This window comes from Tenrec ecaudatus, chromosome 4 (assembly GCF_050624435.1).
Source record: "Tenrec ecaudatus isolate mTenEca1 chromosome 4, mTenEca1.hap1, whole genome shotgun sequence".
Lineage (NCBI taxonomy): Eukaryota > Metazoa > Chordata > Mammalia > Afrosoricida > Tenrecidae > Tenrec > Tenrec ecaudatus.
Genome location: NC_134533.1, coordinates 11803168 through 11875256, shown reverse-complemented (window position 1 = coordinate 11875256; position 72089 = coordinate 11803168). Strand labels below are relative to the sequence as shown.

Here is a 72089-nt window from a genome sequence, read left to right as displayed (position 1 = left end):
GAACTGCAGGAAGGAGCTGGAAAATTCCCTCGGGAGACAGGCCAGGATCCAGTTGCACTAGAAGTTGTAGGATCCTTCAGTGTCTTTGTATGGCTTCTCTGTTTGCTTTGCTGTTTTTCCACAGACAGACCTTTGGGCCACAGCAGTGATGTGCAGGGGTGGGGACAATAGAAGCCCTGTCCTTTGGAGTTATTGATCCTCAATTTTGTTGTTGGTGTTGTTGTTAGGCGTCATGTAGTCCGTTCCAACCCATGGAAACTTTAAGCACAATAGAATGAAAGACTGCCTGATCCTGCCTCAACCTCACATTGGTCCCTGTGCTTGAACCCACCGGGGCAGCAATGGTATCAGTCTATCTCCTTGAGAGCCTTCCTCTCCTTCACCGACCCTGTACGTTACCAAGCAGGATGTCCTGCTCCAGAGACTGGTCTCACCTGACAACACGCACAAAGTAGGTAAGACTGAGTCTCGTCACCCTTGCCTCTGAGGAGCACTCTGGCTGTACCTTCTTCTCTCAAGACAGATTGACTTGTCCTTTGAGCTGTCTGTGGAACTTTCCATGTTCTTCTCCAGCATCTCACTTCAAGTCCATAAATATGTCTTTCGTCTTCTATAGTCCTTGACCAACTTTTACATGTATATGAGTCCATTAAAATACTCTGGCTTGGGTCAGGTGCACCTGTGTCTTCAAAGTAGCATCCTTGCTTTTCAATACTCTACAGAAGTTGTGTACAGCAGGTTTATCTCTTGACTGCAGATCCTTGATCTCTTGACTGCTGCGTCCATGAGCATTGACTATGGATCAAAGCAAGACAAAAAATTTTTGTCAACTTCAATGCTCCCTTCCATTATGCAAGATGCTACCTTTTGATCCAGTGGTCAGGATTTGGGTTATTCTCAATAAAGCTTATTGTTTCATTAGTGGATGTACCCTGATAATCAAATCTTATTTCCCATGGTGTCAGGAGCCAATTTATCCACTGTGACTTCCTCCAAAACTCAGACAAATGACTCTGGAAAAAAAAAAAGGCCCGTAGATTATAGCCACTGTGTGGCACATGCCCACCGCTGCCCAGTGAATTCCAGCCACACAAAACCTTCAGAGCAGAGTGGATCCACCCCATCAGGTTTCCACCGCTGTATTCTTCAGGGTCGCAGGCTGCCATGTCATTCTCCCACAGAGCTGATGGTGGGGTTGGACTCTTCCCTTACTAGCCAGACACCTTAGCGTCCAGGGCTTCCTCTGTTTTTGGTCCCTGATGCCCATGTTTCCTGAGGTCCAGAGTTCATCTCCCTGTTGCTGGAATTAAGATGCTTTGAGCAACCTAGGAGGGGCTTCAACAAGTTTGTGGGAAAGTTCTATCAGCTTTTCATTCCATTTTGTCCTGAACTTTGGGAAGCCTCCCCCTCTTTACAGCCCTACATGCTCACAGTCTCTTTATTTCGTTGTTGTTTGTTTTGTGTAGTGAGCAACCATGCTTTGTGTGAGGCAGCAGAGGGCTCAGGGGGTGTGTAGTCTCTGGTTGTATGTTTCTCTCTCTGTCCTTTCCCCTCTCTGCCACGAGTGGTGATCAGAGCCTTAGCCTCCACCCTCTGTTGTCTCCTGTTCTGAAGGATTGATTAGCTCTTGCCTCCGAAGGGGGTCTTGCAGCACCCGCGCGTGAGCTTCAGTTTCCTCTTATGTTCTTGCTCTCCAAAAGTTTCCACCTGTCAAGGAATTCTAAACGCTTCTCCTCAGACCATGGCCTTCCCTGCCTTCACTGCACTGTGATGGGAAGCTTTTTGGGGCTGTTTTGAATGTCGATTTCCTAATTCGGGTGGTGTTTAAACCGATGCTCTACCAACTCCCTCTAATCCCCAGGGGGGTGCTGGCTTGTTGGGTTTCACTGTTGGCAGCTGGGAAGACCGACAGGTCGCTGTGATCCCTGTGGGCTTGGACTGCAGGGCAGTTTGGTGTCCTTTCCTTGAAGCAAATAGACTTCCTTCTGAAACTCTTCTTGACGCTTACTGTCAAGAAGAGGAAGTGTAAGCTCCCACTTGGTGGTGTTGACAGAGTAAGTCTACGGAGGGAGGTGTTGCAACATGAACACGCTTCTTTGTCGCTTAAGGGGGAACATCAGCTCAGCTTTCCCGTAATGCAGGGCAGTGTCCGCGTCCCTCGTGAGTTACCAAGACCAACAGGTCAAGGAGAGGCTGTGAGGACGTTGGCCTTAAGTTTCAACCCCTGGGCCTTCGGGGCTCTCTGAGTTTGGGAAAGCCACGCAGCCTTTCCTATCCTCAGTGACTGAAGTGTCCCCTTGGGAGATGAAATGAGAACGTGTGCATGAAGCATTGAACATTGCCCTGGGGGCACCCACAATGCTCCCCTTCCTCTCCAGACACTCTTCAACCACGCCGATGCCCTCTGCAGTTCACCCTGCAAATACGCTCTCCTCCTTCAGCCACTACCACCAACGCAACTGCATCCGCGCTTTTATTCCTTGGTCCCCAGCCCCCTGGATTCCTCCTCAGCCTCAGTCTCACCATTCCATCAGCCTACACTTCCATTTCTTCAACGCCTCCCCCGTGGTGCTGAGCCAGGACGAAAGCCCTCTGTGCGCCTGCTGTGAAAATACAAAAGTCCTCTCTCCCCAGGTGACCAGAGCTGTCAGTTGTATGAAATAAATACAAATCCCAGTGAAACACGCGTTCCATTTTAGTCACATGTACAACCGCTCCAGACTGCCAGATTCTACAAGGAAAGGTCACCTTGACATTCCCATCTGAGCAGTTGAGTGTAAGAGAACACATTGGGTGCTCCTGCTGGAGGCCAATCCCTGTGCTAGGTGTAAGGTGCCCCTTACTGCGAAACAATGGTACCTAACAACAAATTATATCGTCATTCATCTTAATTTCTGACTGAACATGGTTAGAATAGACAATTGAATTTTCTATTATGTCACCTATACATTAGCTAAACTTACTTAGGTGTAATTGTTTTGTAGATTCCATCACATTTTCTGCATGCTAGTTTCAAGTAATTTAATTCTTCCTCTCCAGTGCCTTGCCTGCAGCAAAATGTTACACAATAGTGATGAGAGGATATCTGGGCAGTGGTCCTGACTGTAGAGAGAATCTGACATTCACCACTAAGAATTTGATTGTACATATTAAGGGATCTGCCAAGTGCTCTGTCTTGAAGTTTACATATGTTTTTTGTTTTCTCGTTTTGGGGGGTATGAAAACCAGGACTGATGAACCTATCGAGTCGGAAAGTAGAATATGGGGCTTGGGCTGAAGGGATAAAGGGGTGATGACCTCAAGGGGTCCTTATAGAAAAGGAATGTTTGGAAACTGTGGTAGCAAATGCACAATTCTGCTGGACATGATTGGACTAGGGAATGATTTGATATAGGTATTAATCCTAATTAATTTTTTAAAAGAGTAACCTCACTGTCATCAAGTCAATTCCGACTCAGAACAACCCCATGGACAGAGGAGAAATACCCCTGCAGGTTTCGGAGGGGAATAGAAGTGGAGAGCTTTCGGAGGTTATAGAGGTGGAAAGCTTCGACTCTCACTCGTTCACTCCCTCACTCTCACTCCCTCACTCTCACACTGACTCTCACTCACTGTCACTCACTGTCACTCACTCACTCAGTCTCTCACTCACTCTCAATCACTCTCACGCACTCTCATTCACTCACTCACTCTCTCACTCACTCTCAATCACTCTCACACTTGCTCTTACTCACTCACTCACTCTCTCACTCACTCTCACTCACTCACTCACTCTCTCACTCACTGTCACTCAGTCTCTCACTCACTCATTCTCACTCACTCTCTCACTCACTCTCAATCACTCTCACTCACTCACTCACTCTCATACTTACTCTCACTCACTCACTCACTCTCTCACTCACTGTCACTCACTCAGTCTCTCACTCACTCTCACTCACTCTCTCACTCACTCTCAATCACTCACTCACACTTTCACTCACTCACTCACTCACTCACTCATTGTCACTCACTCACTCACTCTCTCACTCACTGTTACTCACTCAGTCTCTAACTCACACTCACTCACTCACTCACTCACTCTCTCTCACATTCACTCTCATTCACTCAATCACAAAAACAAAATGAAAAAAAGAAGAAGTGAAAAGCTTCATCTTCCTCTCAAGAAGCGGCTGGCCTTTCAAACTGCTGACTCTGATACTACTAAGTATCAGACTTTCGAGTATGACGAACAAACACAAACCACTCACTGCCATCGACTCGATGGGCCACTCACACTCCCCCATAGGACAGGGTGGAATGGCCCCTGCAGGTTTCCGACACTGCTGACGGAGTAGAAAGCCCTATCTTTCTCGCTCCGAGTGGCTGGTGGTTTTGAACTGCTGGCAGCCCAGCATGTAACCACTCTGCCACTGCGACTGCTGACTAGTATGGAAATGTTGGAAATGGATAAAAAACCACTTTATCAAATCATGCTCATTCCTACTTCTTGGTTAATTTCCCCATGAAAAGTTGAACTTTCAAACACATTTTCTACACCAATTGATTTAATATAATTTGTCTCCTATATTCTATTAATGTGGTCAATAGTATGATTTCCATATGTGAAACCTACCTGGCATTCCCGTGTAGTTTTGGGTGTATCACCTTTCCTTTAGATTTGATTTGCGAAAACTCAGTTAAGGATTTTGACATTGATATGCATGAAGCATAATGTCATGCACGTTTGTATTTTTTCATAATTAAAAAAAGTCATTTTATTGGGGGAAACTCTTATCACAATCCATCCATCCATTGTATCAAGCACATTTGTACATTTGCTGCCATCATTTTCAAAACACTTTCCTTCTACTTGAGCCCTTAGTATCAGCTCCTCATTTTTCTCCTCCTTCATGAACCCTTGATAATTTATAAAAAAATTTTATGTCTTACACTGACTGATGTCTCCCTTTACCCACTTTTCTGTTGTCCACCCCTCTGGGAGGGGGTTATAGGTAGATCATTGTGGTTGGTTCCCCTTTTATTCCCCTACTTTACCCTTACCCTCCTGGTATGCCTACTCTTAATATTAGTCCTGGGGGGGTTATCTGTCCTGGATTCCCTGTTTCCAGCTCTTATCTGTACCCATGAATATGCTCTGGTTGATCTAGCCAGATTTATAAGGTAGAAATGGGGTCATGATAGTGGAGGCGAGGGAACATTAAAGAACTAGAGGAAAATTGTATGTTTCATAGGTGCTATACCCTTATTGGAACTCTTCTCTATGTGACAATTCAGTAAGGGGATATCCAATTGTCTACTTATGGACTTTGGTCTCTACTCCACACTCCCCATCAATCACAGTGATGTTTTTTTGTTCTGGGTTTTTGATGCTTGATACCTGATCCTATCAACACCTCATGATCACAAAGGCTGGTGTACTTCTTCCATGTGGGCTTTGTTGATTCTCAGCTAGATGACCCCAGATGCTGTGTCTTTTGATAGCCAGGCACCATCAGCTTCCTTCACCACATTTGCTTACACACCCATGTCTTTCGTGATCATGTCCAGAAGATGAGCATCATGGAATACCAGGTTAATAGGAAAAAGTGTTCTTGTGTTGGGGGAGTACTTGAGTAAAGGCCCAAATGTCCATCTGCTACCTTAATACTAAGCCTACAAATATATGTACAAAGTTCTATTTCCCCATTCTCCTATATAAATATATTTACATATGTACATACCCATATGTAGACCTCTATAAATGCCCTTTGCTTCCTAGTTCTTTCCTCTATTTCCTTTTACTTTCCTCTTGTCCTACTATCATGTTCAGCCTTCATTTGGGTTTCAGTAATTCCTCTCGGTTACATTGCACTTGATCAAGCCCTACCCAGCCTCCTACACTCTCCTCACCATCAATTTTAGATCACTCACCATTTCCTTGTGCCTGGGCTTGTTAGCACCCACTTGCTTTCCCCTGCCTCCCACCCCCCCCCCAACAGTCAGTCCCTTTGTTTTCTCCTCCAGATTGTTTATCCCGCCTATCCTATCTAGATAGACGTGCAGAGATAATACTATGTGCAAAAACAAGACAGAGCAAAAGAAACAAAACAAGAAGAAAAGCCTGTAAATAGTTCCAGGTCTATTCGTTGACCTTTGAGTCTGATAGGGTGCCAATCCTTGGCCCCACAGTCTACTTTTGGTATTCCCCTGGGGACTTCATTACTCTGCTCCCTTTGTTGTTCTGTTGCACACCCTTTTAGGGGTCCTCCAACTATGGCCCGTAGGCCACAAGTGGCCTGCCGAGGACATTTATCTGGCCTGCCGGGTGTTTTTGCCCCATTTACGTTTTTTTTACTTCAAATTAAGATATGTGTAGTGTGCATAGGAATTTGTTCATGTTTTTTTAAACAAATAAACAAACAAACAAACTATAGTCCGGCCCTCCAACGCGTCTGAGGGACAGTGGACTGACCCTCTGTTTTAAAAGGCTGAGGACCCTTGCTTAGTGTTTCACCTTGGTGTGGCACAATTCCCACAGTGTCTCCACTGTTGTCCCCCATAGTGCTATGGGTCACTAAGGGACATAGTGTCTTGAGGTGAGACTGGCCCTATGGTTCTCTCTGTGCATTGGCTGCTCTGGGCAAAAAATATCATCCTCAGGGCCTGGTGGGCCAGGATGTGCTCCACTCTCTCTACCTCCTCCTTCATTTGTTCCTGTGTGCTCTGATCAGACATGTCTCTCTCTCCCTGAGCTGTGGCTTCAGTGCTGTCCTCTGAAGTGAATTCTTCTGGGGGTCTTCCCCCCCCATTTTCTTGGGGACTCTTAGACCTCTTATCACAATCCATACACACATCTATTGTGTCAAGCACATTTATACATTTGTTGCCATCATCATTTTCAAAACATTTGCTTTCTACTTGAGCCCTTGATATCAGCTTATTTCCCCCCTCCCTTCCTGCTCGCCCCTCCCTCATGAACCCTTGATAATTTATAAATTATTATTGTTTTGTCATATCTTTACACTGTCTGATGTCTCTCATCACCCATTTTTCTGTTGTCCATCCCGCAGGGAGGGGGTTATATGTAGATCATTGTAGATCAGTTCCTCCTTTCCACCCCATCCTCCCTCCACCCTCCTAGTATGGCCACTCTCACCACTGGTCCTGAAGGGATCATCTGCTCTGGATTCCCTGTGTTTCCAGTTCCTATTTGTACCAGTGTATATCCTTTGGTCTAGCCAGATTTGTAAGGTAGAATTGGGATTGTGACAGTTGGGAGGAGGAAGCATTTAAGAACTAGAGGAAGGTTGTATGTTTTATCATTGCTACCCTGCACCCTGACTGGCCTGTCTCTTCCCCGTGACCCTTCTGTAAGGGGTTGTCTAGTTGCCTACAGATGGGATTTGGGTCTCCACTCACTTACAATTCTATGATTTTATGTTCTTTGATGCCTGATACCTGATCTCTTCTACACCTTGTGGTCATACAGGCTGGTGTGCTTCTTCCATGTGGGCTTTGATGCTTCTCAGCTAGATGGCTGCTTGTTTCTCTTCAAGACTTTAAGACCCCAGATGCTATATCTTTTGATAGCCAGGCACCATCAGTTTTCTTCACCACATTTGCTTATGCACCCATTTGTCTTCAGTGATATCAGGAAAGTGGACATCCACTGATATGACATTTTTGTTCTTTGATGCCTGATACCTGGTTCCTTCAGCACCTTGTGTTCACACAGGGTGGTGTGCTTCTTCCATGGGGGCTTTGTGGCTTCTGAGCTAGATGGTTGCTTGTTTACCTGAAGCTTTTATGACCCTATCCTAGACGCTACATCTTTTGATAGCCAGGCTCCATCAGCTTTCTTTGGGGGTCTTTTCATAATTCTTGTTTGGCTTAGCCATCAGGGCAAGGCTGCCCAAACAGTTTAAGCTGGGGAATATCCCTTCCAATTCAGTATTCTGGGAATAGCTGTACAGAATTGGCACCTTTTCTTCCTTAAATATTTGTTAATATTTACTGCTGACACTTTCTGGACCCTAAGTTTTATTTGGAGGATTTTAATTACAAAGTCAATCACTTTCATAGACACAGTGGTCCCAGGGTTTTCTACGTCTTAATAAGTGCCATCATTTGTACCTTCCAAGTAATTTGTTCATTTTAACAATATTTCCAATTTGTTGCCATTAGTTGTTTATATACGAAGCCTCTGCTTTTATCATCTGTAAATGGAAACTCTCATTCTTTAGATTGATGATCTCTTTTGGTTTTACTACTCATCAGTCTAGATGAAAGTTTATCCATTTTATTGATCTTCTCAAAGAACCAGACTTTGGTTTCCTTCATGACTTGCTTTTTAAAATTTTTTTATTTTATTGGGGATTCTTACAGCTATTATCACATTCCATACATATATCCATTTTCTCGAACACATCTTTACATATGTTGTCGTCATCTTTTCAAAACACTTTCTACTTGAGCCCCTGAGATCAGCTCATTTCCCCCTCCCTCCCCCAATGACTTCCTTTCTATTTTATTCATTTCTGCTCTTACTTTTCCTTCTTTTCTTCTGATTACACTGAATTTAATTTGTTCTACCTTATCTAGCACCTTGATGTAGAAGCTGAGGTCACTGAGGTGAGACCCTTTTCCTCTAACACAGGAGCTTAGTGCCATAAATGTTCCTCTGAATTGAACTTTAGATGCACTCCAGGGTACAAGTTTAACACACAACAAGCATGTACACACACACAAACTGTACTTACATACACCAGCAGGACCAAGTCCAACCAAACCAACCCACTCCCATCAAGTCAACTATGAGTCATAGTGACCTTGTACAGGGTTTGTGAGAATTTCTAAATCTTTATGGGGGCACCTTGTGTCATTTCTCCAGAAAAGTGACTGATGAGCTTGAACTGCCAGCTGCAGTGTGTGGTCAACACTTACTCGACAGCACCACCATTTGCAACTGTATACACACACACAAATCTAGCAATACTTGTATAAAGTGTATATTCTAAAATCTCCAAAATGAGAAATCAAGAATAAGTGGAAAGATGTCATGTTCCTGTATTATAAGATTCATGATAGGATACATGTTAGCTCTCCCCAGATGTATCGATAGCTGTAAGGTAATTCAAATAAAACAGCTGTGTCTCAGATTTTTACTAGCATACAAAGCATTGTATTACTGAATACTACAGGATAGTCAACATCATTTTGAAAAGGTTGGAGGAATCACATGATCAGATTCTCCAGATGTATTAAAAAGCCACAGTAATTTTGACCATGGGAGAATTGCCAAAGTACAGACAGACACACAGATGAACAGAATAGGGAGGCTAGAAATAGACCCACAGAAACACAGCTAATTGATTTTTACACTCACCCCACCAAAAGACTACACACACACACACACACACACACACACACACATATATATATGTGTGTGTGTGTGTGTGTATAAAGAAATCCTGTGGTGATGTGGAGAAAGCATATTCTCTTCAATAAGTTGTGCTGGAACAATTAGAACACCAAACACAAACATACACACACACACATCACACCTTATGAAAAATGAATTCAACAGAGATTACAGATCGAAGTGTAAAGTGTAAAGTTCACAAAATGGAAGAAAGCAGGAGGGCAAACTTCATCAGAGCTAGTGACTCTCCCTTGTCTTGTTGGGGACACATCTTACGGCTTGTGAACTCAGGCCTAAGGTGGTTCCAAGAGACCCTTTGGAATCAGGTCGCACCTTCAGTGGCACAATTTCCCAAACCGCTTCACCAGCCGTGCAGCAGGCGGGCAGCCGTTGGCGCAGGAGGCTGCGGGCTTGTCTAAAGCGAAGCTGTATCAGCAGCCTAGGTCTTGTGCGGCTATTTGCTTCCATGAATACAGAATTGGATAGTGTCCAGCTACCATTCCTGGACATTTTCATCAGACTCTATAGGAGACTCCAGGGAAAACAGGAGAAAATGTGGGAAAGAATTTTTAATTCTCATGGCATCCACAATTTCTGGAACTATAGAAGGTGGATGAACCCCCAAAATGATTTTCCTCTGATCATATTTATAATCCCTAAAACAAAAGTATCCATGTTCCAACATCCCTCCGTGACACATAGCCCTACAGGGTACAACACTGGGGACACAGTTTGGGAATTACACCAACTCTCATCCCAACACACAGACGCAAAACACTAAGAGTGTGCAACAGAACAGCAAGGGGAGCAGAGCAAGGAAGTCCCAAGAGAACATCAAAAATGGGCTTTGGGGCCATGCTGTGGCACCCCATCACACTCGACTGGAAAACACTCCGAAAAGTAAGCAAACAGGCCTTGAACTATCTACAGGCTTTTCTTTTCTGTCATTGTTTTTTTTTGTTTTGTTTTCTTTTGTTGCTCGTTTGCTCTGTCTTTTTTTTTTCTTTCTTGTTTTTTTAAAAATCATTTTATTAGGGGCTCATACAATTCTTACCACAATCCATACATACATCATTTGTGTAAAGCACATTTGTGTATTCATTGCCCTCATCATTCTCAAAACATTTGCTCCCCACTTAAGCCCCTGGCATCAGCTCTTCATTTTGCTTTAAAAAAATCATTTTATTAGGGGCTCATACAACTCCTATCGTAATCCATACATACATCAATTGTGTCAAACACATTTGTACATATGTTGCCCTCATCATTCTCAAAACATTTGCTCTCCACCCAAGCCCCTGGCATCAGGTCCTCATTTCCCCCGTCCCTCACTGCTCCCCACGCCCTGATGAACCCTTGATAATTTATGAATTATTATTTTGTCATATCTTGCTCTGTCCCACGTCTCCCTTCACCCACTTTACTGTTGTTTATCCCCCAGGGAGGAGGTCACATGTAGATCCTTGAAATCAGTGCCCCCTTTTCAACCCACCTTCCCTATGCCCTCCCAGTATCGCCACTCACATCACTGATCCTGAAGGGATCATCCGCCCTGGATTCCCTGTGTTTCCAGTTTTTATCTGTACCAGTGTACATCCTCTGGTCTAGTGAGAATAGCAAAGTAGGATTTGGATCATGACAGTGGGAGGGGAGTGAGGCAGCATTTAGGAATTAGAGGAAAGTTTTATTGTTCATCTTTGCTACATCGCACCCTGACTGTCTCATCTCCTCCCTAAGACCCTTCTATAAGGGGATGTCCAGTGGCTGACAAATGGGCTTTGGGCCTTCGCTCCACACTCCCTCGCTCATTCACTATGGTAAGATTTTTTTATTCTGATGATGCCTGATACTTGATCCCTTGATACCTTGTGACTGCACAGGCTGGTCTGTTCTTCCAAATGGGCTTTGTTGCTTCTCAGCTAGATAGTCGCATGTTTACTTACAAGGCTTTAAGACACCAGAAACTATATCTTTTGATAATTGGGCACCATCAGCTTTCTTTGCCACATTTGCTTATGAACGTGTATCAGGGAAGTGAGCATACAATGGTATGATTTTTTTTGTTCTGATGCCTGATAACTGATCCCTTCTGCACCTCGTGATCACACATGCTGGTGTGCTTCTCCCATGTGGGCTTTGTTGCTTCTGAGCCAGATGGCCTCTTGTTTACCTTCAAGCCTTTAAGACCCCAGACGCTATATCTTTTGATAACTGGGCACCATCAGCTTTCTTCACCACATTTAGTTGGTCATCCATTTTGTCTTCAGCGGTTGTATCAGGAAGGTGAGCAAAATAGAAAGCCAATTTAATAGAAGAAAGTATTCTTGCATTGAGGGAGTACTTGAGTGGAAGTCCAATGTCCCTCTGCTACCTTAATACTAACCCTATAAATATATGCACGTACATCTATTTCCCCATCCTCATGTATAAATATATTTGTATATGTACATGTCTTCACCTAGACCTCTGCCTCCAGCTCTTTCTTCTATTTCCTTGGACTTCCCTCCTGTCCTACTATCATGCTCATTCCCCACCAGGGTTTCAGCAATTCCTCTTAGTTACATTACCCTTGATCATGCCCAACCAGGATTCCCACACCCTCCTCACCACCGATTTGGATCACTTGTTGATCCCTTGTCCCTGGGTTTATTAACACCACTACCCCCGCACCTCCCCATCTCCCATGTCCCCACAGAACTATCAGTCCCATTGTTTTCTCCTCCAGTTGTTCATCCAGCCTATCTTATTTAGACAGACCTGAGGAGATCATAACATGCACCAAAACAACATTGTCTTGTTTTTGTGTGCATATTATTGCCTCTGCAGTTCTATCTAGATAAGATAGGCTAGATAGACACTCTGGAGGAGAAAACAACAGGACTGATGGGTGGGGGAATGGGGTGGAGGGTACATGAGAGGGGGAGGCACTGGAAAGAAGTGGTGTAAAATGACAAGGGAAAACATGTGATCCAAAATCAGGAGGGTATAAAAGGCCTGGTAGGACTTGATGAAGGGCAATGTAACTGAGAGGAATTACTGAAACCCAAATGAAGACTGAGCATGATAGTGGGACAAGAGGAAAGTAAAAGGAAATAGAGAAAAGACTAGGAGGCAAAGGCATTTCTAGAGGTCTAAATACAGGCACGTAATATGTAAATATATTTGTATATGATGATGGTGAAATAGATCTACGTACATATATTTATAGGTTTAGTAGTAAGATAGCAAATGGACATTTGGCCTCCACTCAATTACTCCCTCAATGCAAGAACACTTTGTTCTATTAAACTGGCATTCCATGATGCTCACCTTCCCGAAAGGATCCCTGAAGACAAATATGGTGAAAAAAGCTGATGGTGGCCGATTATCAAAAGATAGAGCATCTGAAGTCTTAAAGGCTTAAAAGTAAACAAGCAGCCATCTAGCTCAGAAGCAACAAAGCCCACAAGGAAGAAGCACACCAGCCTGTGTGATCACAAGGTGTAGGAGGGATCAGGTATCAGACATCATTAGAACAAAAATCCCACTATAGTGAAGGGGGAGGGGAGTGTGAAATAGAGACCCAAAGCCCATTTGTAGGCCACTCGAGATCCCCTTGCAGAGGGGTCTCAGGGAGGAGACTAGCCAGTCAGGGTGTGATGTAGCAACGATGAAAAATACAACATTCCTCTAGTTCCTAAATGCTTCCTCCCCACCCTCACCCACCCCCACTGTCATGATCTGAATTCTCCCTTGCAAGTCTGGCTAGACCAGAGGATGTACACTGCTACAGATAGGAACTGGAAACACAGGGAATCCAGGGCGGATGATCCCTTCAGGACCAGTGGTGTGAGTGGCGATACTGAGAGGGTGGAGAGAGGGTGGGTTGAAAAGGGGGAAACGACTATAAGGTCTACATGTGACCTCCTTCCTGGGGAACAGACAACAGAAAAGTGGGCGAAGGGAGACGTCGGACAGGGCAAGATATGACAAAAAAATAATTTGAAAAATATCAAGGGTTTATGAGGGAGGGGGAATGGGGAAGGAGGGGAAGAATGAGGAGCTGATGCCAGGGACTTAAGTGAAGAGCAAATGTTTTGAGAATGATGGGGGCAATGAATGTACAAATGTGCTTTACACAATTGATGTAGGTATGGATTGTAATAAGAGCTGCATGAGCCCCTAATAACACTCTTTTAAAAAATTCACCATGACCAAGTGGGATTCATAGCAGGGATGCAGGGATGGTTCAACAGACAAAAGACCATTAGTATCATTCACCACATTGACATGAAGAACTTTAAGAACCACATGATAATATCGATAGATGTGGAAAAGGCATCCAAGAACATCCAACACCAATTCCTGCTTAAGACACTCAACAAGATAGAAATGGAAGAAAAATTCCACAAGATAATACAAGGTATACATGAAAAGTAACAGCCAACGAGGTTGTCAATGGAGAAAAGACAACCACAATCCCACTGAAAAGGGTGACCAGACAAGGCGGCCCCTTGCCCTCACACTCATCGTACTGGAAATTTAGCTAACAGCATAAGGCAATAAAAAGACATCGAAGCTATTCGACTAAGGAAGGAAGGGGTGAAATTATACTAATTTGGAGATGATGTGATTTTATATATGGAAAACCCCACAAACTCCACAAGTGGAGTACTGGAAGCAATAGAAGAGCATGGCAGAGTGACAGGATACAAGATCAAAAACAGAAGTCTTTCAAACTGCTATACATATCGCATAAGATCACAGAAGAAGAAATCTAAAAGGTGATACCCTTCACAATAGCCAAGCACAAATTGAAATATCTAGGGATACACCTGACAAAAAGGAAAAAAGATTTCTATGAGAAAAATTACAGAATACTATGAATAGAAACCAAGAGGGACCACAACAAATGGAAGAATATCCCATGCACTTGGATTGGAAGACTCAATATGGTAAAGATGTCAGTTCTGCCCAAGGCACTATATAAGTTCAATGCAATCCCAATACAATAAACCTCATCTTTCTTTAAGGAAATGTAAAAACTGATTACCAACTTCATATGGAGAGGGAAGAATCCCAGAATTAGCAGAGAACTCCTGAAGAAGGACAGAGTGGGAGGGCTCCTCTTACGTGACTTTAGCATATATTATACAGACATAGTGGTCAAAACCACAAGGTATTGGTATAATGACAAATACCCAGACCAATGGAAAAGAACTGAAGACCCAGAAGTAAAATTATTACCATACAGGCAACTGATCTTTGATAAGTACTCCAAAAATATCCAGAGGGAATCAGATGCCTCCTTCAACAAGTGGTGCTGGAAAAAATGGATATTTACCTGCAGAAAAATTAAGGAAGACCCTTATTTCACTCCATACACAAGAATAAATTCAAGATGGATCACAGACTTCAACATAAAACTCCAAATTATTAGGAGCATCAATGAGGAAATTGGGACAAACCTGAGAATCTTGGTGCTGGGAATGCATAGGCTGTCAGAAATAGGTAAGACCAAAAATACAGATGAGTGACAAATTGACAAGTGGGATATACCGAAGATAAAACACCTGTGCACATAGAAAGAATTCACCAAGAGTAATAAGAGAGCGCACAGACTGGGAAAAACATCTTTAGCAATGACACATCAGACAAAGGTCTTATTACTAAAATCTACAATAGTCTGCTAGCTTTCAAAAAGAAAAAAAAACTATTTTTCCACTGAGGAGGTGGGCAAAGGACCTGAAGAGAAGTTTTACAAGGGCAGAAATCTGAATGACGAATAAACATGTAAGAAAATGTTCCCGATCTTTAGCTAAAAGAGAAATGAAAATTAAAACAACAATGAGATACCACATAACACCCTCAAAGTTAGCCAATTCAAAAAACCAGAAAGCAAAAAGTGTTGGAGGGGTTGTGGTGAGATAGGAACTCTCATCCACTGCTGGTGGACCTGTAGATATGTACAGCCACTATGGAAATTGATTTCGTGATATCTAAAACAGATGGAAATTGAGCTACCACAAGACCCACCAATCCTGTTAGTGGGCATATACCCAGAAGATGCAAGAAACAAACCACAACCAGACATCTATGCTCCAATGTTCATCGTGGCACAGTTCACAATTGCAAGGAGATGGAAACAACCCAAATTTCCATCAACTGACAAACAGATTAAAAAACTCTGGTACATACATACAATGGAGTACTATGCATTGCTAAAGAGCAGTGATGGATGCATGAAGCACATTGCCGCATAGGAAGAACTGGAGGAAGTTATGCTAAGTAAATTAAGCCAAGCACAAAAGAACAAGTACAACATGAATCTGCTGAGGTAAGCTTGAAAAAAATGCAAAAGGGTCATAGGGAAAATGCTACTGTGCACTAACATTCCTAGGGTGATGTCCAGGTAGTATGGCAGGGGCAGAAAAAATCCAGGGATACATATGTTAACCAACTAAAAAGGAGATGAGGATACGTATGCTAACCAACTAAAAAGTTTAATAAATAAAGTTTAAAAATCTATCTTGTCAGAGATAGGAGAACGTCCATAAACCTACAAAGAAACAAATTCATATGTGAGATGTCATCAATGAATATGGCCAGTCTAGTCATAATTCTGTAAGGGATGGACTCCATGCTGTGGCTATAATCCCATTTTGGAGGGAGTCCTCTGTTACAGGATGAAGGGTGGGTATACTCTACTAGAGGGTGTGCCCTAATTCACCATCCTTGATTTCTTTGGGGGTATGGTCTGCTCAAAGAAAAAAACAACCCACCGCTCCATCAAAGCCATTGCTCTCTGTGTAAGAGCCATCTCAGACACACAGAGAATGACAAGTCCAGCCCAGGATCACCAGAATAGCACGTTGCAGATGTCTACCCAAAGTGGCGGAGTCTAGACCAGAGGCACCAGAGACTCCAGCACAGAGATGATGGGACATAGAGGAGCAACGACTAGACCATGAGACTTAGGATTGCCAAGAGAGGCTGAGGACAAGCCAAAGACTTGGCTTCTAGCAGGGGAGAGGTGTTGCTGTGGACCAGTGTCTGTACCTTTACTGATTCTGACTTTTGATAAGCTGTTAACTTCCCTGATAATATATGACAGGGAGCTGTCAGAGGTTTAGGCCGGACATGGAACTAGGGATATCATTCACATGTCAGATAGATCTTGGCTAAAAGCAGAGAAGACTAGAAAGATGCTTACTTTTGTGTTATTGACTATGACAAGGCATTTCTGCATGTGGGTCTGTATTAGTCTGGGTGCATTAGAGAAACAAATCCACAGAAACCCATATGTATAAGAGAGAGAGTTTTACCTAAAGGGTAAGTGCACATCAAGAAAACATCATGGTGAGAGAGGAAGATGGCCAACCGGGACACCCGCATACTCTGAGAGCTCCTCCGAACAAAGCGGGTTTGGTGTCCAGGTAGCTGAATGGTAGGAGTCTGGTGAGTGAAATATCCCCCTGGGACAGCACCCCAGTCCCATCCCACGCATTTGTCCTGAGCAGGGGTCTCGGTGAAACAGGACCGGACTCGTGGCACATCTCTGGTCACTAGGCCGTGGCCATCGCACTGGCGACTAGCCTAAGCTCCATCCCCAGACCGGACCCCAGCCCAGAGTCGCTTGCCTGCCCTGCCTAGACAGGCACAGCAGGTCGGTACTCCCCTACACCAGCGGCCCACTCGCGGATCCCCACTGGGAGAGAAGCTTTCCTCTCCCATGGTTCCCCTCTCCCTGCAGGGCAGCGATCTGCCCTTGGGCCCGCGTCCCTCCCTCCATTCATCCAAGCTCCGCGGAACAGACCTGCGGGTTATTTGGCCACCCCAACGGGGGGCCATCCACCCACACCGCTGCCGCGGTCTTCTCCACCAGCCCCCCGTGTGCCCGGCCTCTCACCCCCAGCAGCCTAGCGCCTGCTCCACTCCCACGGGGACCCCATGTGGAACACTTCCCGGAGGCAGGAGCCATAGCCCAACCCGCGCCTGCCCCCCACCCTGCGGTTCCATGGAGTGCCGCGGCCTGCGCCACTGAGTCTGCCCGCTGAGGGCCCCTCCCAGCGACAGACACAAGAGTGGGTCCCTCCCCGGGATGCTGCGGGGATCCCAGCGGCCGCGGCTCTGAGCTCTGAGCCTGGGCAGAGGACGGGCGCCATTGCCCCCTGCAGTTTCGTGTTGCTGTCCGCGCAGCGTGGCTGTCCTAGGGGCCTGCCTGCGCCCGCTCACAGCCCGGGCAGATCAAACATTCCTCCTGTGGTGGGGCCTGGGACTCGGTTTTGCAGTCCCTGCGGAGCTGTCTGTGGGCTCCAGCCAGCTCTCACCACCTAGGGGTCCTGTGGGGTCCCCAGTGCCAGCTCCTAAGCCTGCTGCAGCCCTCTCCAGCCACCACAGGAGATGGGCATGATGGCCTGTGCCTCCTCACAGTACCCTTAGCTGCCCTAGCACTTCCCAGCTAGAGCACTAGGACATCCAGTGGGGAGCGGCCGAGCCTGGGAGGGTTTGCTGAGCTGAAGAGCATTACCACCACCACCACCACCACATAGCCTCGCTCTGGAGCCCAGATCAGCACCACATCTTTGGACAACACGAACTCACCCACCTCTGTGCTCTATTAGGCATCACCAGCGCTTAGAGGGAAATTTTTAGATATACACATCTACACATCCTCCATCTAGCATAGTTTTTTTTCCTTTCTTTTACTTTCTGTGCTGTATTCTCTCTCTCCTTCCTTCCTACTTTTTCATTAATGCTAGTACTTCTCTTCTGCCCCTTTTCTATAGATTCTCCTTCTTTTTTTCTTCTTCTCCTTCCACCTCTACTAGTATCACAGCTTGTCCCTCTTCTATTATAGATTCTCCTCCCTCTCTCTCCAATTATTTCTTCCTCTGCCCAATATTTTGTTCAAAACTATTTAAAAATTGTTAACCTTTTAAATCCTTTTTATTACTAAAACCCCCCACAAAAGCGGGGGCTGCTAAGGGTACCCTGTCAAACCTGGTCAAAGAAGCCTGAGGGCACTCATTGAGGCTCCAGCCCCCACTCCAGCTGCTGAAACATCTCACCACTGTGGGTCACCAACCCGACGGGGAACTCGGTCTCCACAGCAGTCTGACCCACCCTTAGAGTAGGTCATAGGCAATCGCCTGAAAGAATCCTTAACAATAACATAGATAAGGTTACCGCGGTCTCCCAGAAGCATGGGGCCTATGAAAGGATCAAGGAAAAATCAACAGATCACATCACTCCCAACAAAAGAAGCATAGAAACGAGGCACTTTAACAGACCTAACATCGCCCATAGAAGAAACATATAGATCAGCCACAAAAGGAAATCTTCAAAACTCTGCTTGTAGTAATACAGGAGGTAAGAGAAGCAACCCAGTATAAGGATGGAATGATAGAGGGGATGAAATGCACAATAGAGGGGATGCAGTCCACAATAGAGGGGATGAATTCTACCCACCAAAAGGAACTGCAGAAACTAACAGAGGAGGTAGCAGAGGCCACACAAAAGGTCACAGAAGTTACATCTAGGCTTGAGGAGGCTGAGAACCATATCAGTGAACTCGAGGACACTCAAACCGAACGAAGCAAGTGAGAGAAACAATCAGCTAGGAAAATTAAAGAAACAAAAGACAGCCTGAGATCAATGACAGATGCTATGAGGAGGAATAATATTCGAATAATCGGTCTACTGGAACCCAACATAACAAACAAATCGACAGCCAGGATAGCAAAGGAATTTCTGGAAGAAAATTTTCCCAACCTAACAAGGGAGAATCAGACTCTCATACAGGAAGGAGAGAGGACGCTGGCTAAGCTAAATCCAAAGAAGAGCACGCCAAGACATATAATAGTAAAAATATCCAACTTAGAGGAAAAAGAGAAAATTTTACGAGCAGCAAGAGAAAGGAAGACAGTCACATACAAAGGAGTGCAGGTAAGAATATGCTCAGACTTATCAGCAGAAACCACGAAGAGGAGGAGAGAATGGAGCAACATCTTCCAAAAACTGAAAGATAAAAATGCCTCCCCCAGAATCCTATATCCTGCCAAGTTATCCATTAAGATAGAGGGTAGGATAAGGGTCTTCCAGGACAAGGAAGAACTCAAAGAATATACTGAAAGCCACCCAACCCTGCAGAACATGCTGGCTGACACACTATGGCCAGAGGATCAAGCTCCAACTAGAACCATCAGGAGATCACCATATAGCCCATCTCCATCTAGAAGCCAACATGCCAGCAACAAGTACCAGGACAGCAGGGTCTCGGATGGAAAAGAAGACATGATAGAACCCCTCCACTCAAACGCAGCACACTGATATGAAGGGAGATAGGTAAATACCCAAAACACAACAGGATATGGCAACTATGAAGCCAGAGATAGTAATAATTACTCTGAATACCAATGGGCTCAATTCATACATTAAAAAAGAGGCTAGAGGACTGGCTTAGAAAACATAACCCATCAATCTGCTGCCTGCAAGAGACACATCTTAAGCGCACAGACAAGCATATGCTAAGAATAAAGAGCTGGCAGAAAGTTTACCAAGCAAATGGTAACTCCAAGAAGACAGGAGTGGCTATTTTAATCTCCGACAAAATGGACCTCAAGATCCAAAACATAAAAAGAGACAAAGAGGGACACTACATAATGCTCAAAGGTTCAGTAAACCAGGAAGCACTTAGCATATTGAATATTTACGCACCTAATAATGGTGCGGTGAATTTCGTCAAGCAAACTATTAAAAAAATGACAGAAGAAATCACGGAATCAACAATAATAGTGGGGGACTTTAACACTCCACTATCAGAGAAAGACAGGTCACAGGGAAAGAAGCTCAGCAAAGAGGCCAGAGAGCTAAACAATGTAATTAAGCAACAGGGCCTGATAGACATCTATAGAGCCTTTCTTCCAAAAGCAAAAGGTTTCACATTCTTCTCCAATCCACATGGATCTTTTTCAAGAATCGATCACATGCTGGGACACAAGGCCAGCCTGAGTAAATTCAAACACATAGATATTATCCAGACGTCTTTTAATCTCCATAAAGCTGGAGATTAATAAGAGGGCAACCAGAAAAGCAAGGGCAACCAATTGGAGAATAAGCAACGATCTCCTGCGACATGAATGGGTACAGGCCCAGATCAGAGAGGATATTAGGACGTTTCTAGAAACTAACGAGAACGAGCATACAACGTATCAAAACTTATGAGACACTGCAAAGGCAGTTATCAGAGGTAGCTTGATATCATTGAATGCATATATGAAAAAAGAAGAAAGGCGCATGACAGAAACGTTAGCACAAAACCATCAACAACTAGAACAGAGTCAACAGAACAACCCCTCCAATAGCAAGAGAAAAGAAATAATAAAAATCAGGGCGGAGTTAAACCAGTGGGAAGACAAAAGAACAATGCAAAGGATTAACACAACTAGAAGCTGGTTTTATGAACGAATCAATAAAATTGACAGTCCTCTGGCAAAGCTTACCAAAGATAGAAAGGAGCAAACATCAATAGCCAGGATGAGGGATGAATTGGGGGCAATAACAACAGACCCCAATGATATAAAAAGGATAATCACAAAGTACTATGAAGGTTGCATTCTAATGAATTCAGAAACCTGGAAGATATGGATAAACATTTAGAAAAACAATCTCTCCCTAGATTATCTGAGACAGAGATCAAGAACCTCAACAAACCCATAGCGAAGGAAGAAATAGAGAGTGTCATGAAAAACCTACCAAGGAAAAAGGCCCTAGGGCCAGATGGCTACACAGCAGAATTTTACCAAACATTCAGGGAAGAGCTGACACCGATCCTCCACAAAGTATTCCATAACAGAAAAGAACGGCAAGCTCCCAAACTCATTTTACGAAGCCAGCATTACTTTGATACCCAAACAGGGCAAAGACCCCACAGGTATAGAGAATTATAAACCAATATCTCTAATGAACATAGATGCAAAAATCCTTAACAAAATATTGGCCAATAGAATTCAAAGGTATATAAAACATATCATCCACCACGACCAGGTAGGATTCATCCCAGGGATGCAGGGATGGTTTCACATCCGAAAATCCATCAATATCATACACCACATCGAGAAGAAAAATGATAAAAACCATATGATAATATCCATAGATGCAGAAAAAGCATCTGACAACATCCAGCACCCATTTTAATCAAAACACTCATGAAGATAGGATTGGAAGGTAAGTTCCTCAAGCTCATACAAGCTATCTATGAAAGACCAACAGCCAACATCATAGTCAATGGAGAAAAGACAAGAACAATTCCACTGAAAAAGGGTACAAGACAAGGATGCTCCCTGTCCCCCCTTCTATTCAATATCGTTTTGGAGGTTCTTCTGGCTAACAACATAAGACAGCGGCAGGACATCAAAGGGATCCAGTTGGGAGAGGAGGAGGTGAAGCTATCGCTATTTGCAGATGACATGATCCTATACATTGAAGACCCCCAAAACTCCACAGTTGGAGTACTTACAGTGAAGGAATACGGAAGAGTAGCAGGATACAAGATCAATAAACAGAAGTCGGTCGGGTTTCTATACACATCGGACAGGGCCAGGGAAGAGGCGATTAAGAGGGAAGTACCCTTCACAGTAGCCAAGAACAAACTGAAATACCTAGGAATATATTTAACAAAAAATACTAAAGACCTTTATAAGCATTATTATAAAACCCTAATACAGGAAACCAAAAGTGACCTCCACAAATGGATGACCCTCCTCTGCTCATGGCTAGGTAGGCTTAACATAGTAAAGATGACAGTTCTTCCTAAAGCACTCTACAAGTTCAATGCTATACCAATCCAATTACCATCAACCTTCTTCAAGGAATTGGAAAAACTGACCACCAACTTCATATGGAGAGGGAAGATACCCAGAATTAGCAGAGAACTCCTCAAGAAGAAGGACACAATTGGAGGACTCACCCTACCTGATTTTAATGCCTATTACACAGCTACAATGGTCAAAACAGCGTGGTACTGGCACAATGACAGACACTCAGACCAGTGGAAAAGAATAGAAAGCCCAGGAGTAAAATCATCAGCATATAGACAACTGATCTTCGACAAGGGTCCCAAAAACATCAAGTGGGAAGCAGATGCCCTCTTTAATAAGTGGTGCTGGAAACAATGGATATCCACATGTGGAAAGATGAAACAAGACGTTTACCTCACCCCATGCACAAGAACACACTCAAGGTGGTTCACAGATCTAGAAGTCAAACCCCAAACCATCAGCACAATTAAGGAGGGAATCGGGACTAATCTCAGAGCACTGGTCCAGGGAGCTCATAGGCTCATTGCAACAGGGAAGGGTACACACACAGGTGAACTGGAAATCGACAAATGGGATCTAATAAGGATAAAGCACCTGTGCACCTCGAAAGAGTTCGCCAAGAGGGTGACAAGACAACCCCCAGACTGGGAGAAGATTTTTAGTAATGACACATCAGACAAAGGGCTCATTACTAAAATCTACAACACCATCGTGACCTGCAAAAAGAGGAAAACAGTTAACCCCCTAAAGAAGTGGGCAAAAGAATTGAGAAGAACTTTCACTAGAGAGGAGACACATATGGTCCCTTGCCATAAGAGAAATGCAAATCAAAACAACCATGAGATACCACCTAACACCCCTGAGGCTAGCCCAGATCAGTAAATCAGAGAGCAACAAGTGTTGGAGGGGCTGTGGTGAAGTAGGAACCCTCCTCCACTGCTGGTGGTCATGCAGATTTGTACAGCCACTGTGGAAAGCAATCTGGCGATACTTAAAGAAAATGGAAATTGATCTACCTTATGAGCCAGCCATCCCTCTACTGGGCATATACCCAGTGGAAGCAGCAAATAAAACACGACCAGTCATATGCGCTCCAATGTTTATTGCGGCAAAATTCACAATAGCAAAGACTTGTAAACAGCCTAAGTTTCCATGGATAGACGAGTGGATTAGTAAACGTTGGCACATACACACAATGGAGTACTATGCAGCACTGAAAAGCACGGATGAGCACATGAAACACGTTATTTCATGGGAAGAGCTGAAAGGAATTATGTTAAGTGAGGTAAGCCAGACCCAAAGGGACAGGTACAACATGAGTCCCCTGAGGTAAGTACAATCAGCATGACAGAAATAGAAGAATAAACATCCATCTCACAATAAATGGGGGGAAGCATAGATAATTGGAGGGGGGGCAGGCCACACTAAGGGAGGTACATGAGAGCCCAGCATAAAGAAGGAGTAGTGGGGCAGGGAGAGGAAGAACTGGGATGGGGAGAATCCGAGTGGATGGTATGGGGGGGAACAGGGTACTCACCCACCCGGGGGAGAGTATCGGTTGTGTCCCCACAGTACTGGAACGTGCATACGGACCCCACCACGACACACCAAACAAGGAGGGCAACGTAAAGTACAGAGGACTACACAAAGAGGCTGGACCATACGCTGGCCCAAACCAGAATTAGGCCGACCCCCACATTCGAAGGGAATACCAGAGAAAACAAAAATAGATCTTCTGGAGTGGGAAAGAAACTGACCCACCACACCACATCCAGAAGGAAGCTGAAACAAAGGAAGGAGAAAGGACGTAGTGGAGTACACCTGGTTCCACCAAGCCCAAGGACGATAGACCAGCTCGAAGGGCCCATCGTACAAAGAGGATCACACAGCTGGCCACGCTGCGAGATGCGACATCCTGCACCAACACATGGCCCTACACGGGACAGCACCTGAGACAGTGGGGGATGTGCAACTGAGGTGAGCCCACCATACTGAGGCAAACACTGGGGGTGTGCAGTGGAGCAGCGGAGGAAGCAGAGCAAAGGGATCCCGAGGGAGTATAAAGGATGGACTTTCGGGCTAGGACGTGACAACTCACAAGTTATATCTAGAAAACACTCCTAAAGGCCAACGAACTGACCTTGAACTACTGGCAATTTTTCTTTTAATATTTGCTATCTTTTTGTTTTTTCTTTTTCTTCTTCTTCTTCTGTTTTTTACCTTGTAAATTTTGTATGTTAGTGGTTTTTCTGATTATCAGCGTGCCGATGTTGCTGCTGTTGAAGCCATGCTCATATGTGCCACTTAGGCACTGTCAAAGTCATCTGCATTTGTATGCACATATTACTATATCAGCAGGTCCACCTAGACAAGATAGGCTGGACAAATAATGAGAGAAGAAAATAACGGGACCAATGGTCCTGGAGGGACATGAGAGTGTGGGAGGTAGGGGAAGGGAGGAGGTGTCGCCCAACACAGGGACATGGGAACAGCGAGTGGTTCAAAACCAGAGGAGGGAGGGGAGGGGAGGACTGGTAGGGAGTGACAAGGGCAAGGTAACTGAGAGGAATTACTGAAACCAGAATGAAGGTTGAACATGGTGGTGGGATGGGAGGAAGGCGAAAGGAAATAGAGGAAAGGAGTAGGAGGCAAAGTGCATACAGAGAAGCCTAAATACAGACATGTACATATGTAAATATATTTATGGGGGCAATAGACCTATATGTATATATTTATAGGTTCAGTAGTAGGGTAGCAGATGGACATTGGGCCTCCCCACGCATACTCCCCCAATACAATAGCACCTCGCCCTGCTAAACGGTCATTGCATGATACCCACCTTCCCGACATGATCACTGAAGACAGACGTGTGTGTAAGCAAGCGTGGTGAAGAAAGCTGATGGTGCCCGGCTATCAAAAAGATATAGCGTCTGGGATCTTAAAGGCTTAAAGGCTTGAAGGCAAACAAGCAGCCATCAAGCTCAGAAGCAACAAAGCCCATAGAGAAGAAGCACACGGCTTAAGTGAATAAAAGGTGTTGAATGGACCATGTAGCAGACACCAAGGAACAAAAACAATCATTGTGTGATCACTTTCCTCACTTAATCGCTGAAGACGAAAGTGTGCATAAGCAAGTGTGGTGAAGAAGGCTGATGGTGCCCGGCTACTGAGAGATATAGCGCCTGGAGACTTAAAGGCTTGAAAGCAAACATGCAGCCATCTATCCCAGAAGCAACAAAGCCCACACGGAAGCAACACACCAACACAGGTGATTGTGAAGGGCAGAGGAGACCAGGTCTCAAACAACAAAGGCGGGGTGGTGGTGAGAATCACATCACCGTGAATGAGGGGGAGTGCGTGATGGGGACCCAATCCCCATCTGTAGACAGCTAGACATCCCTTCCAGAGGGGTAGTGTGGAGGAGATGAGTCACTCAGGGTTCAGCGTAGCAACAATGAAACTCAAAACCTTCCTCTAGTTCCTGAATGCTTCCTCCCCTCCCAATTATCATGACCTCAATTCTACCTTGCGGACCTGGTTATACCAGAGGATGTACAGCGGTGCAGTAGGGATCTGGAAACACAGGGAATCTAGGACAGACGAACCCCTCAACGCCCGCGGTAGGAGTGGCGACACCAGGATGGAAGGGGGTGTAGGAAGGGAGAACCGATCTTGGAGATCTATGTGTAACCTCCTCTCTGGGAGATGGGCAATGGAGAGGTGGGTGAGGGGAGATGTCGGGGAGTGTAAGATAAGATATAATAATTATTTATAAACTATCAAGGGACCAGGGGGAAGGGGGGAGCGGAGAGGGAGGGGGAGGGGAAAAAAAGGGAAACCGAGCGGATTCCAGGAACCCAAGTGGAAGGTGAATTTTGAGAATGACGAATATATAAGGGTGCTTTGCTCAATTGATGTATGTACGGATTGTGATGAGTTGTATGAGCCCCAATAAAAAGATTTATTAATTAAAAAAAAGAAAAGAAAACATCACAACCCAGTGCTGCCCAAACCCACAAGTCCAACATTAGACTATATGTCCGACATTAATCCACAAAGTCCTCCTCCATCCCACAAAGCACCCACAAAACACATGCAGTAATGCCGAGTGCAGGAGGAAAGTCAAATCAGTGGATGTGTAAGCATTTCAGCATTGGCAGGGGTCTCCACATGGCTGCTCCAGCACCTAGGACTGCATCAGGTTAAGTCCATGTGGCTTCTCCTCAGGGATGTCTTGCAGGAAGTAAACCTTGCCAGATGGAAGCAGGGAACTGGCTAAGGTGGTTATGCCCTGGTCCAACCATCAGAGAGCAAGAAACCTGAATACTAGAAAGGCGAGGCTCACTAGCCATTTATCTCTTTGCCCTTCAATTCACCCCACAGGTGTTTATCGGCCAGGCTGGCACAATACAAGTTAACTATCTCAGGTTCATAACAAACTATGAATAACCGTGAAATAACGGGAATTCAAGAACACTTCCTTGTGCCCCTGAGAAATGTGTCCATGGATCGAGACAGCTGTGCTAGTGGAACAGGAGTGTGCTGCGTGGCTTAAACTCTATCAGGGCTGTATGCTCTCACCTTACTTGTATAATCTGTATGCTGAGCAAATCATCAGAGAGGCTGGGTGAAAAGAAAAAGAAAGGGACATGCGGGCGGAGGAAGGCTGATGAATAACTGGTGATATGCAGGTGACAGCATCTTACTTGCTGAACGTGAGAAGTTGAAGCACTGGAGGATGGAGACCAAGGATGGCAGCCTTCAGTGTGGGTGCCAATTCAGTGTCAGATTGTCACAAGGATCTACCTCTAACCTCCTCCCTGGGGGATGGACAACCGAAAGGTGGGTGAGGGGAGACATCGAACAGGGTGAGACAAGAAAAAATAATAATAATTTATAAATTATTAAGGATTTATGAGAGAGGGTGGGGGAGTGAGGGGAGAAATGAGAAACTGATACCAAGGGCTCAAGCAGAAAGAAAATGTTTTGAGAATGATGATGACAACACACGTACACATGTGCGTAACACAATGGATATATGTATGGAGTGTGATAAAAGTTTCATGAGCCCCCAATAAAATGATCCAAATAAACAAAAATTAAAAGCATAAAAATTAAAAGCATAAAAAGAAAAAAAAGATCAGACTTGGAAAGCCCCAGGGGAAGGTCCACTCCATCCTACAGGATCTGTATGAGTCAGAATCCACTCATGAGCAGAGCAAGGATTTCAGGGCTCAGAGAAGAGGGTAGGTAACTGAGTTTGACCAGACAATTAAGGTATAAATGCCTGAGGACTTCCTAATTTCTGTCATGGGGGGTGGGGGATAGCAATTCACAAGCACAAACACTGGTGATTCAAATGTACTTAATTGCATCTAGAAGAAAGGCCTGGCATTCTGGTTCTCAAAAGACATAACCTTGAAAGGCCCCCTGGAGCACAGTCCAGCTCTGGAACAGGTGGTGGTCTCCATGCATCAGAAGGGGCTCAATGGTAACTGGTGTGCGCTCTAGTTTCAGCTTAGGGAAATGGTGGAGATGCAGCACAATCTGATGAGTGGGCTTCAGATGACAAGGAAGTAGGGGCTTCCCATGTGTGTATATGTGAGTGCATGCATTGGTATGTATTAAAGCCTTGTGTGTGTGTGTGTATGTGTGTGATAGGCCAGGCCTTATAAAACCTCCATTTTAATGGTAAAATAAAGAAGAACTATAGGTTTGTGGAACTAGTTTATTAAAATGGAAAATGTCTTAGAGGTTTCAACCATTGTCTTGCAGTTTGTAGAGAAAGAGACAAACAATAAAAAGAAAGGATGGGAGTGAGAGCAACTCAGCAGTCACGTTGTAGCCATTGCTTTGTAACCCTTTGAGACGAAATCTGATGGGAAGTTAGTAGCTTGCACAATTTTTGCTATTGTATATCATATTCTGGAAGACAAAAAACAGATGTCAAAAACAAAACAAAACAGAGATGTCACTTAGGTTTTCCAACTCTGTCTCACAGCGCAAGATATTGAAGTGTAACCAACTTTTCCTCCTCTGGGGTCTGCCCACAAGCAGCAAACATCCAAGCAGGTTATCCCGAGAGTGTAATCAATTACAGAGTGATGGATTCAATTGACAAGCGACATTGATGGACACCAGGGAGGTGTGTGTGGCTACAAATCAGGTCCCACCCACCCCGTTTCCACTCCCCAGGGACAGTTTTAAGTGTTGGGATTCTTTTGTTCTTGCTGTTGTTTTAAACCATTTATTCCCCATTGTGGGTTCACACATGAGTCACTTGAAGCACTAGTTCATTTAATTAAGTGATCCTTAATCTCCCATCTTAGAGCCTCTTAACTATGGATTGCTTCGGCAAGCATTTTAACATTTTTTCAGATACTACAAGATCTTACCCAAATGACACATTCTGAGACCAGTCAATAAGATTCCTAAGAATGATTTTCCTCCTTAGCCACCCTTCAAGGCTGGAAATGAGCTCAAACCCCTGGCTCAATTATCAGTCCAGCAATAGGCAGTTGTGCACGTGGGCAATCACACCTCAGAGCGACCAACCATGAGCGTGCGAAAGGGCAGCATTGGCCCAAGGACAAACGCCAATGGATCAGGAGAGAAGGAAGGGGGGAGAGGGCAATGCAACAACGTGGGTTGAGGACGTGATGTTCCAGAGTGCAGATTGCAGATCCCAAACAATCTGGGAATAACTTGGTGGCTGTAAAACTGATGCTCTGCTCAGCCTTCTTTCCCCCAACTCACAATAACAAAGGTGTTTTTAACACACAGAGGAAATAGGCAGGGGTGGCAGGCGATGACACTGCCCAGGAGCTGTCCCCACCCTCCTGGATGAGCCTCTGCAATCTCCGGAGTCCCATAAAGTCTCATTGGTACTTCAGAAAAAGGAAATGTGTTTTAACGACTTGGTTTTGTGAGGAAAGGGACTTTTCTCTACTGAATCTTCCTAGAGAGAGGCTTCCTACAAACTGGATTTTCTTCCTGATGGAATGTGTGTGTGTGTGTGTGTGTGTGTCTGTGTTTGTGTGTGTGTGTGTGTGTGTGTGTGAGAGAGAGAGAGAGAGACAGAGAGAGAGAGAGAGAATGTGAACGTGTGTGTGCATGAATGTGTGTATGTGCATGAGCGAAGCTAAGGGAGCAGGGAAGCCTTTCTCTGTGCTTCCTCGTCTCTCTTTGCCTTGCCTTGTCTATCGGGCAATGAGGAATCCATGGAGGAAAGCTCAAATCAGTTTGGGGCCTGAAATGCTCCCTTCATGTCCAGGTTAGGAGACTCCCTGTAAAAGTAAATATCTATACAGCTGTCTTTAAAATATCAAGTTCAAATTCAGTAGATCTATGCACACCTGAATAGATATCTTTAATTATATATGTATGTGTATGTATATAAAAGATTAACATATATATTAAAGAGATCTTCCAGATTACCGGTTTCCTTGGTGGGGTTAGAGGCAAATTTAGAGCCAGGGAGCCCCTGGTCTGTGTTTTGGAGAAGCACATAGGAAGAAACCAAAATTACCACCAGTGCCATGATGTTGTCCAGATTCTCCTGAGGCTGGTCGAGATAACATTGTTTGAGATCTCTGAAGCTTTCTCTAGTATTATCATCCATTATTGCTTCCTGATCAATAATGCGTACATAGTTGTCTACTGATATTTCAGAACTGATCGTCTCGTTAATCAATCTTTCAAGCAATGGGCATCCAGAACCTGGGAAGAAATCATTAGAAAATGGGTCCATTGCTTACATCCTCTGGTGGGTACGTTTGTGATGCTCGCCATTGTCTCACACCCGATTAGGGTGGGCATCAGGAAGGTGACGGAATATCACCTACAGGTGTTCACTCTCAGTGTTATTCCTCCTCCCCAGCCAGTGCCCATGAAGCCAGTGACTCCTCCCCTTTACCTCTCCACCTCAGGAATCCAGACGCCAGTCTGTTAATGAGGGTGCTAAAGAAATGAGATGCACTTACTCGGTGCCAGAGCTTAACTTTCCCTGTTCAACAGCCTGCAAGGCTTCACCCAATCACAGCACATCAGGGAGGATTGCCAAGATTGCAAGCATCATGGGTCCAAAATGGTCTCCCTTCTCTCTATTGATTCTTAACTATCATTCTCAACAACAAAGCCTAAAACAGATTCTGGTTCACAGAATGAATGGAGGATGGCCACACTGGTGCTATCGGGGAAAGAGCTCTGGGTGTGGACCCAGGAGGGCTGAGTTTTCTTTATCCCTGGCTTTGGGGTGACTTTCAACCTGTCACCATTGTAGTCCGTTCACACCTCTTTTGCCATGAGTCGCAACTGCCTCCATGGCAACAAACAGCAACAGCAACACAACAAGGAACACTCTCTGGGTAGCAGATGCCGAAGCCTGTGTGAAAGAGCTATGTCAATGTTCAAAAGCTCACTAGCTGTGTGTGGGAAGTCTTATTGACAGTCAGCTCCTGCTACTTATGTTTCTCTGGTCTTCCACACTACAAGGCCCTCTCCTGAAGGCTGGGGACCTCCTCCTCAGTCAATGCTGAGAAACTTGGGGTCAAAAGACACGTATAAAAGGCTTGAATCATGGCAAGAGCTGGAGGAAATCATGCTAAGTGAAGTAAGCCAAGCATAAAAGGTGAAGTACAACATGAGTTCGCTGAGGTCAGCTTAAAAAGAAGGGGGGCAGCATAGGGAATAAGGTACTGTATAGAAATATCCCTGGGATGAGGTCCAGGTAGTATGGAAGGGTCATAAACACTAAAAAGGCAGAAGGAAAAGTGAGTAGAAGGAGAATGGGGCAGTAACCCACCTAGGGGAGCATAATGTTTATATCTCCACAGGGAAAGTGGGACCAGACTTCAACCTGGTGATCCAAGATATTAACACAACATACCAGCATGAAGAAAGGAACCAGTAGAGAGCTCTGAGGGGCCAGCTCCAATCCCAGCTACTTGGACAGCCCCCTCCTACTCCCCAGAAGAATTTACTTCAGAGGACAGCACTGAAGCTACAGCTCAGGGAGCGGGACAAGTCTGATCAGAGCACACATGTCCAAATGAAGTGGGAGGAAAAGAGCGTGGAGCACATTCTGGCCCACCAAGCCTTGAGGATGTTATTCCCTCTCAGAGCAGCCAATGAACAGAGAGAATCATATGACCGGCCCCATTATGAGACACCACATTCCTCACTGACCCGTAGCCCTACGGGGAACAATACTGGAGACACAGTGTGGGAATTGCACTCGGTCTGACCCTACCACATGGAGGCAAAACACTGAGGGCGTGCAACAGAAAAGCAAAGGGAGCAGAGCAAGGAAGTTCCAAGGGAATACCAAAAACAGACTTTGGGGCCAGGCCATGGTACCCATCAGACTCGACAGGAAAACACTCCTAACATAAGACATTGAACTATTTACAGGCTTTTCTCTTTTTTATCATTGGTTTTATTTTTGTTGCTGTTGTTATTTTGTTTTCTTTTGTTGCTTTGTCTTGCTCTGTTTCCTTTTTGTGCATATTATCATCTCTGCAGGCCTATCTACATAAGATAGGCAGGATAAGCAATCTGGAGGAGAAAACAATCTGGAGGAGACCAAAGGTTCCCAGGAAGACATGGGAGAGAGGAATGCAGGGGAGAGGAATTGGGCGTTCACAAACCCAGGGACAAGGGAACAGCACGTGATCCAAAATTGATGGCAAGGAGGGTGTAGGAAGCATGGTAGGGCTTGATCAAGGGCAATGTAAACGAGAGGAATTACTGAAACCCAAATGAAGGCTGAGCATGATTTTGGGACCAGAGGAAAGTAAAAGGAAATAGAGCAAAGAACTAGGAGGAAAAAGACATTTATTGAGGTCTAAATAAAGAACTGTCCATATATAAATATATTTATAATTAATGATGGATAAATAGATCTATGCACATATATTTATAGATTTAGTATTAAGGTAGCAGAGAGACATTGGGACTCCACTCAACTACTCCCTCCATGTAAGAACACTATGTTCTATTAAACTGGAATACCATGATGCTCACCTTCCTGACACGATGGCAGAAGACACAGCGGATACATAAGCAAATGTGGTGAAGAGAGCTGATTGTGCAAGGCTATCAAAAGATATAGCATCTGAGGTCTTAAAGGCTTGAAGATAAACCAGCAGTCATCTAGCTCAGGAGCAACAAAGTCCACATGGAAAAATCACTCCAGCTTGTGGGATCACAAGGTGTCGATGGGATCAGGTATCAGGCATCAAAGAACAAAAGATCATATTACTATGAATGACGCAGAATGCAGAGTGGAGACCTAAAACCCATCTATAGACAATTGGGATCCTTTACAAAAGGATCACATGGAAGAGACAAGCCAGTCAGTGTCTAGTATAGCACTGATGGACATACAACTTTCTTCTAGTTCTTTAAGGTTCCTTCCTCCACACTATCATGATCCCATTTCTATCTTACAAATCCAGGTAAAACAGAGAGCATGTATATGGGTACAGGTAAGAGCTGGAAATACAGGGAATCCAGGTCAGATAAACCCCTTAAGACCAATATTGAGAGTAACCATTCCAGAAAGGTAAGGGGAAGGTTGGGCGAGAACAGGGAACCAATCACACTGATCTGCATATAACCCCTGCCCAGGGAGACAGGCAATAGAAAAGTGGGTGAAAGGAGACACCAGTCAGTATAGGACATGAAAAAATAAGAATAATTGATAAATTATCAAGGGTTAACGAGGGAGGTAGGGTGGTGAAGGGAGGGGAAAATTGAGGAGCCGATACCAAGGGCTCAAGTAGAAAGAAAATGTTTTGAGAATGATGATGGCAAGAAAAGTACAAATGTGCCTGACCCAATGGATGGATGGGTGGATGGATGGATGGATAGATGGATGGATAAGAGCTGTACAAGCCCCCAATGTAATGATTGTTTTTTTAAAAAAGAAAAGCTTGAATCAACTCCCCAAAGTAGACCTTAATTGGCATTGAAAACTTTATCACTTGTAGTTGCTTGCACCTGGGAATTTTCCTTCCACTTTAAGAAGTTTCCACTAGTGTTTCTTTGAAATAACTCATCTGAATGCAAGTACATCCCCCAAACCCACCCTGGCCAGCCACCACTGACTATCTAATTAAGATCTCCTCCTGTTTCTCTTTGTAATTGTGACCGCAGGTTGTCATCCCGAATCACAGCAAGACAAACTACATGCAATGTCAAGACAGAAGCAAAAACTCAGGAAAGAAGCATGTCTTTCATTCTCTAAATTCTCTAGGAATACAGGGTCCATTAGACCCAGACCCTTGTACTGGGCCTGACTGTACTTGAATGGGAGGTCTTGCATCAAGGACCCTGGGCCTGAAGACTGCCTTCCCCCCACAGTATACCTGCATAACAATACAGGGGAAGGGCAACCAGCACAAGGACCATTACCAGCTTCATGCTTGAGGTGGCTGTTGTTAACTGTTCAGCCTTAATGTGGAGCAATCAAGGAACTTGCTTTGGGAGTAAGCGCTCAGAACTCTATTTATTCTCCCAGGAGCTGCCTTAATCCCTCCCAGGAATGGGAAAGGGGTCTCCAGATCCAATTGGCAGCAAAATAGAAAACAACAGAGCAGAGGAACCCAGCCAGCCAATGCTCTGTTCATAGAAATACCAAGGAGACAAGGACCTTGCGACCCAAGATGACTTTCTGAGACACATGGCCTTTGGTGGTATTGCCATCATTGTTGGTTTGATGATCTTGATTTCCATCAACATCATCTCCTTCAGAACTTTCTGAAACGATTCATTCAGAATGTAAGCACTGGTAGGTGGGTACCATCGAGCTCTGTTCTCAGGATTGTAGAGACTGATGGTCATGAGCTCCACTCATCATTGGACTACTTGTTTCCAGGTGTCTTCAGTTTTCTTCACTCCAGAGACTCCAAGATTGTCTCCTTAGATGGTGCTGATCCTGGGCTTTTTAGATTCTGGTTGCTACTCATCAAAGTAGGAAGAAGCCTGAAGAGCCTTGTCTATACATTTTATGCCAATAGACCTGGAGATCCCCTGAAACCATAGTCCTGAGCCACCAGGATCCATGCCTCATTCCCTTGAGGTGGTTGATTATGTCTAAGAAGACACTACGCCTCAGTAGCCACTCAATGGCTGTGAGTTCAGAGTCTGAATTTATCGGCTACTAAACATGAGCATGTCTTCAAATGTGGGTCTGCCGCCCGAATGTCTTTTTTGGTGAAGGGTCTCTTGATGTCTTCTCCCTGTTTTGACACCGGATTATTTGTCTTTTGCTGGTTGAGGTGTTGAAGTTTTCTATGAGTTTTAGACATTAGTCCCTTGTCCAATGTCCTTGCCAGAAAATGTCCCAGTCTTTGGGTTCCCTGTTCACTGTCTTGGCGAGCTCTTCAGACACACATGAGTACCTAATTTTTAAAATCATTTTATTGGGGGCTCGTACAACTCTTATCACAATCCATCCATCCATGCATTGTGTCAAGCACATTTGTACATTTGTTGCCATCAACATTCTCAAAACAGTTGCTTTCTACGTGAGTGCTTTGTATCAACTCCTCATTTTTCCCCTCCTTCCCAAACCTTCCTCCCTCTAGGAACCCTTGATGATTTATAAATAATTATTTTATCATATCTTACTCTGCCCAACATCTCCCTTCACTCACTTTTCTATTGTCCATTCCCCAGGGAAGAGGTCATATGTAGATCCTTGTAGTCGGTTCCCCTTTTCTACACTACCCTCCCTCCACCCTCCCATTATCGCTACTCACAACACTGCTCCTGAAGGCATCGTCTGTTGGATTCTCTGTATGTCCAGTTTCCAACCTCTGGTCTAGCCAGATTGGTAAAGTAGTATTGGGATTATGATAGTGGGAGAAAAGAAGCATTTAGGAACTAGAGGACAGTTGTATGTTTCATCGTTGGTACACTGCACCCTGAGTTGCTTTTCTCCTCCCCGTGACCCTTCTGTAAGGGATGTCCAAATGTCTACAGATGGGTCTTGGGTCCCCAGTAAGTACTCCACCTCATTCACAATTATTTGTTTCTTTGTTCTTTGATGCCGGGATCTAATGGTGGCCTGATGTCTTTCCAACCTCCTTTATGGGGCCTTTGCCAGCATGGGAGGAGCAAAGCCCCTGTCCCTCAGTTAACTAGCTGACATTTCCCCACTGAAGGAGTGCAGACCCAAATCTTTGGGAGTACTGGGCACTGACATCTCTGGGTGCTTTCTGCTGACAAAAGGGACACAGTGTGGGGCTTTGGGGTCCACATACTTCCTACCCTGTTGGGAGGGGTTGTCCACTTAGGTGCCCAGGAGGATGATGTTGGGGTGATCCAGGAGAGCTGGTCATCCTGGGGCTGGCAATCTTGGCTTAGGGTCATTGATAGAGGACCTTGTTCTTGTGGAGCTCACCTTGTAATGAGGGGGGACATAAGCAAAGCTACGCAGATGCAGAACTTGGAGAAGTAGAAGCACTAGAAAGAACAGCAAATAGCCTCAAAAGCAGCGGCGGGGGGCTGTTGACTGGCTAGGCTGGGATCAGTGTTGGGAGAGGGGTCTAAGAGAGCCCAGGTGAGGCTGTCGGACTTCAACGGAGTGGGCAGCAGCAACATCAAGTGAGGGTGGAGAAGGGCATTCTAAGCAGAAGGAATAACAATTACACAGGCCATAGGGGGCATGGTGCTTGGCAAAGTCCAAGAAAATAAGGAAAGTGTTGCTAAGGCACACAGAGAGAGTGGGTAGGACAGTCGTATGCGATAAGAACAATGGGGATGAGAAAATAAATCTGGTTCCAGTTAAAGATAAATAAATAAAAAAGAAGGGATGGATGTGTGAGCCAGAAGTGATTTCAATTACCCGTGAATTGATATTTGCTCTCTAGATTATTTGTGACATCTTTCTTTGCCCCATCAGCCAGCTGCACCATGAGTTGCCAAGAGACTTCTGGCTTAGGAAGAGGCCAGAAAGAGAGAGAAGAGTGTCTGCCCCTGAGGGGTTCCATGCAGTTGTACCTGATGGCTGTTCTCCATTCAAAGTTAATGGAGGGCTTTGATAGTGAAATAGAGGCTGTATCCTTGCAGGAATCAATGGGCCTATTTCTTATCCCCAGTCTTCCTATAGTCCTGCCCTGTCACCTACCAGGACACTGGTTCCTTCAAGGATATCTTATCCATTATCATTATTTTTTAAATACTACATCATGGTCACTATACCCAACACTAAAGAGATTGTGTGAACTTTACCCTCCATGGTCTATCCTGGCATCTGATGGCGATCATTCTTGGCTGAATCAAAACACAGTAATCCAACCCAGAAAAGACCGATTTAGCAGTGAGCACTGAAACATGGAAATGGGAGTGCCAAAGAGATCTAATACTTTATTTTCTCAGAAGTCCTAAATTCTACATAAGTCACCAGATTACATTAATAAGAATAATAGAGATGTCAAGTTTTCATTCATGTTTCTGTGCTAAGTAACATAAAGCTGATTCCAACTCACAGTGGCAGAGTGGAACTGCTCCTGTGGGGTTCCCTTGGCTGTCGTCCTTATGAAGGAGGAATGCTTGGTCTTGTTGTGCAGAGACACTGGATGGCCAGCTTTGTTATGACGAGTTGAGCTCTTCACCTTTGGCACCACCAGAGCTCTTTACTGAGCAATGACTGTGTGAGTCTAAAGAGGAATTTATGAACTGGTATCAGACATATGGGCTAATATCAGACGTATGGACTTGATCTGGAGTGGACTGGGATGGTTTCTCAATATACAATTGCTCTTTTATATAAAACTCTTTCTTATACACATATGAGTGTCTATGATTTTGTTTCTCAAGTCAATCCGGACTAACACAGCGACACTATTCTCCACACAATGAAACATGACCCGGTCCTGTGCCACCCTCACCATTGTTCCTATACCCGAGTCCATTATTGCAGCTACTGTGTCCATCCATCTTGCTGCCCCGCCACTTTATCAACTCAATGTCCTTCTCCATAGAGTGGTTTCTCCTGACAATCTGTCCACAGTACGTAAGACCAAGTCTGGCCATCCTTGCCTCTGAGGAGCCCCTTGCTCTTCTTCCAAGACACATCGGTTTGTCCCTTTAGACTAGTTCATTATAAACATTAGCACAGTCTAGTGACAAACATGAGCACCTGCAAATGCAAACCATAACAGGGGTTTCAATTCTTACACTAAAACCACAAATCAGCCTGACACTCTGGAACTTTCCCGCATGAGGATGTTGGAGTCAGGAATAAAGAACTCTCAGGTGAGGGCAAGAGTTCGTTATAGTTCCTGTCATTCAGGCCCAGGGCCACCATTACCCCAATCAACCTTACCCGGATCTAGCCAAGGAGTTGGGAAGAAGAGTCGGATGTTGGGAATCTGAGCCAGTGTCAGATGGCAGCCGCTGGCCAGTTTTACTTGGCTCCTTCACCAAAACTCTGAACTTTACACAACTTGACCTTTCCCCCAAATGTGTGATGTTACACCTGTGACAGCTTGATTCGGTTCATGAGATATTTGCACTACTCGCTTCACCAGTCACTTAGTCATTTGTCCCTTTGATTTGGGAACCACATTTTCCAGGTAGCCCTACTGGTTTCACATTATCCCACTGTGGGGAAGCTCAGCTCCAACTCACAGCCACCTTTACGTATGACCAGAACCACATGTAATCAGCTCGTCCAGCCTCCCCACCATGATGGCTATGTTTGAGCACCTGCCTGCAGCTCTGGCGTCAATCTATCTCACTGGGGACACTCAGGGAGGACTGCCCCCTTTTTTGCTGACCCTCTACTTGACTAAAGAGAAGGCCCTTTTCTAGCACATGGTCTTCCTTGGTGGCATGTCCAACATAAGCAACCCAAAATCTCCCCCTCTTCGTTCTTCAGGAGGATCGTGAATGCACTAGCTCCAAGGCGGATCTGCTCCTTCCCCTGGCTGGACACTGTATCTTCTGAAGACTTCACCAACACCACAGGTCAAGAGTGTGGTTTTCTCTGCCCTTCCTTTCTCATGGGCCAGCTTACCCCAGCATGGAAGAGGATTGTGAGAAGACTGTTGCCTTGGGACAGATCCACCTGAAGGGACATCTTTCCCTTTGGATACTTGTAAGAAGTCTGGTGTGGCTGCTTTCCTCCATGCAAAACATTGCGTGATTTCCTGACTCGAGGGCAGTGTGTTTGACTTTGGGTTTTACTTCCATGGACATTGAAGGTTCATCCAAGTTGAATGGAGTCCTTGATCTTTTCCATTCCTTCATCACTTAGCATAATGTATTCATAGCTTTTTTTCTTTAAGTTTAAGTGTGACCCAGATGGAAGGCTGTTGTCTTTGCCATTCATCTGGAAAGGCTTCAAGTCATATAAGTTTTCTGCTAGCAAGTTTATATCCTGTGCATACTGCAGAGCATGCATGAGACTGCCTCCATGTTCCTGATGCCATGTTCTTCTTCATGGGGTCCAGCTCCTCCGGCGACTTGTTCAGCATGCACACAGAGCACGTAGGCCAAAGGATACGATTCAGCTGCACACCTTGCCAAATTGTAAGCCTCTCAGGACCCTCTTTTTCTGCTTGAACAACTACCTCCTGGTCCATGTCCAGGTTCTGCTTGAGCACAAGGAAGCGCTCCGGAATGTCTATTCTCCAGTTACCTAGAGTGTGTTGTGATCCACAGAGTCGATTGCCTTTCAATAGCAGATAAATTTCCCCAACCAATGCTAGGAGGTTTTCAAAAGTGAAAATAGCAAAAAGCAGAGAAGCAATTACAGAGAAAGGCATTGGAAACATTTTAGTGGGTCCCCAGAAACACACAAATAAACTACTAAATGTAACCAAATAGCACTTCAAATGTACAGTGCCAGTGACAGAGAGTAAACCTGAAGGAACCCTGGGGGCACCTTGGGGCAAGGGCTGGCTTGCATGGCGGGTGGCCCACCAGCTGCCCCACTGGAAGAAGATGAGGTTGTCTGCACCTCGAAAGTCTTAGTCTTGGAAACCCTCTTCCTTTTGATCCTAAAAGCAAAAATCCTCTTTGGGTGTATTTCAGTTATCAAAACCAACCTTCAGTATGGATTGCAACTCAACATAAAGAAGATCAACATCCATTATAAACCAAAAGTCCCATCATTTGCCGTCAATTCTGACTCACAGCAGTGTTAAAAGACAGGGTAGCACCACCTAGCATTGCCAATACTTTCAATCTCTCTGGAAGCGGACTGCCACCTTGTTCTCCCACAGAGTGGTTAGTGAGTTCCAACCACCAATCTTTCTTTGGGATAGCTCCCCACAACCCACCCCATGGTGTCATGGAGGGAAACCAGCCCCCCACAACAAATCATGGTTTTGGTAAGCACAATTGTATGGTTATGCTATGTAAAGATTATAATAAAGTCATAGGGAATAAGTGATTTAGAAGAGAAGGCAAAATAAAAGACAGACACGTTTCATGGTCACATGCTCACTTTCTTGACAGCCACGATCTCACCAGCCAAGTCCGCGTACAGTGTGAGCGGAGGTGAGGGGGAGAAAAGAGATTTATTTCCCACCAAGTCTTATATATCTTTTGGGGGTGTGCAAGCCCCCTGATTACAGGTAAAGACATATGTCACAGGAAGGTGTTGTACTATAGGTAATACAGTAGTGGGAGGGGACAATCTAGGGGTATACACGCAACAAGAAGAGGAGGAATTAAGGGTATGCATGTGACAAGATGGGCGGGTCCTAGATCAATGATGGTAGCCTAACCTTGCTTAGCTTTGAGCTAGAGACTTGATTTACTCTAAGCTTTCCAGAGAGAGCACTCCCCTGTCCTTAACAGTAGGGCGTGAGCCACACGCATGATGGGACAGACAATAGGGACTGCTTGCTCTGGGTGGCTGGTGCCTTCCGGGAGATCACTTTGAGAAGCATTTACCATGAGTTGCAAGCAGTGATCTAGGTCTGACATATATTTGGGAGAGAAGCTGGGGGAAAGTCTTTCTATACCCACCCCATAAAGTGGCATACAGCAAACTTCATAAAAGTGGGAGATATGTGTAAACATCTTTGGGGAATGTGGGAAGACAGCGGCATGACCAATTGACTGTAAGAACGCCACATCTTCGTGCATTCCAAAGAAAGGGGACCCAACCGAAGGCTCAAGCAATAGAAAAAAATCATGGATTTCACACCCATATAAAGTTTGTTGAAGGCCAACCCAACAATGGTTGCAGCGGTACATTGACAAGGAGTTGCCAGAAGTTCAGGGTGGATTCACAAGAGGATGGGGAATTGCTGATGATAAATGGATCTTGTCTGAAAGCAGAGAATGCCAGACAAAGGTTGACCTGTTTTTTAATTAACTATGCAAAAGCATTCGCCTATGTGGACTATAAAAAATCTATGGATAGCCTTTGAAAGAATGGGCCTTCCAGAACACTTCATTGTGCTCATGAGGAACTTGAACATAAACAAGAGTCAGTGGTGCAAACGGACACAGGGAAGACAGCATGGTTTAAAATCAGGGAAGGTGTGTGTCATGGTTGCATCCTCTCACCGTATTTGTTCTACCTGTGTGCTGAGCAAATCATCACAGAAACTCGATACTATGAAGAAGAGTGTGGCATCAGGATTGGATGACTGCTTAGTAACCACCTGTAATATGCAGATGACACAGCCTTGCTGGGTGAAAGTGAGGAGGGCTTAAAGCACTTGCTGATGAAGATAAAGGATTTCAGCCTTCAGTTGGATGGTAGCTCAATGTAAAGAAGACCAAAATCCTCACAAGTGAACCCAAAAGTAACATCATGATTAATGGAGAAAAGGTTCAAGCTGTCAATGGCTTTGTCTTGCTTGGATCCATAATCAATGCTCACTGAAACAGCAGTTAACAGAGCAAAAGATATGTTGCATTAGGTAAATTTTCTGCACAAGACCTCTTTAGAGTATTGGAGGGCAGGAATGTCACTTTGAACACTTAGGTGTGCCGACTTAAGCCACAGTCTTTTTCATTGCCTCATATACTGGACATTGAATAAGGAAAATAGAAGAAGAAGTGATGCACTTGAATTTTGGTGCTGGAGAAGACTATTGGAAGTACCATGGACTGCTCAAGCACACGCTGATCTGTCTTGGAAGAAGTAGGGCCAGAGTGCTCCTGAAAGTCAAGGAAGGCGAAATGTCTTACAGACTCTGGACATATTGTCAGGAAAGAGCAGTCCCTGGAGACAGACACCATGCCTGGTGAAGGGCAGGGGCAGAGAGAAAGAGGAAGGTCTACCATGAGCTCCATGGACACGGAGGCTGCAACAATGGCTCTAACAGAGCAATAGCGGTGAGGACGGTACAGTGTTCCCTTGTACATAACAACAACATACACAACATACTTTCAGCCAAGATCCTTCTGAGAGCTTAAGGCTGTTGCTGTGGTGGTTGGGTGCCATCAAATCCATTTTGCCTGCTAGTGACCATATGTAGAGCAGAAGGGGTCATCCCCCGATCATGTGTCATCGGCACACTTGTTACCTTAGAGCCCATGGTGACAGCTACTGTGACCCTCCATCGCCCCAAGGGCTTCCTTTTCTTCAATGCCCCTCTATGTCTCCAAGCCTAATGTCCTTTTCTGTTGATGGAGCTTAAAATAAAGGGGGAGATCGTACAAGGTATTTCTGACTGCAAGCGCAGGAATTACATTATCTGCACACACAGTGGTTTTCCCCACATGTGAGATGTTTCAGAGAACACTCAGGGGCACTGAAACACGCACTCATCTGTGCAGTTTGTGCGGCTGCCCGGTAAACAAACGGAAGGAGATTCAATATACTTTCACAACTCTGCCCCAGTGGTACATCAACTCTTCTTCCCTGTGCCATCATGTAGTCCAAAGGGACCTTGATCACCTGTCTATTCCACAAAATGTCACACTGGTCCATTATATTGATGACATTATGCTGATTGGAACCATGAATGAGGATGTATCAAAGACTCTAGATTCATTGGTACAATATCCGTGTATAAGAGGTTGGGAAATTAACCCAACAAAGATTCAGGTACTTTCCATATCAGTAACACATCTAGGGGTTCAGTGGTGTGGGGCATGTCGAGATATTCCTACTAAAGTGAAGGAAAAGCGATTGCATTTAGCTCCCTCAATGACTCAAAAAGAGGCACAGCGCCTAGTGGGCCTCTTCGGATTTTGGAGGCAACATATTCCTCACTTGGTTGTTCTACTTTGACCTATTTATCAAGTGACACAAAAAGCCTCCATTTTCGTTTGTTTACCAGAACAAGAAAAGGCTCTTCAACAAGTTCAGGCTGCCGTGCAAGCTGCTTTGCCACTGGGACCATAAGATCCGGCTGACCAAATGGTGCTAGAGGTGTCAGTTGTAGATAAAGATGCAGTATGGAGTCTTTGGCAGACCCCTATTGGTGAATCACAGCGTAGACCATTGGGATTTTGGAGTAAAGTCTTGCCATCTCCGCAAACAACGACTCCCCCTTTGAAAAACAGCTGTTGGCCTGTTACTGGGCCTTGGTGGAGACTGAACGCCTCACCATGGGCCACCAAGTCACCATGAGGTCTGAATTATCTATCATGAACTGGGTATTGTCTGACCCACGTAATCATAAAGTTGGACGTGCGCAGCAACACTCCATTGTTAAATGGAAGTGGCATATACGAGATCAGGCCAAAGCAGGACCTGAAGGAACAAATAAGCTGCATGAAGAAGTGGCCCAAATGCCCACAGTCTCCACTCCTGTCACATTGCCTCCTTTCTCCCAGTCTGTACCTATGGCCTCCTGGGGAGTTCCTTACCATACTTTAAGTGAAGACCAAAAAAGTCATGCTAGGTTTACGGATGGCTCTGCATGATATGCAGGTGCCACTCATAAGTGGACAGCAGCAGCACTACAGCCCCCTTTCTGGGATCTCCCTAAAGGAGAAGGGAAAGGTGAAGGTGAAGGGAAATTTTCCCAATTGGGCAGAACTTTGAGCAGTGCACCTGGTCAATCAGTTTGCCTACAAAGAAAAATGGACATATGTGAGACTGTATACTGATTCATGGGCTGTGGCTAATGGCTTGGCTGGATGGTCAGGGAATTGGAAGGATCATGGTTGGAAAATTGGTGGCAAAGAGGTGTGGGGAAGAGGTATGTGGATAGACCTCTCTGAATGGGCCAAGAAAGTAAAGGTAATTGTATCTCACGTGAACGCTCACCAAAGTATTACATCTGAAGAGGAGGACTTTAATAATCAAGTGGATAAGATGACACACACTGTGGAGACTGGTCCTCCTCTTTCCTCTGCCACCCCTGTTATCGCCCAATGGGCACATGAACAAAGTGGACATGGCGGCAGGGATGGAGGTTATGCGAGGGCACAGCAACATGAACTTACACTCACCAAGGCTGACTCGGCCACTGCCACTGCTGAGTACCCCATTTGCCAGCAGCAGAAACCAACATTAAGTTCAAGATAGGGGACCATTCCTAGGGAAATCGACCATCAACTTGGTGGCAGGTTGATTTCATAGGACCACTTCCATCATGGAGGGGACAGTGCTTTGTTCTTACTGGAATAGACACCTACTGTGGATATGGATTTGCCTTCCCTGCACGCGATGCTTCTGCCACAACTACTATTCATGGACTTATAGAATGCCTCATCCACCAGATGGCATCCCACAGAGCATTGCTTCAGATCAAGGAACTCACTTCAAGGCAAATACAGTGCGGCAATGGGCCCATTCCCATGGAATCCACTGGTCGTATCATGTTCCTCATCATCCTGAAGCTGCCGGCTTGATAGAACGATGGAATGGGCTCCTAAAGACACAATTATGGCGCCAACTAGGTGGCAACAACTTGCGGGGCTGGAGCAATGTTCTCCAAGAAGCTGTATATGCTCTAAATCAGCGGTCAATATACGGTGCTGTGTCTCCAATAGCTAGAATTCATGGGTCCAGGAACCAAGGGGTGGAAACTGGAGTGGCACCACTCACTATTACTCCTAGTGATCCCCTTGCAGCATGTTTGCTTCCTGTCCCAGCAACCCTGTGTTCCTCAGGCCTGGAGGTCCTGGTCCTGAAGGAAGGAATTCTCCCACGTGGAAACACAGCACAGATTCCACTGAACTGGCAGCTGAGAATGCCCCCTGGCCACTTTGGACTTCTCATGCCTTAGGATCAATGGGTCAGGAAGGGTATCACTGTACTAAGTGGTGTGATTGACCCTGATTACCAAGGAGAAATTGGCCTGGTGTTCCATAATGGAGGTAAAGAAGAATATGTCTGGAATCCAGGAGATCCCACAGGCCGACTCAGTGCTACCATGTCCTGTTATTAAAGTAAATGATAAATTACAGCAACCCAATCCTGACAGGACTTAAAATAACCCAGACCCCTCAGGAATGAAGGTCTGGGTCACCCCACCAGGCAAAAAACCACAGCCAGCTGAGGTGCTTGCTGAGGGCAAAGGTCATACAGAATGGGTAGTAGAAGAAGGTAGTTCCACCTATCAGTTACGACCACGTGATCAATTGCAAAAGCGAGGTTTGTAATTGTCAATGTATTTTTTATGTGCTTATTGCATATCTTTCCTGTGTTCAGGTATGATATATCACATACAAATGGACTCACAGTGTTTTCATTTATATGTATGATAGATGATTGATGATAAGTATAAGTGTGATTTAATCAATGTCTTGGAATTATATAACTATATATGGCTAAAGAAATGTGTACAGGTGGCAGGTTGGCAAGGGGTGGATTGAGATAGTTTATTGTGCCAGTCTGGATGATAAACACATGTGGGATTAATTGAAGGGCAGAGAGATAAATGGCTCAGTGAGCCTCCCCTTGCTTGTCTCTCGCTCTTTGATCATCAGACCCATGTGTGGCTGCCTTGCTTGCTCTGTGTCTCAATTTGAAAGCTGCACTACCTGTGGGACACCTAACCTGTGAACTGTGTTGCTGTAGTTTGAGGTCCCTTTAAGCCTTGCCTCACCAGAGAACTGGAATGTACATCTCTGGAGCTGAGGACTGACGGTTAGTGACCTGGCTGATGGTTGGTCACCTTCCTTGCTGTTTGCTCCTTGTGCTGGGATAGCCTACCTCTCTCTACAGAGGACTACCTGGTGACCCTCAAGACTTGAAGAACTTCCAGTATCTCACAACTCTCTCCCGGGAGTGAGTTGCACTGAGCCATTTGTGCTGCTTTATAATTTAACTGTTCATTTCTTGTATGATGTATCTATCTCTCTGTACATAATTTAACAGTTCATTTCTTGTGTTACCTATCCATCTATCTTTATATAAAAATATATACATATATAGAAAAAGATAGATATAAATTTATCAGCAATCTGGTTTTATCTCTCTAGAGAACCCTGTCTGTCACACATGGAGAGTTGCTTTAGGTCAGTCTGGGACAAACTGGTACAAAATCAGAGCTCAGCCTGGGACAAACTGGTACAAAATCAGAGCTTTCCATGCCTCCTCTTTCTCCCCAGGAGCGGCCGGTGAGTTCCAACTGCTGCTGGCAAATACCAACTCACCATCACATACCACCAGGGCTCCCCCAGATGGTTCAAAAGGAGCCTTGGTGGCTAGTGGGCTCATGTAGGGCTGTGGACTGCAAAGCTGATGATTCAAACCCACCAGATACTCCCCAGGGAAAGATGGAACTGTCTGTTCCTGTAAAGATTGACAGCCTCAGACATTGGAAGGGGCGGCTCTACTGTTTTGTGGGGTCTCTGTGCTTCAGAATCAACTCTTCACCAGGAAAGGGGTTAAAAAGGAGCACTAGACATGCCTAAGAGAAAATCAAGGGACTGTTGAAGTTCATCTTCGGCGCTTGGCAAAATTCTGTTGTCTAACTGTGAGCCAGCTGTCCTTAACCATGAGCGACAACATCCGTGGCAAAGGAAACAAGGGAGGTGGATTCAGGAGAGAGCAGGTAGGTGGAGATAATCCATGGGGAGGTGCTGGCGGCCCCAGGAGCGTATGTCAGTGCAAACTGAATACAGGGTTCCCCCTCTTAGGGGCTATCTTTGGGCTTTCCCCCAGACAGCCACAGCCTCGGGAGCCTTGCTTGAATCCCTGGCCCCTCCCCATCCGACCCTTTCACAGCAGCTCCTGAAAGCAGAGCCTTCAGAATGTGACCCCCGTGTCCTGAGGTTTGTGACTGTGCAATTGACACCTGGCCCACCTCCTCAGGTGCGAAGGCCACAGATGGGGCCCCAGGGAGAGAGCTATAGGGGATGGCCTTGGTGATGATGGGGGTTCTCTGTGTCTCAGGAAGAATTCCAACCCCCACATCCACCCCCAGCTCCCACCTCTCCAGTTTACTGACTGGCTGCACCGTGAAGGAAACGAGGCAAAAGCACACGGGACTGCCCAAGGAGTTCTTGTTGCACACATGCCAATGAAATATTCCTGGCATGCAGCCTGGGCAATGGAGGCTTCCCGAAGATGGGGCGTTCCTCATCCTCTTGTTTAGTGTTGGAGTGGTTATGCATTGAGCTGTGGCCCTGCCTTGCAAGGTGAGCAGTTTGAAACCACCAGCAGCTCTGAGGGAGAAAGGCGGGGCTTTCCAGCCCTCTACACAGTTACAGCCTCAGAAACTCACAGGGACAGTTCTACCCTGTCCTATACAGTGAATATGAGTGTGTTTGTGTTTGCATGTGTTTACTTAGTGAGAGTCTCTGCTTCTAGGAGGACTTAGGGGCCTCTTGCAGATTGATGCCCCGCCCCCTCGGGGAGCTCAATACGTGTAAACCCTTTCTAGGGTTCAGAAATCATAATGATAGGATTTGAGAGCTGTCTATGTGCTAATATATTCTCACAACAACCCTATGAGCTATACGTATTGTGTCTCAGAAGGAAAATAGAAGGGATGTGATGTGTGTGTGTGTGTTGTGTGTCATTTACGTGTGTATGTTGTGTGTGTGCACACACTTTGATGTGACCCAAATGGGTCCCTTCATTTACAATACCACTAGACTGTGGGGCTACAGACAAGAGGACTCACAGAAAGAATGCTGGGTCAAGGGAGGGGACAGACCTGGGTGAACTGTTGCATGTAAGGTGGGAGAAAAGCAGTCAAAGGCTGAGGTATACAACCCCCCCCCCCTACCACCAAAAAAAAAGCATCCATGTTCTGAACTCCACCAGTCAATACCAGGTCATGATCAAAACCAACCCCGTGCCCAGAACTCAAGGCCCATCGCCAACGGATCATAACAAGACAGGTGGAGCACTGCTTGCAAGGAGTTTATTGAAGCAAAAGTCGTTGAAACCTTGACATTTTCCGGGAAGATCAAGGGGCTACCAGGGCAACATATTCTCCACTTTGTTTGATACACTTTCATCGACACATTTTGCCACCACTTGCGTCTGAAAGAGCCAAACACAAACAACACAGGAAGGCAGGTTAGTGTCATCACTGGAAGTGACCCGTGAACGCCAACTGGTATGTGCACTCTGAACGACTGCAGTGGAAGGCTGTTAGGGAGGAGGGCTCAGGACTAGCCCCAGGGCGCCTGGATTCAAGGGCAATGACTGCGTGTGTATATCACCAAGAGTTACAAGTCAGGGAACACCCTTTTCCAGACCAAGCCAATAACCCCAGAGATGACCCCCGCGTGCACTGAGGTTCAATGCACAAAGAAGAGTGAAGACATGGCTGGGCAGTCTGGGTCTCTGCCTCTGACTGCCTGAAGCCATGGTCTGCTTTCCCCGCAAAGGGATAAATGGCCTGGAAGAGGATGGGGAAAGTTTGGGAAGCACCACTTTCCCAACCTCCCCAGCGTCCCCAGGTGGGACTCCAGCCCTAAGGGTAGAGAGGCTGCTCAGCACTGGACATCCAATTCCTTGGCCTTTTGTAGGTGTTCTTCACAATGGAGGCCAGGGAGAGACATGGGCTGCCAGACCCTTTCAGGGGTCTCTCCTTCCTGTGCAGACCACAGAGCAGCAAGTGATAACTAGCTGATTGCTGGCTGACAGCTCATCAGGAGAGGGAGTGGTGACACTGTGCACAACAAAAGAGGCTAATTACCAGGGTGACTTGAATTCTCCCCTTATCAAGTGTTTCCAACTTATCCGTGCATTCCTTCAATTCCAACATAGGCTCTATCAGCTTGTCAGGAATGTTGCGGCTGATCAGAAATTCCTTCAGACCTTCTGAAGACCCCAGCAAAAAGCGCTGCATTGTTTCCATGACATCTGGGCAAACAGTGGCATCGGCTGGAGCAGAGCAGAAAGAAACACAATAGAGGTCAGGAGGAGCCCTTTCCCCACCATTCTGTACAACTGGAAAGCAAAGGCAGAGGCCACGGGCAGGGGGAAGTACCGCCCTCAAGGTCATGACTTGCCCAAGTTTCACAAAGTGCAGGACAGAAGTGAGACAGGCATTTCCAATGGCTGGCAGCCCGATTCAGATGTGTTGCTTTGGTCTTCAAGGGGCTGAAGCCCACTCCACTGCTGTGCCAGAATTCTCTGGTTTGGTGCCACTCACCCTAACTACATTTGTTCACAGGAGTCCCTGGGCTGGGTGCTAGTTGAAAAGCCCTACGTTTCTAACCCATCGACAAGCACCTGCCTGCAAAGGTAAGCCCAGGGCACTCCTACTTTTCACATGGCTAAAAAGACACAAAACAACCAAACTCACTGCCATGAAGTCGAGGCGACTCAGAGTGACCCTGGGAAGGGCAGCATAGAGGGGACCCTGTGGGTTTCCTGGACTGCTAAGCCTCTTCTGGGGTGCAGTTCCCCGGCAGCATGCATGGGTCACTATGCGAAGTCACCTCCGTGGCAATGGGTGGGGTGGGATCGATGGGACAGGATCAAGTTATGCCGCAGATTCAGTTAGACCTTGTCAACCCGAATATAAAGGAATGGAATATGAAGTGACGCTTTAAGCCACGGCCATGGAGTGGGGTGAACCCCCAGTGACGCCACAGGACAGAAGAGCAGTGCTCCATAGAGCTCCCCGGGGGCAATGCAATGAAGGACTAACATTCACTTGGGGACACTTTAAATCATCATGGTCACTAGGACAGGTGCACTTATGTTGTGAATCGCGCTCCCTGAAAACCTGTCCCTTCACTGGTGTTGGTTTGCTTTGGCTTTTTTCAGAGAACACTGCCGTTGCTTGATCTGGAAACGCTTCAAAGATCGTTCCAGTTGTAGCAAGTTTGAAATCTTGGGTTTTCAGAGTGAAGAGGCTGGGGGTGCAGCCGGCACCCTCAAGTCCCCAGGGGAGGAGAAGGGCTAATGACTAGGAGGTATCTGTATCGGCTGGGTGTCCACAGCTAAACTCCAGCCGCTCTGGATCTCATTCTCACAACACCTCTTGGTGGTGGAATCAAAGTCTGTGACAGAGAGGAGGCTGGGAGGGGTGTGTGTTTTGCCCCAAGTCAAACTGCTGGGATGAGGAAGACCCAAAATTCCCTCTGGGATGTCTCCATTCCATCATGTTGGGAGAGCAGGAAATGGATGGACAGGGCAGCCCGTGGGAGAACTTCCTCAGGTCTGCCTGTGATGCCTGACCTGTAAAAGATCCCAGGTGTTGGGAGAGTTATAAAATGAGGCTTTGGGGGACCTGGTTCAAGGAAGAGATGGCTGTGGAGAGCAGTCCTCTACCCCACCCCAACACACACTCTCAAATAAATGTCCTTGGAGCTCAGAGAAGCCCATGTCCAAGGGGACTAGTGCTGAATTAATTGGAGGAGATACTCACCCTCAAAGCAGCCAAGGGCCAGCGTGACCAGCAGGACCGTGACGGACAGCCTCATGTTGGCTTCTTGTGCTATGAGCTGTGACCTGTGCAAAGGAAGCTCTCAGGAGCCTGCAGAGCCCAGGGCTATTTGTACCCAGTGAGCCTTCCTGGTCCCGCCCACACTGACATGTGGCAGCTCACAAGGTCTGGCTTACTGAGGATTAGTCAGCCATCAGTGTCCCAGTCCCAGACCCCCTCCCACCCCACCCTATTACCCAATCCCAGTCCCCCAGGAATTTCACTCTGTCCCTCCAGGTAAGCATTCAGGGTCCCCATAGGAAATAGTTCCATTCCTAGATTCTGAGCCTGGGAGTCATGGTTCCCTTGTACTTTGAGTCAGTGCAGAAGCAGGGTGGGCTGCACCTTGGGAATGGGACTCTTTTCTTTTTTTAAAAAAATTAAAAAAAATTTTAAAAACAATTTATTAGGGGCTCATACAACTCTTATCACAGTTCATACATATACATACATCAATTGTATAAAGCACATCTGTACATTCTTTGCCCTAATCATTTTTTCTCCTCTTTTCTTTTTTTACATTTTATTAGGGACTCATACAACTCTTATCACAATCCATACATATACATACATCAATTGTATAAAGCACATCAATACATTCCCTGCCCCAATCATTCTCAAAGCATTTGCTCTCCACTTAAGCCCTTTGCATCAGGTCCTCTTTTTTTTCCCCTCCCTCCCTCATGTGCCCTTGGTAATTTATACATCGTTATTTTGTCATATCTTGCCCTATCCGGCAGAGAAGGGACTCTTTTCTTATGAGACTCCACAGTGACTACTAACTTGCCATGTCTGACAATACAACAGGGTGTGTGTCAACCGTCCATGGAACAACCTCACAGGCCAGTCCTCCTCCTGGGTTTCCCTTCCAGCCAACCATCTGGACCGCACATTTTGGAAACATCCCACTTTGGAAAACTTTACTTGAGGAGAACAACTCTCTCCTTCTGCCCCCACTCCTCTGTCATGGTCTTGACTCTTGAGTGGGAATTCACAACACAGCTGGGATTTCAATGTCTGGTCCATTGAGAGCAAGGTTAATTTAATGTGCTGACCTGCACCTTTGTAGGGCGTAAATGAGGGTAAATGACCCCTTCAGGGAAGGCATTGTTTGTGTCTCCACAGCGAAAGAGGGACCAGACTTAAATCCAGTGTTCTGGGATTCGAATCCAGTGAGCCAGCAGGGAGAGGGGAGCCAGTGGAGGGGCCTGAGGGCCAGGCCCTCTTACCAGCTCCATGACAACTGCCCCTCCACACAGAAGGATTTACTTTAGAGGACGCCACTGAAGCTGCAGCTAGGGGAGAGGGACATGTCTGATCAGAGCACACGGGAGCAAATGAATGGGCAAGAAGACAGAGTGGAGCACATCCTGACTCACCAGGCCTGTAGGAGATATCCCAGCTCTGAACAGCCAGCGCACAGAGTGGATCATATGGCTGATCCCACTGGAGACACAACGTCCCTCGCTGACCAATGGCCTATGGGAGACAACATGAAAGAATCAGTGTCAGGATTGTCCCAGACTGACCCTTCTATGCCGAAGTAACACACTAAAGGCATGTGGCAGAGCAATGGGGGATGCATAGCAGGGAGCTCCCGAACAAGTGCAAATGATAGGTTCAGGGACCAGAGCATGGCCCCCCATCAGACTTCCCTGGAGGACATGCCTAGAACTCAAGAAGTCAGACCTTGATCTATTTACAGGTTTTTCTTTATTTAAAATTTTTTAAAATTTGTTTCTTTATCTTCTTTTAATTAATGTATTCTCTTATGGTTTATTGGTTTTCTATTTTGCTGTCATCATTGTGTTTTCTTTTGTCCATTTGTCCTGTTATGCCTTGTTTTTTGGGTGCATATTATTATCTCTGCAGATCTATCTAGATAAGACAGGCAGGATGAAGAGTCTGGAGGAGAAAACAATGGGTCCGATGGATCTGGGGGGACATGGGAGAGTGGGAGGCAGGGGGAAGGAGGTGGGGTTGAGCAACCCAGGGACAAGGGACAACAAGTGATCAAAAAGTAGTGGCAAAGAGGGTGTGAGAGGCCTGGGAAGGGCAATGTAATCAAGAGAAATTACTGAAACCCAAATGAAGGCTGAGCATCAGAGTGAGACAAGAGGAAAATAAAAGGAAATAGAGGAAAGAACTAGGAGACAAGGGCTATTTATAGAGGTCTAAGTACAGGCATGTAAATGTGCAAATATATTTGTATAGGATGGCGGGGAAATAGATCTAGGTGCATATATTTATAGGTTTAGTATTAAGGCACAGATGGATATTGGACCTGCACTCAAGATCTTCCTCAATGCAAGAACACTTTGTTCTATTAAATTGGCATTCCATGATGCACACCTCGCTGACACGATCTCTGATGACAAATGTGTCCATAAACAAATGTGGTAAAGAAAGCTGATGGTGCCTGGCTATCAAAAGATATAGCATCTGGGGTCTTAAAGGCTTGAAGGTAAACAACTGGCCATCTAGCTCAGAAGCATCAAAGACCACAAGGAAGAAGCACACTAACCTGTGTGACCACGTGGTGTCAAAGGGATGAGGTATCAGGAATCAAAGAACAAAAAATCATATTATTATAAATCAGGGTGATTGCAGAGTAAAGACCCAAAGCCCATCTGTAGGCAACTGGACACCCACTTACTGAAGGGCTGCGGGGAGGAGACGAGCCTGTCAGGGTGCAGGGTAGCAATGATGAAACATACAAATTTCCTCTACTTCTTAAATGCTTTCTCCTCCCACTATCATGATCCCAATTCTATCTTACAAATCTGGCTAGACCAGGGGATGTACACTGATACAGATAGGAACTGGAAACACAGGGAATGCGGGAAGAGAGGACCCCTTCAGGACAAGTGGTGAGAGTTGTGATATCTGAAGTTAGAGGGAAGGTGGGGTAGAAAGGGGAAATGGATTACAAGGACCTACATATTACCTCCTCTCTGGGGGATGGACATCAGAAAAGTGGGTGAAGGGAGATGTCGGATAGTGTAAGATATGACAACATAATAATAATTTGTAAATTATCAAGGATTCATGAGGGAGGGTAAGAGGGAGGAAAGGGGGAAATCGGTAGCTGGTATTAAGGTCTGAAGAAGAAAGCAAATGTTTTGAGAATGATGATGGCAACAAATGTACAGATGTACTTGACACAATGGATGGATGGATGGATTGTGATAAGAATTGTGAAAGTCCCAATAAAATGATTTTTTTAAAATGACCCCTTCATTTTTGTCCCAAGGTGCTCCTGAGTATGAAGTGGCCAGGCAGCAGCAGAAGGGTCTGGAGCTTCTATGCCTTTGGGCCCCAGCCTGCGATATTGATGAAACAGGTAACTGAGCTAGGGGGTGGGCACCTGTCTTCAGGGAAAGGAGAGAAAACAAACATCAGCCCCAAACTGATTCCTGCAAAGCAGAGGTCAAACATGCCTTCATTTCCAAACTTCTTGCCATTTCTAACACCAGCTGTCTTCCCATGGACTGCTCTACTTCTCTGCTGGGTTCAAGAATTGGTTGCAAAGGCCAAGCAGTGCTCACAGGCCATACTCACAGTGGGGGGGTTTACCTAGGGAAGTTACTCACGACACGGAATTCATCTTGCTTGGATCCACAATCTAAACTCATGGAAGCAGAAGTCCAGAGGTCAAGCAATGCCCTGCATGAGCTAGACCTTCACAAGGCCTCTTACAAATGTTGGCAAAAGCAAGGATGTTGCTTTGAGGACTGAGGTGGGCCTGACCCGAGTCACGGTATTTTCAGTCGCCTCATATGCCAGTGAAAGTTGGACATGGATACGGGACACTGACAAAACATGGGTGCATTTTGTTGGCAAAGGATATTGAACGTGCCATGGACTGCCAAAGAACAGAGAGGTCTGTCTTGGAGGAAGTCCAGTCCCTGCCTGGAGAAGGACAGTGGAAAAGAGGCAGGGCCTCAGCACGAGATGATTGACACCGCGGCTGCACCAATGGGCTCAAACATCAGAACAATGGCGGGGATGGCTGAGCACTGGGCAGTGTTTCCTTCCGGTCTCCAAAAGAGGGCCGCTCTGAGCCGCCGGAACCCACTCAACAGCACCTAGCCACAACAGCAGATTCCAAGTCAGAATCAACTTGGACGGAATCGGAATAATTCAACAGACACGTCTTCAGTCAGGACAGCTTCGTCTTTGGCTGTGCCTGCAGGAGGCTTTGCCTGCAGGAGGCTTTGCCATTAGGCACTGCCTGGCATGCCTACTCTGACCGGTGTTGTAGCTCTTTAGCTTACCAATATATGCTGGCTGACACCAGGAATCCGCATGCCCAGTGTAGCCACCTGGCTCCATGGGCAGAAAGCCAGCCATATCTCCCATCAGCCTTCTGGTTGTGCTGTTGCCAATTCAGTTGCACCTGACTCAGGCTTGCCATGGAGTCAAACTGTTTAACACTGTCTAACACCATGTTTGGTGTTACAACGAAAGCAGTCTTTCAGGTCTAGTTGATTCTTAGTGCAAACCTGGGGTTACTCTCCTCCAGCTCTGACTTAGAGGTAGAGAGGTTCCTTCCCCCACCCCACCCCCAACCCCTGGAAATGGCTCTCATTAGCCCAGTGGGATGGCAAAACTAACCCAGCAATTCCCCTACAGAACACAGGCATCCTGCAAGTGTTCCATGCACATTATGTGCATTGGCAGACTGGCCAATCCCCACCGGGGCTTCCTTTGCCCTATTGACATAGTCCCACCCACTCAATCACCTTGTCACAGGGACTGACTGCACCATAGCAACTGAACACTTTGCCCTTGCCCCCACTTGACCACTACTTCTTCCCACCTAACCACTGCCCTTGAACTGATTTCAACTCAGAGCAACCCTTCAGGACAGAACGGCTTCATAGGGTTTCTAAGGTGGTAAATTTTTACCAAGAAAAACAGCTCCCATGCCTTCCTTGCATAGAGGGTTATGACCACCGGCCTGTGGGTTAGCAGCCGAGTACTTTAACCACTGCGAGTTCTTTAATGTACTGTGAACGCCGTTTCATAATCTTTCACTGTGAAATAATATGTCTTTTTCTTTAACTCGCTGCTATTATTATTATTGCTATTCTATTATTATAACATGAGGTCATACACTTGGCAGGCCTTAACAGTGAATTCTTTCTACACTCCTCTTTCCTCTATCTTAGGCGGCAGCTCACGTGTACTTGAGTTTGTTTCTGGCAGAGCTTTGAACCAGTTCATTCCGGGATTTTGCATTTCTATTCCTGATCTGTGGAATCAGACTCCACCTCTTCATCGGTCTGCCCATCTTCCCCCACCTCCCACCGCCCACCCCCATGATTCTTCTTTAGCCCTCCACGGGAGAGCAAGCTAGTATGTAAATTCTGAATTAATGAAATCTGAGTTGGAAAGTGAAATCAATTAAATTAAATTAAACCCTTATTAACCAGTTGGAAGCCCTAGTTTGTTTAGTATCCACAGACACGAATCCCAGGCATCCATGGTGTAAGGAGGCTTGAGCAGCATTTACACTGAGAACATAGGGGTCTAGTCTCTGCAGCTCTTTCTCCTGAATTCCACCATCACTTGCCAGTGGATATGGCTGTGCTCACTCTGTCTTCTGTTTCCCTAGGTCAGACTTTCTATTCCAACTTTCACACTGGGCCAGCCCAGGACTGTGCCTGGCTTGATCTTGAGCCACAGTGGCAAAAAGGAAATTAATCATGTCAGTCCCTTCTCCCAAGTTTCAAAGTCCTTTCCAACTCTGCCTTCCATTTTTCGTTCTCCAGTGTGTCTTTTGTGTTCTCTTTAGAGGGTGCTCTTTTAGAATATTCCTCCCTCATGCCAGAGACAGAAAGAACTTCCATCCTCTTATTGCAGCTTTCCTGCATTGCTTAAGTGTTTGTGTGAAAAGTTAGGTAGAATTTTATGTTCTGTTTTGCAGTTTTGCCCCATGCGTTACGCCTGCTGATTTTTTTGACTGCTGCTTCTGTGACAATTGTGACCTTTTCTCCATGTATCATGATGTTGCTTATACAGTGGAAAAAGGTTTGTTTGTTTGATTGTTTGGTTTTGACGGTTTAGACATAACCCATACTGAAGTCTGTAATCTTTTATAATTATTATTAAATACTTTTATTGGGGGCTCTTACATCTCTTCTTACAATCCACACATTCATCCACTGGGTCAAGCACATTCACACGTATGCTGCCATCATCATTTCAAAAGCATTTTCTTTCTACTTGAGCCCTTGATATCAGCTCCTCATTTTTCCATCCTTCCCTCCTCCATGAATCTTGATAAGTTATAGATTAATTTTTTTCATATCTTACATAGTCCTCTGTCACGGTTCACCCATTTCTCTGATGTTCGTCACCCTGGGAGGGGTTTATATGTTGATCCTTGTGATCGATTCCCCTTCACCCCCCATGCCTCCCCTAAGGTCTGTAGTCTTGGATCTTCATCTGTAAGAACTCCATGTCTTCTTGGAGCCTCAGAATGTCTCAATATGGACACTTGGTCTTTGTGCTGCTCCTTCTTTGCCCTTTTCAGGGATGGATGATTCCAGATTCTACACATGATGCCAAATTGGGCCACCAAGTTCACTGAGGCAAAAGGAGCAGGATGGAGGGAAAGGCACTGGAGCTGGAGAATTGCCACACCAAAGTCCTCACGGCATTTAACCTTTATCCACAGGCCAGGAAGGAAGAGATAGCCAATGTTTTTCTTCAGGTTCAGTAAGTCTTGAAACAAATTGATTAGGCCGTAAATAGAAAAGCATTGTGGGATATTATTTCCTGTTAACTTACCATTCAGCCACAAGATAACCTGATTCAAAAGAGACAGTGTACTAAGACAATAACAAAGACAAAGCAAGGAGCAATACTTAGAGAAATAAAGCAAGGAAAGAATAATCCGTCTTGACAAATCTGTGAAGTGGTCACCATTCATAGTTGATTGGCTATCAGGGAAATTCATGAGACTCTACTAAAAAAGAAGAAGAAGAAGAAGAAGAAGAAGAAGAAGAAGAAGAAGAAGAAGAAGAAATTTACTAGAACTAATAGAATTCATCAAGCTGACTAATTACATGCTGAACAAATAAACATATTACTCATCATCTTCCGTTCCAGTATGTGATTCTATTAAGTGACAAATTCCAATCACTTAAGAGGGGCCAGCGGGTGTGCTCAGCACTTGCCTGTGTTCTATTGTTCCTTATGAACAGGCACTGTTGTGAGCACCATTATTTTTCAATCGTTTTGCGATAAATCAGCTGTGCCCATTATATAACATAATGGGGAGGGGAGTGTGGGAATGTATCATTGACAATAGTAAAAATGACAGCAAAGTAAGAATTATATTGAAGTAACATTTTTCAAGCTCTGAAGGTTAAACTCAAGAAACTACACTCACAGACATATGAAGCCACTGATGTTGAGTGGGTTCCGACTCATGAATGCTCTGAGTCAGCGAGGAACTGTCTCGCAGTTTCCTAGGCTGGAGTGTATATGGGAACAGACTACAAAAGCAGATCTTTTCTTCGGCAGCTAGGCCAGTGGACTCAAACCTCCTACCTTAGGGTTAGCAATTAGGGAGTTTTAACCACAGCGTCACCAGGGCTCTTCATGGATATAAATAAAAGGGACTCTAAGCAGAGACACATTCCTCATTTAGAAGATATACCGTATATGCTCGAATATAAGCCAACCACGACAACAACATCCTTCAGCTCGCGAAGGATCTTGGCTGAGAGGATGTTGTGGGTGTTGTTGTTGTGTACAAGGGAACACTGTACCACCCTCACCGCTGTTTCTCTGTCAGAGCACTTTGTTGCAGCCTCCGTGTCCATGGAGCTCATTGCAGGCCTTCCTCTTTCTCTCTGCCCCTGCCCTTCACCAGGCATGGTGTCTGTCTCCAGGGACTGCTCTTTCCTGACAATATGTCCAGAGACTATAAGACATTTCGCCTTTCTTGCCTTTCAGGAGCACTCTGGCCCTACTTCTTCCAAGACATATCAGCGTGTGCTTGAGCAGTCCATGGTACTTCCAGTAGTCTTCTCCAGCACCAGAATTCAAGTGCATCACTTTTTCTTCTATTTTCCTTATTCAATGTCCAGTATATGAGGCAATGAAAAAGACTGTGGCTTAAGTCAGGCACACCTTAGTCTTCAAAGTGACACCCTGCCTTCCAATACTCTAAAGAGGTCTTGTGCAGAAAATTTATCTAATGCAACATATCTTTTGCTCTGTTAACTGCTGTTTCAGTGAGCATTGATTATGGATCCAAGCAAGGCAAAGCCATTGACAGCTTGAACCTTTTCTCCATTAATCATGATGTTACTTTTGGGTTCACTTGTGAGGATTTTGGTCTTCTTTACATTGAGCTACCATCCAACTGAAGGCTGAAATCCTTTATCTTCATCAGCAAGTGCTTTAAGCCCTCCTCACTTTCACCCAGCAAGGCTGTGTCATCTGCATATTGCAGGTGGTTACTAAGCAGTCATCCAATCCTGATGCCACACTCTTATTCATAGTATCGAGTTTCTGTGATGATTTGCTCAGAAAACAGGTTGAACAAATGTGGTGAGAGGATCCAACCGTGACATACACCTTCCCTGATTTTAAACCATGCTGTCTTCTCTGCATCAGTTTGCACCACTGACTCTTGATTATGTCCAAGTTCCTCGTGAGCACAATGAAGTCTTCTGGAAGGCCCATTCTTTCAAAGGCTATCCATAGATTTTTATAGTCCACATAGTTGAATGCTTTTGCATAGTTAATAAAAAACAGGTCAACCTTTGTCTGGCATTCTCTGCTTTCAGACAAGGTCAATTTATCATCAGCACTTTCCCATCCTCCTGTGAATCCAGCATGAACATCTGGCAGCTCCTTGTCAATGTACCGCTGCAACCATTGTTGGGTTGGCCTTCAACAAACTTTATGGGTGTGAAATCCATGATTTTGTTCTATTGCTAGAGCCTTCGGTTGGGTCCCCTTTCTTTGGAATGCACGAAGATGTGGCGTTCTTACAGTCAATTGGTCATGCCGCTGTCTTCCCACATTCCCCAAAGATGTTTACACATATCTCCCACCTGTATAAAACTTGTTTTATGCCACTTTTTGTGGGGGTATAAAAAGACTTTCCCCCAGCTTCTCTCACAAATATATGTCAGACCTAGAGCACTGCTTGCAACTCATGGTAAATGCTTGTCAAAGTGATCTCCCGGAAGGCACCAGCCACCCAGAGCAAGCAGTCCCTATTGTCTGTCCCATCATTCGTGTGGCTCACGCCCCACTGTTAAGGACAGGGGAGTGCTCTCTCTGGAAAGCTTAGAGTAAATCAAGTCTCTAGCTCAAGGACAAGCAAGGTTAGGCTACCATCATTGATCTAGGACTCGCTCATTTGTCACATGCATACCCTTAATCCCTCCTCTTCTTAGTGTGTGTATACCCCAAGATTGTCCCCTCCCACTACTGTATTACCTGTAGTACAACACCTTCCTATGACTTCTGTCTTTACCTGTAATCAGGGGGCTTGCACACCTCCAAAAGGTATACAAGCCTTGGTGAGAACTAAATCTCATTTCTCCCCCTCACCTCTGCTCACATTGTGCACGGACGTGGCTGGTGATATCATGGTTGTCAAGGAGGTGAGCATGATACCATGAAATGTGTCTGAGTCCTTTATTTTACCTTCGCTTCTGAGTCACGTATTCCCTATGACTTTATTATAATCTTTATATACCATAACCATACAATTTTGCTTACTGAACCGTGATTAGTTATGGGGGGCTTGTTTCCCCCACAGCTTTACTATTAGGAAAGACCTACATGAGTATGACAAAGAGCCTCCATGGCCCCGTGGGGTAGACTGTGGGGAGCTAACCCAAAGAAAGATTGGTGGTTGGAACTCACTAACCACTATGTGGGAGAACAAGGTCGCAGTCTGCTTCCAGAGAGATTGAAAGTCTTGGCAATGCTACATGGTTCTACCCTGTCTTATAGCACTGCTGTGAGTCAGAATTGATGGCAGAGGATGGGACTTTTGGTCTATCTTGGATGTTGGTCTTCTTTCCATTGAGTTGCAATCTGTACTGAAGGCTGTTTTGGATAACTGAAATACACCCAAAGAGGATTTTTGCTATTAGGATCAAAAGGAAGAGGGTTTCTAAGACTAAGCCTTTCAATGCACAGACAGCCTCATCTTCTCCCAGTGGGGCAGCTGGTGGGCCCCCCACCATGAAAGCCAGCCCTTGCCCCAAGGGCTTGCCCCCAGGGTTCCTTCAGGTTTACTCTCTGTCACTGGCACTGTACATTTGATGTGCTATTTGGTAACATTTAGTAGTTTATTTGAGGGTTCTGGGGACCCTTAAATGTTTCCAACGCCTTTCTCTGTGATTGCTTCTCTGCTTTACGCTATTTTCACTTTTGAAAACCTCATAGCAGTGTTCCACATTGGTTGGAGAGATTTATCTGCTATGGATTGGCAATCAACTCTGTGGATCACAACACACTCTAGGTAACTGGAGAATAGACATTCCGGAGCGCTTCCTTGTGCTCAAGCAGAACCTGGACATGGACCAGGAGGTAGTTGTTCAAGCAGCAAAAGAGGGTCCTGAGAGGCTTACAACTTGGCAAGGTGCGCAGCTGAGTCATAATCTTTGACGTACTTGCTCAGTGTGCATGCTGAAGATGTCACCTGAGGAGCTGGACCCCATGAAGAACAACATGGCATCAGGAACATGGAGGAAGGCTCATGCATGCTCTGAAGTATGCAGAGGATACAGACTTGCTAGCGGAAAATGTATATGACTTGAAGCCTTCAGAAATGAAAGGCAAAGACAACAGCAAACCATCAGTGTCACACTTGAATATAAAGAAAAAATAGAAGTGAACCAATGAACACATAATGCTAAGTGAGGAACAAATGGAAATGGTCAAGGATTCCTTTCAACATGGATCAGTTTTCAATGGCCATGGAAGTAAAATCCAAAGCCAAACTCACTGCCCTTGAGTCACGAAATAATGCAGTGTTTTGCATGGAGGAAAGTATCCAAAAGGAAAGATGTCCCTTAAGGTGGATTTGACCCAAGGCAACAGTCTTCTCACAATCCCCTTCCGTGCTGGTGTAAGCTGGACCATGAGAAAGGAAGGGCAGGGAAAACCAAATTCGTGAACTGTGGTATTGATGAAAACTCCAGAAGATACCATGTCCAGTCAGGAGAAGGAACAGATCAGACTGTAGGAAGTGCACACAGAATCCTCCTTAGGAATGTAGAAGGCGAAATTTCAGCTTGCTTACATTGGACATGCCACCAAGGAAGTCCATGTGCTAGATAGGGGCCTTCAGATTAGCCAAGCACAGGATCATCAAAAAGAGGGCAGTGCCCCCTGCATGCCCCCAGTGAAATAAATTGATGCCAGAGCTGCAGGCAGGTGCTCTAACATAGCCATGATGGTGGGAGGCTGCAGTTGCTGGTTACCTGTCATCTTGGTCATACGTAAAGCTGCCTGTGAGTTGGAGCTGAGCTTCCCCACAGTGGGATAATGTGAAACAAGTCAGGCTACCCGGAAAATGTGGTCCTCAAATCGAAGGGACAAATGGCTAAGTGACTGGTGAAGTGAGTCGTCCAAATACCTCATGAACAGAATCAAGCTGTCACAGGTGTAACATCACACATTTGGGGGAAATGTCAAATTGTGTAAAGTTCAGAGTTTTGGTGAAGGAGCCAAGGAAAACTGGCCAGCGGCTGCCATCTGACACTGGCTCGGCTTCCCAACATCCGGCTCTTCTTCCTAAGTCCTTGGCTAGATCCGGGTGAGGTTGGATCATGGTAAAGGAGGCCGTAGGCCTAGATGACAGGAACTATAATGGACTCAGCCCTCAACTGAGAGTTCTTTATTCCTGACTCCAACATCCTCATCCGGGAAAGTTCCAGGGTGACAGACTGATTTGTGGTTTTAGTGTTTGAATGGATCCCCCTGTCATGGTTTGCATTTGCAGGTGCTCATGTTTGTCACTAGACTGTGCTTATGTTTGTAATGAGCCTGTGTAAAAGGACACACCGATCTGTCTTGGAGGAAGCAAGAGTAAGGGGCTCCTCAGAGGGAAGGATGGCCAGACTTGTCTTACGTGCTGTGGACAGATTGTCAGGAGAAACCACTCTGGAGAAGTACATCGAGTTGATAAAGTGGCGGGGCAGCAAGATGGATGGACACAGTGGTGGCAATAATGGGCTCGGACATAGGAACAATGGTGTGGGTGGTTCAGGACCGGGTCATGTTTCCTTGTGTGGAGAATACGGTCACTGTTTTAGTCTGGGATCACTTGAGAAACAAAAACATAGACACTCACATATGTATATGAAAGCGTTTTATATAAAAGAGCAATTATATATATAGAAATCATCTCAGCCCACTCCAGATCAAATCCATAAGTCTGATAATAGCCTATATGTCTGATATCAGTTCATAAATGCCTCTTTAGACTCACACAGTCATTGCTCAGTAAGGAGCTCTGGAGGTGCAAAAGGTGAAGAGCTCAACTCGTCATGACAAAGCTGGCAGTTCAAGGCCACCCAGTGTCTCTGCAGGACAAGATCAAGCATTCTCTTTCATGATGATGACAGCCAAGGGAACCCCACGGGGGCAGTTCCACTCTGCCACTCTCAGCTGGAACCAGCTTGATGATACTTATCACACAAACTTGGAGGCACTCTTGACATCTCTATTTTTCTTTTTAACATAATTGGGTGACTTATGTAGAATTTAGGACTTCTGGAAAATTGAGTATGTAGACCTTTGCTTGTGGCACTCCCGTTTTCTTCTTTCCGTGCTCACTTGGAAATCGGTCTTTTCTGGGTTGGGCTGTTTTTTGATTCAGCCAACAATGATTGCCATCAGATGGCAGGATAGACCATGGAGAGTAAAGTTCACACAATCTCTTTAGTGCTGGGTATAGTGACCATGACGTAGGATTAAAAAAATCATGATAGTGAAAAAGAAACCCTTGAAGGAGCCAGTGTCCTGGTAGGTGACACAGCCGGTCTATAGAAAGATAAGAAATAGCCCCATTGCGATCACGAGGTGTCGAAGGGATCAGTTATCAGGCATCATCAGAACAAAAAAATCTTACCAAAGTGAATGAGGGGTGCAGTGCAGAGTGGAGACCCAAAGGCCATTTGTAGGCCACTGGAGATCCCCTTGCAGAGGGGTCTCGAGGAGGAGATGAGCCAGATAGGGTGTGATATAGCAATGATAGAAAATACAACTTTCCTCTAGTACCTAAACACTTTCGCTCCCCCACCCCCCACCCCAAATAGCATGAATCCAATTCCACCCTGCAAGTCTGGCTAGACCAGAGGAAGGACACTGATACAGAGAGGAACCAGAAACACAGGGAATCCAAGGCAGATGATGCCTTGAGGCCCAGAGGTGTGAGTGGCAATACTGGGAGGGTAGAGGTAGGGTAGGTTGGAAAGGGGGAACTGATTACAATGATCTACACGTGACCTCCTCCCTGGGGCATGGACAACAGAAAAGTGGGCGAAGGGAGACGTCAGACAGAACAAGATAGGATAAAATAATAATTTATAAATTATCAAGTGTTCATGAGGGAGTGGGGTGGGAGGGGAAAATGAGGAGCGGATGCCCTGGGCTTAAGTGGAGAGCGGATGTTTTGAGAATGATGAGGGCAATAAATGTACAAATGTGCTTTACACAATTAATGTTTGTATAAATTGTGATGTAAGTTGTATAAGCCTCTAATAAAATGATTTTTAAAAAAGAGAAAGAGCCCCATTGAGTCCTAAAATGATACATTCTGTATTTCACTATCAAAGCCCCCCATTTACTTTGAATAATGAACACCCATCAGGTACAACTCCATGAAAGCGCTCAGGGGCAGGCACTCCCCTCTCTCTTTCTGGCCTCTTCCTAAGACTCTTGGCAACTCATGGTCCAGCTGGCTGATGGGGCAAAGAAAGATGTCACAAATAATCCAGAGAGCAAATATCACTTTCACGCGTGATTAAAAACAGCTCTGATTCACATATCCATCTGTTCTTTTTTATTTTCTTAACTTTAACCTTCTGTTCTATGTCACTTATTGTCTATGATTTTACTATAATCTTTACATAGCATAACCATACAACTGTTCTACGGAACCCATGATTTGTTGTACAGGGCTGGTTTCCCCCACAACTTTACTATTAGGAAAGACCTACATCAGTATGACAACGAGCCTCCGTGGCCCCGTGGGGTAGGCTGTGGGGAGCTAACCCAAAGAAAGATCGGTGGTTGGAACTCTCTACTCACTCTGTTGAAGAACAGGGGGCAGTCTGCTTCTAGAAAGACTGAAAGTCTTGGCAATGCTACGTGGTTCTACCCTGTCTAATAGCACTGCTGTGAGTCAGAATTGATGGCAGAGGATGGGACTTTTGGTTGATATTGGATGTTGGTCTTCTTTCCATTGAGTTGCAATCTGTACTGAAGGCTGGTTTGGTAACTGAAATACACCAAAAGAGGATTTTTGCTTTTAGGATCAAAAGGAAGAGGGTTTTTCTAAGACTTAGCCTTTCAATGCACAGACAACCTCATCTTCTCCCAGTGGGGTAGCTGGTGGGCCAACCGCCATGCAAGCCAGCCCTTGCCCCAAGGGCTTGCCCCCAGGGTTCCTTCAGGTTTACTCTCTGTCACTGGCACTGTACATTTGATGTGCTATTTGGTAACATTTAGTAGTTTATTTGTGTGTTTCTGGGGACCCACTAAAATGTTTCCAATGCCTTTCTCTGTAATTGCTTCTCTGCTTTACGCTATTTTCACTTTTGAAAACCTCATAGCAGTGCTCCACATTGGTTGGGGAGATTTATCTGCTATGGATTGGCAATCAACTCTGTGGATCACAACACACTCTAGGTAACTGGAGAATAGACATTCTGGAGCGCTTGTTCAAACAGCAAAAGAGGGTCCTGAGAGGCTTACAACTTGGCAAGGTGTGCAGCTGAGTTGTATCCTTTGGCCTACGTGCTCTGTGTGCATGCTGAAGAAGTCACCCGAGGAGCTGGACCCCATGAAGAAGAACATGGCATCAGGAACACGGAGGAAGGCTCATGCATGCTCTGCAGTATGCACGGGATACAAAATTGCTCTTGGAAAACGTATATCACTTGAAGCCTTCCCCAATGAGTGGCAAAGACAATAGCCGTCCATCTGGGTCATACCTGAACATAACGAAAAAAAGCAAAGAAGTGAACCAATGAACACATGATGCTAAGTGATGAAGGAATGGAAAAGATCAAGGATTCCATTCTACTTGGATCAACCTTCAATGTCCATGGAAGTAAAACCCAAAGCCAAACTCACTGCCCTCGAGTCAGGAAATCATGCGATGTTTTACATGGAGGAAAGCGGCCGCACCAGACTTCTTACAAGTGTCCATAAGGAAAGATGTCCCTTCAGGTGGTTCTGACCCAAGGCAACGGTCTTCTCACAATCCCCTTCCATGCTGGTGTAAGCTGGACCACGTCAAAGAAGGGCAGAGAAAGGCAAAATCTTGAACTGTGGTATTGGTGAAGGCTACGGTAGACACCGTGTCCAGCCAGGAGAAGGACCAGATCAGCCTGTAGGAAGTGCACACAGAATCCGCCTTAGGAACGAAGAAGGCGAGATTTCGGCTTGCTTACATTGGACATGCCACCAAGGAAGTCCATGTGCTAGATAGGGGCCTTGTGTTTAGTCAAGTAGAGGGTCAGCAAAAACGAGGGCGTTGTCCCCCCCGGATGCCCACAGTGAGACAAATTGATGCCAGAGCTGCAGGCAGGTGCTCGAACATAGCCATGAAGTGGGGAGCCTGCAGTTGCTGGTTACCTGTCGTTTTGGTCATGTGTAAAGCTGCCTGTGAGTTGGAGCTGAGCTTCCCCACAGTGGGATAATGTGAAACCAGTCGGGCTACCTGGAAAATGTGGTTCTCAAATCGAAGGGACAAATGGCTAAGTGACTGGTGAAGCGAGTCGTCCAAATACCTCATGAACCGAATCAAGCTGTCACAGGTGTAACATCACACATTTGGGGGAAATGTCAAGTTGTGTAAAGTTCAGAGTTTTGGTGAAGGAGGCAAGTAAAACTGGCCAGCAGCTTCCATCTGACACTGGCTCGGCTTCCCAACATCCGGCTCTTCTTCCCAACTCCTTGGCTAGATCCGGGTAAGGTTGGATTGGGGTAATGGTGGCCCTGGGCCTGGATGACAGGAACTATAACGAACTCTTGCCCTCACCTGAGAGTTCTTTATTCCTGACTCCAACATCCTCATCCGGGAAAGTTCCAGAGTGACAGACTGATTTGTGGTTTTAGTGTTTGAATGGATCCCCCTGTCATGGTTTGCATTTGCAGGTGCTCATGTTTGTAACTAAACTGTGCTTATGTTTGTAATGGGCCCGTGTAAAAGGACACACCGATCTGTCTTGGAAGAAGTAAGATCAAGGGGCTCCTCAGAGGCAAGGATGGCCAGACTTGGTGTTACGTACTGTGGACAGATTGTCAGGAGAAACCACTCTCTGGAGAAGGACATCGAGTTGATAAAGTGGCGGGGTAGCAAGATGGTTGGACACATGGTGGCAATAATGGGCTAGGACATAGGAACAATGGTATGGGTGGCTCAGGACTGGGTCATGTTTCCTTGTGTGGAGAATACGGTCACTGTCTTAGTCTGGGATCACCTGAGGAACAAAATCATAGATACTCATATGTGTACAAGAAGGAGTTTGATATAAAAGAGCAATTGTATATTGAGAAACCATGTCAGCCGACCCCAGATCAAGTCCATACGTCTGATATTAGCCCATATGTCTGATACCAGTTCATAAATGCCTCTTTAGACTCACACAGTCATTGCTCAGTAAAGAGCTCTGGACGTGCAAAAGGCGAAGGGTTCAACTCGTCATGGAAAAGCTGGTAGTTCAAGGCCACCCAGTGTCTCTGCAGTTCAAGGCCAACCAGTGTCTCTGCAGTTCAAGGTCACCCAGTGTCTCTGCAGTTCAAGGCCACCCAGTGTCTCAGTGTCCCAAGCGTTCCTCTTTCATAAGGATGACAGCCACGGGAACCCCACAGGGGCAGTTCCACTCTGCCACTCTGAGTATGAATCAGCCTTATGATACTTATCACACAAACATTGACGAACACTTGCCATCTCTATTTTTCTTTTTACCGTAATCTGGTGACTTATGTAGAATTTAGGACTTCTGGGACAATTGAGGAAGTGGACCTTTGCTTGTGGCACTCCCGTTTCCTTCCTTCCACGCTCACTTGGAAATCGGTCTTTTCTGGGTTGGGTTGTTTTTGATTCAGCCAAGAATGATCGCCATCAGGTGCCAGGATAGACCATGGAGGGTAAAGTTCACACAATCTCTTTAGTGCTGGGTATAGTGACCATGATGTAGGATTTAAAAAATCATGATAGTGAAAAAGAAACCCTTGAAGGAACCAGTGTCCTGGTAGGTGACAGGGCAGGTCTATAGAAAGATAAGAAATAGCCCCATTGCGATCACGAGGTGTCGAAGGGATCAGGTATCAGGACAAAAAATCTTACCATAGTGAATGAGGTGGGGCAGTGCAGAGCGGAGACCCAAAGCCCATTTGTAGGCCACTGGAGATCCTCTTGCAGAGGGGTCTCAGGGAGGAGATGAGCCAGAGAGGGTGTGATGTAACAACAATGCAAAATTCAACTTTCCTCTAGTTCCTAAATGCTTCCGCTCCCCCCTCCTACCCCACACTATCATGATTCCAATTCTACACTGCAAGTCTGGGTAGACCAGAGAAGGGACACTGGTACAGATAGGAACCAGAAACACAGGGAATCCAGGGCAGAGGATGCCTTCAGGACCAATTATTTGAGTAGCGATACTGGGAGGGTAGAGGATCAGTGGGTTGGAAAGGGGGACCTGATTACAAGGATCTACATGTGACCTCCTCCCTGGGGGACAGACAGCAGAAAAGTGGGTGAAGGGAAACGTCAGGCAGGGAAAGATAGGACAAAATAATAATTTATAAATTATCAAGTGTTCATCAGGGAGCGGGGTGGGAGCAGGAAATGAGGAGCTGGGGGGCTTAAGTGGAGAGCAAATGTTTTGAGAATTATGAGGGCAATTAATGCACAAAAATGCTTTACACAATTGATGTACGTATGGATCATGATATGAGTTGTATAAGCCTCTAATAAAATGATTTTTTAAAAAGAGAGGGGTATAACCCCATTGAGTCCTGTAAGGATACAGTCTCTCTTTCACTATCAAAGCCCCCCATTAACTTTGAATAAAGAACATCCATCAGGTACAACTGCATGGAAGCCCTCAGGGGCAGACACTCTCCTCTCTCTTTCTGGCCTCTTCCTAAGCCATAAGTCTCTGGGCAACTCATGGTCCAGCTGGCTGATGGAGCAAAGAACGATGTCATAAATAATCCAGAGAGAAAATATCACATTCACGCATGATTAAAATCACCTCTGGTTCACACATCCATCCCTTCTTTTTTATTTACTTATCTTTAACTGGAACCAGATTTATTTTCTCATCCCTATTGTTCTTATCGCATACGACTGTCCTACCCACTCTCTCTGTGTGCCTTAGCAACACTTTCCTCATTTTCTTGGACTGTGCCAAGCACCATGTCCCCTACGGCCTGTGTAATTTTTATTCCTTCTGCTTAGAATGCTCTTCCCCACCCTCACTTGATGTTGCTGCTGCCCACTCCGTGGAAATCCGACAGCCTCGCCTGGGCTCTCTTAGACCCCTCTCCCAACACTGATCCCAGCCTAACCAGTCAACAGCCCACTGTAGCTTTTGAGGTCATTTTGTGTTCTTTCTAGTGCTTCCAGTTCTCCATGATCTGCATCTGCGTAGCTTTGCTATGTCCCCCCTCATTACAAGGTGAGCTCCACAAGAACAAGTTTCTGTGCCAATGACCTTAAGCCAAGATTGCCAGTCCCAGGATCACCAGAACTTGGATCACGCTAACCTCATCCACGTGGGCCCCTAAGTGTACACCTCTTCCAACAGGGTAGGAAGGATGTGGACCCCAAAGCCCCACACTGTGTCCCCTTTGTCAGCAGAAGGCAGCCAGAGATGTCAGCACCCAGTACCCCCCAAAGATTTGGGTCTGTACTCCTTCAGTGGGGAAATGTTAGGTTGTTAACTGAGGGACAGGGGCTTTGCTCCTCCCATGCTGGCAAAGGCCCCCATAAAGGTGGTTGGAACGACATCAGGCCACCATTAGAGCCCAATGAAGACCCCAAACTGAGCATGCTCACACTCAAGTGGGAGGGACACCTGGGTTTGGGACGAACTGGGCCATCACCCAGCAGGGCTTAACTTAGAAAATGAGGGCAACTTATACCTCCAACCATGCCTTTCCCCAGCCAGGGGTGGGCTAGAATAAAGGCAGGGAGCACACTCTCTTGGCCCGTTGCCACTTGCTCCCCTGACCAATCGGTTTCAGTTCTGTACGTGTGGGTGCTCTTTTCCACGTGGATGCTTGTGCCTAGTTGTGACCCCTTTAAGTCCGTCTATTTTGCAACTTGTCCATATTTCATAAAATCCACTTGAATTGCAAAAAAGACCAAGGAACCAGTCTAACGTGACTGTAGAATGGAATGTATCGCATTGTGCACGGGGTCCTCCACATAGGAAACCCTCAACAGGCATTTGTTGAAGGAAGGATGGATGGATGGATGGAAGTTTTCATCACTCAAGATTGTCATATGCAACGTGTGATAATTAGGCTGTGTCACCTTGGCTTTGGTGCTGGAGTTTGGCAACCTGGCCTTCCTGCTGTGTCCCTGTTCGTGGTCCAGCCCAGCATTGCAACCTGATGATGCTGCCTTGGGAGTGTGGCCTACTTCGTAGTATGAGTGCATGCTTTCAGGGGCAGTCTCCCTTCTTGCTAATGTGGACTGTGCATCTGTGCCGCCTGTCCCCACCTGCGATCACCTGGGGCTGCCATGACGGCCCTTCTGCTTCCCACTTCTTGGTCCTTTCCTGTAACCCAGCAACCACAAGAATCATGAAGGAGCTTTGGCTCGGCATCTGATCCACACCCTCGAGCAAGATGGGCTGGTCTACTCTGTGTCTGTGTGAACCTCTCTCATGATGTGATATCTTTTCTTGATATGCACTTCTCCCTTTCACTTCTCTAGAAAACCCAGCTTAACACACAAAGTCATGTGATAAGAAGCATTGGTATCTTAAAGTTGAGCGCTCACCAAAAGGTCAGGGGTTCAAGGGGACCTACCAAGCTGCTTCTGAAATGTTTACAGCGCAGGCCACCTTGTGGGGGCAGTTTTGTGTGTCATCCAGGGTCACTGTGCGTTGAATACATCTTATAGCTACACTAGGAACAACGGGTTGTATGATACTTTCTTCACACAGAGCACCTACACTCTTTACAAAAACTCACCTGGTATCATTTGTACCCACTTTTTGAGATCAGAAAGATCAGCAGTGTAACTCGCCCATGCACTGGGGACTTATTTCCAATCCTTTTTGAGCTGGAGGTCAAGTCCCAGTCCCATGATCTTTCCATCATTCCACATGTCCTCCCAAAGCAGAGCATTGCTCGACTTATGCACATTATCTGCTGCATTCAAGGAAAAAAAGCTAACAAGCTAGCAAAAATCTAAAAGAATATGAATTTGGCTCTTTATACTTCAGCGGGTCTGTGAAGTTGAGTGAACTGAGATATTTCTTGTTAGAAAAGCAACAAAATACAAATAAAAACCCCAATGGTGGTTGGATGTCATTTAGGTTTTCACCTGAAAGGTAAAGCACCTTATAATAAAAGAGAAGTTTGTGCACCCTGGTGTAATGACAGACACACAGAACAAGGGGACAGACAGAATTGAGAAACCATAAAGTAAGTCCAGTTATCTATTTATGGACACTGGATTTTTAGGCCAAAATGCACTAAAAACATCAGAATATTTCTGACAAACGGTGCTGGCAAAATTGGATATCCCCTTGTAGAAACATCAAATAAGACTCATATCTCACACCACATATAAAAACAAGCTCTAGACCTAAATGTAAAACCAAGAACTGTAAAGATCATCAGTGTAAAAATAGGGACAAACTTATGGGCTATAATATACAGCATAAATATGCTGTCAATCATAATTGACAACACACAAAAAACTGAAGATAAAATAGATGACAGGAGCTTCCTAAAAATTAGGTATTTGGCTAACAACATTCCTTCCAATATCTAGAGTGTTTTCTTTCTTTCTTTTCAGTCATTGGTTTGTTATTGTTTGGTCTTGCTCTGTCTTCGTTTTGTGCATGTTATTATCTTGGCAGGTCTATCTAGAGAAGATAGGCTGGATAAACAATCTGTATGAGAAAACAACGGAACTGACAGTTCTAAGGGGACATGGGAAAGGTGGAGATGCAGGGGTGGGAAGGGAGCTTGTTTACCAACCCAGAAACAAGGGAACAACAACAAGCCATCCAAAATCGGTGGTGAGGAGGGTGTAGGAGGCCTGGTAGGGCTGGTTCAGGGTAATGAAAGTGAGAGGAATTACTGAATCCCAAATGAAGGCTGAGCATGATAGTGGGACAAGAGGAAAGTCAAAAGAAATCGAAGGAAGAAGCAGGAGACAAAGAGCATTTATAGAGGTCTACATACAGGTATGTACATTTATACATGACAATGGGGAAATAGATCTTTGTACATATATTTATGGGCTTAGTATTCAGGTAACGGATGGATATTAGGCCTCTATTCAAGTACTCCCCCAACACAAGAACACTTGTTCTATTAACCTGGCATTCCATGTAACTCACCTTCGCAACACGATCACTGAAGACAAAGTGGGTGCATAAGCCAATGTGGTGAAGAAAGATGATAGAGCCAGGCTATAAAAAGATATAGCATCTAGGGCCTTAAAGATTTGAAGGTAAACAAGTGCTCATCGAGCTCAGAAGCAATAAAGCCCACAGGGAATAAGGACACTAGCCTGTGTGATCATGAGGTGTCAAAAGGATCATGTATCCGGCATCAAAGAACAAAATATCAAATAATTGTGAATGGGGGGGGGTGCAGACTGGGGACTCAAGACCCATCTGTATACATCTGGACATCCCC

General features: G+C 45.5%; 1 protein-coding gene and 1 pseudogene across 1 annotated transcript; one reads left to right on the top strand and one right to left on the bottom strand.

Moving 5' to 3' along the window:
* Positions 1 to 27008: 27008 nt before the first annotated feature.
* Positions 27009 to 33624, bottom strand: LOC142445598 (mammaglobin-A-like). The gene is made up of 3 exons (XM_075547552.1): positions 33570 to 33624; positions 29729 to 29919; positions 27009 to 27020 (listed from the first exon to the last, which is right to left on the bottom strand). The coding sequence occupies exons 1-3, from the start codon at positions 33622 to 33624 to the stop codon at positions 27009 to 27011; spliced, it is 258 nt and encodes an 85-aa protein (XP_075403667.1).
* Positions 33625 to 41905: 8281 nt separating this feature from the next.
* On the top strand, positions 41906 to 44736 carry LOC142445597 (uncharacterized; annotated as a pseudogene).
* Positions 44737 to 72089: the final 27353 nt, after the last annotated feature.

Excerpts from the sequence above, each read along its gene's own strand:
- LOC142445598 (XM_075547552.1), bottom strand. The coding sequence starts at position 33,624 with ATGAAGCTGGTAATGGTCCTTGTGCTGGTTGCCCTTCCCCTGTATTGT. Across the intron at positions 29,920-33,569 it reads TCCCCTGTATTGTTATGCAG|GTTCTGGATGCCCATTGCTT; the intron begins GTATACTGTGGG and ends ATTTCTTCCCAG.